The sequence below is a fragment of the Sciurus vulgaris genome, assembly GCF_902686455.1.
Source record: "Sciurus vulgaris genome assembly, chromosome: 2".
NCBI lineage: Eukaryota > Metazoa > Chordata > Mammalia > Rodentia > Sciuridae > Sciurus > Sciurus vulgaris.
This window is the reverse complement of record NC_136462.1, coordinates 171,158,743-171,230,831: the sequence shown is the minus strand read 5'-3', so window position 1 is coordinate 171,230,831 and position 72,089 is coordinate 171,158,743.

Genomic DNA, 72,089 nt, shown 5'->3' with positions numbered 1-72,089 from the left:
TGCCCCGGCTCCATAAGAGTACCTTGTGAACCACAGTTCTGTATGCCATGTGGTACTTAGTGGGATGTGCCAAGGGAACAGCATCTGCTTTGAATCAAGTAAACTCTTCACACCAAGGGAGTGGAAGAGATAGCCAAAGACACAAGCAGCCAGAACTCCTATAAAGTCCTGGTGAGGACTTTGATTTTTATCTTTGTCTCATCAAAACAACAAGGAGGTTAACTTCTCCAACCAACAGATGTGTAAAGGCTAGTGCAAGAAGATGCCTGACATCCCTTACGAAGCTCCACGGCAAAAGAATGTTTTCATCCCCACCATGTGAAAAATTCAAGCCTAAATGACTTCCACATGGAGGATTTGTGTGTCATGCCATGCGAATCCCTGGCTTTCGTCTTTTACATGCAATTGCTCTCTAAATTAGATTTGTTCATTTGGTTAAGCTCTTTTTTTTCTTTCTTTCTTTCTTTCTTTTTTTTTTTTTTTTTTTTTTTTTTTGTGGATTCCAAATAGATTCCTCTGGATCTCAACACAATGAAGCTTTTGATGAAATAGCTCCAGATCAGAAAGAAAAAATTTCATCAGAAGAGAACATTCAGAAATTCCGATTTGACCTGAGAGTTTCTGGGACTGCACTTGTTTTTAAATATGTGCTTAACAGGTAGCAGACACATGAAAGAGAGACAAAAATCAAAGTATATAATCACTATTATGAAGCAGTGCCTATTTTGAGGACCAGAGTTAATATTTATTTTTGGATTAATATATAAGTATTAAATTTGAAGCAAATCCACTATCTCTAAGGAAAAAATTAGACTATGCATCAGATTCTAATGTGTCTTTTAATTGTACCTAAATAAATAATAGAAATTGGTGACTTAGAGAAGGAGATGTGAAACTCTCATTCTGTCATTGAGCAGTAGATACTATACTGGGAAAATTGTATATGTACTTCTTTCAACTGTATAATAGATGTCAACCTCTCTCTTCTCCCCCCTCCAAAGGTAAAAACTCCTTAACCAATGTATTTTAATTATTTTTTTCAAGGTTATAAGACAATAAGGGATGGTAGAAGGTTCAAATCATGATCTCATTTCAAAGTTTATGATTTAATCTTATACCACCTCAAGATACCTGGGTCCTGGGATTATTATGCATGATATTTTTAAAAAATATGCCCACAAAGTCTTTGACTCTCCTTCCTTCAAACTTTGCTTTCTTCCCTAGAATCTGCTCGTAAATTAGCAATGCAGTTTTAACCAACAGACTAAGGTCGAAGTGATATTAAATGGCTTCTGTGTCTAGGCAGAAAAAGACTTCTGGTTTCTGCCTGGTTCATATGACCTACTCATTCTGAAAGGAGTCAGCCATCTGAAAGACATCTGACTGCCCTGAGATCATTGTGTCAGACCTGTCATATGTAGGTGCTCTGATTGACAGGCTAGCCAAGCTCCACGTCAATAGCCAATAATGACCACCAGTCATGTGACTGAGCCACCTTGAAGGTTCAATCCAGTTGAATTGTGCCCTGACAACCACTACTTAACTGAAAATGATACAAGTGAATGGAATGATAACCCATTTTCTGGAGTGGGAGAATTAATGTTGATGTAATTTATATCCTACTGAAAGTAACAACAGATCCAGAGCAATCAGTATCAAACATTTCAATGTCATTTTTTCTCACAGAATATTTTTTAAAAATTCTATCATATGGAACCATAAAAGTCCTAGAATTGTCAAAGCATTTTTTAGAAAAAAGAGCAAAACTATTACAAATCTATAATAATCAGAACAACATGGGACTGGTAGAAAAACCAATGAACCAGTGGAATAGAATAAAAAGCCTAGAAACAAACTCATGAATATAGAGTAAACTAATCTTTCACAATGGTAGCAAGGATGCACAAAAGGGAAAGAATAGTCTCTTAAATAAATGAGATTAGGAACTGGATATGCACATTCAGAAGAAAAAAATGGATCTTTATCTCATATAATATAAAAATATTAACCTAAAAGGATTAACTACCATAATATATATCTATACATATTAAATATATATACATATGTATATATTAAAAAGAGAATCCTGTCATTACTGACAATGTGCATGAACCTGGAGGACATTGTTCTAAATGAAATAAGCCAGCACAGAAAGACAATTACAGAATGAGATCACTTATATGTGGAATAAGTCATTCAAAGATACAGAAGGTATAAGGGTGGTGCCTAGCATCTGGAGTAGGAAAATGGGCCTATGTTGGTCAGAGGGTAAAAAGTTTCAGCTACACAGGATGATTAAGTTCTAGAGATCTAATATACAAGCACCACAACTATAGCTAATAATAATTGTGCTTTATGTTTAGAATTTTCTCTTTTTTTCTGCTTTTTCTACCCAGATTTTTATTGGTACATTATAGCTGTACATAATGGTCGGCTTTGTTGTGACATATTCATTCATGCTCACAGCCTAACAATGTAGTTTGGCCAATATCATTTTCCAGTATTTTTCCTTTCCCTCTTCTCCTCCTAGACTATGCTCCCCTTCTTCAACTCCATTGCTTTCCCTTCTGTTTTCATGAGATTTCCCACACCTGTCCTTTCTTTTTACCTCTCTAGCTTCCACATATAAGAGAAAACATTTGACTACTTTCTGAGTTTGACTTATTTCACTTAACATAATGTGCTCAAAATCCATATCTTTTTTCTGCAAATGATATAATTTCATTCCTCTTTGTGACTGAATAAAACTCCATTGTACATATATACCACATTTTCTTTATCCATTCATCTACTGATGGATACCTAGGCTGGTTCCAGAGTTTGGTTACTGTGCTGCTGTAAAGACGGTTATGCATGGTATCAAATTAAAAAGCTTTTACACAGCAAATGAAATAATTAAGAATGTGAAGAGAGAACCTACAGAATGGAAGAAAATCTTTGTTAGCTACAATCTGACAGAGAATTAATATCCAGAATACATAAAGAACTCAAAAAATTTAACACACACACACATACACATACACACACACACACGCACACACACACACAAAAAAAAAACAATCAGGGGCTGGGGTTGTGGCTCAGTGGTAGAGTGCTTGCCTAGCATGTGTGAGCACTGGGTTCAGTTCTCAGCACCACATAAATGAATTAAGTTATTGAGTCCACCTACTACTAAAAATGTTTTTAAAAAATCAGTAAATGGGCAAATGAACTAAACAGATACTTCTCAAAAGATGAAATATAAATTACAAATAAATGAAAAAATGTTCAACATCATTAGCATTTAAGGAAATGTAAATCAAAACTACACTGAGATTTCATCTCACTCTAGTCTGAATGGCAGTCATTAAGAATACAAACAATAATAAATATTGGAGAGGATATGGAGAAAAAGGAACAATTTTACACTATTTGAACTTTTCTAAAGGAGTAGATCTTAAATTTTATCAACACCCCAAATTTGACATGTAAGGTGATAGATATATTAATTAGTTTGATTTGTAGTATTACTTTCACAATATATACATGTATCAAAACAATATACCATATACCTTAAATATGTGAAGTTTTGTCATTTACATATTAATAAAGCTGGAAAAAAATAACCATCACACATTCATCCCTTATTAACTAGGTACCTCTTTTCATCTTCTTAGACTACACTTAATCTCTGAGTCAAGACAATAACAAAGTTATAATTCCACCCAAAACAACATCCTGCATAAAGTCAAACACACTCACCCCTACTCAGACGAGGATATGCAATTTTGAGTGATACTTACTTTTCTTTTTAATATCGTATCCCAATACTGAGTTGTAAAAATTTTTAAATACTATGTATCTAACATTTTAATTCCATATTTAAACTCAATGTATCTTATATTACATGGAAATGAAATAAGATCAGGGAGAATATACAACATATATTCACAATAAAATCAGGAAAACATACATGTAAGAATTGCAGTTCCTTCTGCACTTAGCCACATGATCATAGCTATTATTTGTAACTGCTTTCTTCTACTCATTCTGGATTTTCTTCTTTATCTGGAGAGATGATTCAAACCTTTATTTCCGAAGATCTGGGAAATGAGTAGTCCTGCTTTGCGGTGATATAGTTTTACATTGACCTGAATCCTAATATGTAATAATACTAAGAGACAACCAAAGGAATCTGCTGTACCTAAGCCAAGAAGTAGCCCGGTGTCCCCTTGATCAAAATCAATCACCTCAGTCAGTAGACTCACTCCCTTCTTTGTCTATTGATTCAGAAGCAAAAGGTGCCCACAGGTAGAATTAAGTTCCAGTTCAATGGAATCACTGAGTCTTCTGGTGGAAACATCCCTCTCTTTGCCCCTAAGATGTCTAGACTAGCAGAGCATAAAGTCATGGGAACTGGAAACAAAATTTTTTTAAAGTGAGTCACTAATATGTAATAATGAACGATGCTCCAGTTCCATTGATCTGTGGACCCATGAATGCTGATTATGGGAGAACTAGCACTATATACTGGATGCTTATTAAGACTGCATACTGGTTTTTGGAGAAACTTATCCCAGAACAGCAAGGTATTGCCACCTAGCTGACACTGTGACTGTGTCTTTGAAAGTTCATTTCACAGTTTTATCAAGTAGTGGTTGCATCAAGGTATTGAGGAACATGGTGAAAAACTGTGAATTCTGTGAGTATGGGTTTATTGGTGCACTTCATTTGCTATGAGTTCCTTGATCAGAAGCTAATACCATTCTAGTGAATAAGGTATTCTATATAGATCTTTGGAGGGCATAAATATTGCTTGTAGAGTAAAACAAATCTTTATCTAAAGTGTTTGTTCCAACAAGAATAAAACCCTGACCCTCCACGATGTAATCATTCTAATTTAACTGCCTCATCAGTAGATAGCTAGATGATCACCCTGGGGAGTAGTGCCATATTGAGGTCTCAATGTTGGACTTTGCTGCTGGTGAGTTAGTACTCCCTGGGGTCTGAAAACAGGTTGATTTTGACTAAGTGAAAGTCCAGCTTGCTGAGCCCAGAAATTGCCTTTATCTCTGTCATTATGACCTCTGTTTTTGTGAGTTCCTTGGGTGATGACAAGGGCCTGGGGAGAGAGGCTGGCTGTATGCACATAATGGGTCTTTATATTCACTGAAATCCTCATCTTCTAATGTCAAACTTCAGAAGATTCATACAGAGCACAAATCCTCCAGGATTTTGTTTGTTAGTTGTTTTGCTTCCTTGTTTGTTTGTTCTTTGTATTAAAAAGGTATATCCACATATCTCTTCTCCAAACTTCCCTGTCATCAGTTTTCCAATATGTTTTTTTTCCAAATTCATTGGTCACCTAGCATAATCATGGACTACAGATCATGAATTAGTATGTAATCACACATCAAACCATTTCTCCTTCTATAAAAGTGATCAAATAAATGCAATTCTGTATTTATGCACCTTGGGAGGATTTATCTTTACTAGTGTCCCTCAGAAATATACCCGAAAGTGACTGTAGTATTCCAGGATGACTCCTTCATATAGTGCAAAATCTTATGCAAATCAGTCCTGAATCTTCTCTTCCGCTGTCAATGATGGATGGAAATTCCATTTAATCCAATAGGTATGGTCTAGTAAAGTAGTGTGGCAAAAGTACAAACCATGGGCATCTGAACCACTTCTTTGGGCAACTTCCTTTAGTTTTAAGGACCTCTTCAAGTCTCATCACTTACATTTGGTGAAGGAGTGCTGCTATGCACACCCAACTTTATTGTCTGATGAGGTCAAATATCACCCAGTTTATGATGGGCATCTCAAGTTGCATTTTAACCTGGTGGCTCCTGAATAAGCATTCATTCTCTACAAGTCAAGAACTATTCTCAAAAGGACAGGACTTATATGTGGAGAACAATGGTGGTTTTGTTTTTTGTTTTTTCTTAAAAAATAAGGACCTGTGCTGTGATTCACTGTGGGATCCTGCAAAAATCTCCAGTATCCCTATCTGCCTACTGACATCTCAAGAACAATTGCATCTGCTGATTCATACAATCCAAGTAGCAGAACTGTTTGCACAGTGTCTGGAATCTGTAGCAAATCCTTTTCTTATTCTGGACTTTACTCAAAACTAACATTTGAGTCACACAGTAAATGATAAAGAGTAAAAAACCCTAATTAATAAAGCATTGCTTTTACAATACAAAGAGACCCAGTAAGCATGGTGCCTCTTTGGGGATCATAGGAGGAGCCCAATTCAACAATTTGTCCTTCAACTTAGAAGAGAGATCTTCACATGGCACACATTACTAGATCCTTAGAAATTTCTTTGAGTTTTCCCCTGAACTTTTATTAAATGGATTTCCCTCACTCTGATAAGCAAACTTATTTCCAATAATCCTAGAATGATTGCTATTAAGTTCATTCACCATAATTTCATCAATGCAATGGACCAGGGTGATATCTTATGGAATGGAAAGGCAATCAAGATCCTTGCTAACTAAATTATAACATAGAACTAGGAGATTGTTGATACACATCAGCAGCAGAAGAGTGAAGGTGTATTGCTGGTTTCACCTTCTGAAAGTAAATTTCTAGTAGTTCTTATTGAAGGAGTTTTAGAAAAATAATTTGTCAGACTAGTGGATATATTAATTTTCTCAAGTAACAAGTTCACATTTCCTACAGCAGATTGACTAGGTAGTGACTGCAATGTCAGCTGCTGTATCAAATGTGACATTATTTAGTTTCTGATGGTGGCACTATTCTTTGCAATGTTCCAGGAATGGTATACTGCTCTTAGTTTGCTATTCTGCTAAGTACAGGTAGTTATAGTGGCTTTTAATTGGACTTTCATTTTGTAATCTCCTTACTTCACAGTTCAGGAAACAATTGTGTGGATTCTGACAACTACTGACTATATCTACCAATTATGTATTCTGTAACTTAAGAAATTGACACACAATAGATTTAGGGACACACTGGGTCTACTCTGAGATAGAAACAAACAATCTCTGCTGATCCCTTGACCTCTCCAAGTCTTTATTTTGACTGGAGAATGACAATGAATTTTGATCACTTTTGGAATTAGTGTTAGTTCAGATCCAGTGTCTTTAATCCCTGAGAAATCTGATTATTTTCTTTTCCTCAGTAGACAGTGGCCCTACCAAAAGTCTTAGACAGCTTTGGCAAAGGCTGTGAGAAAGAGTAGTAATATAAACTTTGGCATTGTAACATGATCTTTTCTCAAGTTAACATGGCTCCCCCTTCTTTCAAGAAATTCTAGGTCTGTAAACTGGCTCAAGTCTGGAAATTGATCAAAGTGTTGTGTTTTAGTTAGCATGTTCACTCCTGTGACCAAAAGACCTGACAAGAACAACATTACAGGAGAAAAAGTTTATTTAGCTCATGGTCAGAGGTATCAGTCCATAAATGTTCTACTCCATTGCTGTATGTCAAAACTAAGGCAGAACATCATGGAGGAAGGGTATGGCGGAGGAAAATAGCTCAGGAAAAGACAATCAGGAAGCAGAGAGAGTTCTTCTCAACACAGACAAAATATAAACCCCAAAGGCACACTGCCAGTGACCCACCTCCTCCATCCACACCCTATCTGCCTTTGGTTATCACTTAGTGAATCCCTGCAAGTGAATTAATGCACTAATTAGATGAAGACCCTCATAACCCAATCATTTCATTTCTGAACTTTCTTGTATTGGCTCATAAATAAAGTTTGCGGGACTCCTAATATCTAAACCATAATAGGCTATGATTCCCTATAATTATGATTCAAGTTTGACTTCTGTTCACTAAAATTAGAACATTTCTGCTTATGCAGATCAAGTAGGAATTTAATAATAATCCTGTATATTTCACTTCTGGCAACACCATGATCAACTAACAAACTCTAAGGTCTGTACAAATCAGATGATTTGAATTGCCTTCTGAATGCTTCTGTGTCCATTTTCGTAGTTATGCCCAACTTAATCTTTGGAAGCTGAGTGTTTTCACTTGGTCCATATACTCTGTTATCCATTTACTTCCTTTCCATTTGAGTTTCCCAATTCAGTGGCAGCAGCACACAGCAAGGTCTTGCCTGCTTGGAAGAACAATCACAGATGTCTCTAAGGATTCCAAGTTTGACCTTGAAAACTTATATTTTACATAAATTTCATCCTCCCAGAAGGTGAGCTTGTTTTAAATGACAAAACTATTGAAACCTTTTCTTTCAATAAACCTAGAAAAGTCTTGCATAACTTTCAGTCACCCTTTTTTCATGTTTCAGTCAACCAATCAAACAAACTGTGAGATCCCCCTCTCTACCTCCCCAATTTCCAACATTAAATGTTGAAACTCTACTTAGTGCACCCATTTGGTCCAATGTGATTTGTTTCAACTTTATGTTCTTTCTGTCATTATTCTATACCCTTGGTATCTGTTCCCTTGCATGTTACCTGGATATTTGTCTACAGTTTTAGAAAATCTAAATGCACTAAATCTAAATGATTGGGTTTTAAGAACCTTACCCTAATTAGTGCATTCTTTTAAATGCAGCATACCTTCTCAGGTATCACAGTTTGTATCTTACTGTTAGGATCCTACTCAAACTTAAATCTAGTATAGGTCCAGGAGGTGGTGAGGGAGACTTCTATGGAGAATCAGTTTTGGCTCATATAGAAACTTCTGTAGGAGAGAATATGCCTTTTCTTAAGGCACTATTGGGTTAATAAAATTAGGTAAGAATGGAGAGGCCACTTCCAAAGGGGGTTGGGCATTTCTTTCACTGGCAAAAGAGAATCACTAGAATTTAGAAGTTCAATGCCCCAAGCTTCATCAGATTCCTCCCATACAACCCCATTCCAATTTTCTTCCCAATGAATGTCATTCTTTCCCAATCAATATCTTCATTTTATTAGTAGGCATTCTATGAGTCTAAAAGTTCAATTAGCACTGCAATTCAAGATGAGAGTCTGGCATTTAGTTCAGCAGTCAGAACCATACAGCTATAAGAAAGAGATACTATCAAACCAGAAAGAGATGTATCAAACCACAGTTCCCAGTCAGTCACATGATCACAATGGTAACTGACAGAGTCTTTACAGTGTACTATGTTGCTAAATTATGCTGTTCAGTGTGTTGGTGTTTTAAGTAGTTTTGATTTACATTATTTTCAACTTCTTATATGGTTACTAGGAAGGAACCTCATCATAAATAGAGGAGCATCTGCATAGTTAATGTAAACTTTTTTACTTCTTTTTAGCAAAAAAGACACCACGATTTGATTATCAGTAATCATCACTAATATGTTATGATATCACTAATATGTTATGATAACAGAACATATGTACTAATAGAAAATAATTCCAAGTATATCTGGTTTCAACAGTGATAACATTGGTTGGGAACATGCATGCAAATATCCTTGGTTAAACCTCTTAGAGCCTTTGTTGTAAAATTTTTCCCACATCATTCATACTCTTTGAATATTTACAAACGACATAGTGCACTAGCCAGAAGTCAGCTCAAGAAATGTTTACATGATTTTAATTGTCATTTTCCTGATGCTTCAAGAATATTAACTCCTAGAATTAAAGCAAATAATATCCACTTAGTTGTAATTAGTGAAGGATGTAGGGTTAGAATAAACATTCAGTTCTTGGCTCTACTACAAGCTAAGTCCTCTCTGTCCAACTATTCTCATCTATAAAATAGACATAGTGGTATACCTACCTCTTAGGGACATTTAATGAATTAGTACATGTCAAGAGCTTAGAAATTCCTGGATCATAATAAGCTCTGAATAAATGTAAGTCATTTTTATTACTTAGTTCATTTCCCCTATACTACCTATTACCAGATGGTTCCCTAAGTAATGGGAAGTGCTTGCTGAACCAATATGTAGGAAGGAAAAATAGGAGTACTTTACTTAACAGAATATAATGTTTCATTGAAATTATACCACGCAGAGAAAGGAATTTGTCTGGCTTATATGGAAGACAAGGAACTGGACTTTGAATTCAAGTTGTGTGAATGGAAGATGGCATTGCTTTCATGACCCAAATTCATATTCAATAACAAGACCACAGAGAAATTGGTTTTAGGATCCCAAGAGGAATAGGTACCTAAGAATCAGTTTGACTAAACAGTCATTCCATTCTTTTCTTCTACACAGTCATTCCGTACACCCTTCAACTCTGGAAATATGACTCTCCTGAGATTTAGAAACAGAGTGTAAGATTCCATTGATCCTTAACATAACAGAGGCATTGTGGCCACACTATCCCAGAAAGGGCACTTGCATTGATCTGGAACACTGTTTCCATCACAAGGAAGAATCTTCTCACAACCAAAGTGCTAGATGATTGAACAGCCAAGTAAAACCTTGAGCAAGGTGGAGTCGCGCCCACCTTCAGGGAGAGTCCCAGTTGAGTAAAAGACTAAAGTTCATGAGCAAGAGAATCATTAATAATTTGCCATAAGTAGTAACAGCTTTTCTGTTTCATTTGTAAAGTGTTTGCATAACACTCTAATTCTCTCTTTGAATTAAAAAAATATGAGCAAAAGTTTATTTTGTTGTCAACAAGAGAAATAGAGAAGTCTATAATTCATTGATCTGTTTGTCATTGGAAGTGATCCCTTTTGAAATCTCTGTAGTTAGGAATCCAATAGGCAAGAGTCATTAAACAAGGATCATCTGCATCATGAAGTATCTGCAAAGCACATTTTGCAACGTTGACATGTTACAGCCCAGTCATCCCCTTGGTTTTTTCTGTCATCCCTTGTTATTCCTTAAGAACTAATCAAGAATTATTCTTTCCATATAAAAATTAAGTGGATGATCCTTAAGAAACTGCAATTTCTTCATTTATATGCTCTGCTAAGTTCCTAAGCTGTTTCAGAAAAAAATATATCAAACAAAACATTCAGTAGCCTATTTTCCAGGTCTCCCACTAAACAGGCATTCTTTCTGTAAGATGATAAAATCAAAATCATAATATATATTACATCATCATTTACCATTGACTATTTGCCAGAGGGTGTTTCATACATCCATATAGTTCTTGGTATATGTGGGATACAAATTATTTATGATATTACTAGAGAACTGTAATGCATAGAAAAATAATCTCTTAGAATTGACTGTAAATACTTTAGCATTTTTACCATTGATAGGGTTATTTTTTGTATATTTGTTTTCAGTTCTCCTACAAATTTTGAGTTTTGCTTATTGAATCCAGTTCATATGTCACATTTATATAGTCTCCAACTCTCATTGGCAAACTACTTCATTTCCTGGCAAAAAGTAGAGGATGAGGATTGAAGCAATAGATTTTATGTAAAGTACACTCTGTACTCCCTCCAAACGATAAGAATAGAATCCATCCCAAACATACTCCAAAAGTGTCCATGATACTTTTTCACCCTCACTTGGGTATATAACCACGTGTTTAAAGAAAAAAAGATTAAGCAAGCAATTGATATGGGGAATTGAACAATAAGAGAAATTCTTATAATAATATAGATGAGAAAAAAAAAGTTGACTATGTACCTAACTCACTCCTTTATATTTCTTTAATTTAACTCTTAAAACAAACTTCAATTTAAAACCCAGGAAAATGAGAATGGTGTCAGTTAAGAGACTTGCTATCTCACAATGGGTAAGTAGAAATGAACGTGTGAAATATATATCTACAGACTTTGGTTCCAGAATCTCAACAGGGAAAAAGACTGAAAGAGGTGTAACCAATTGAGATGGTGGTGAGGACAGCCTGGTGCAGGGTTAACTGTATCCCACAGAGAGGTACCTTTAAGGGACCAACACTTATCTGCAGAGATTCCTTCTGATCTTGCCCTGGAACTAGGAGATCTTTGCTATGGTTTCAATCTGGGAGGAGGAGATCTTTGCTATGGTTTCAATCTGGGGATCTGGGGATGGGGAAAGGACTTGTTAATGCCTATACCCCCTATCAACACAGAATGACCACAGGAGGGAATTAAAATGATTCTTCGTGATCTTTCATAAGACCCTCCTGTTTTGTGTATTTGCAAATTTCTTATTTTTCCCTAAGTTTAAGTTACCCCTCTTTTGCTACCTGTATGAGTCATAATGGAAAACCATGGTAGATTCCAGGGATTGCTGTCCTCTTGATTTTGAAGTGGAGACTGGATTGAAGTGAGAATGGATACTGACATTGATGTGTTTAGAACAGGAAGACTTAACATGGGTAAGCTTAAATACAGCTAGATAGAAAAAAAGGGCTAGCCCCAAGTGATACCTAACACAAAACAACTTAAGAACCTAAATGGCAGGTGAAGTTTTAACCATTAGGCCTACTGATCACAGGTTAACATAGTTCTTCTTGATGCTCTTTTTAGCATCCTTTCCTTGTTTTAGTAAGCTTGGTTTATTTGTTCAGGATAATATGAAGGTCAACTTCTCCCTTGAACAAAAATGCCCTTGGTAGTTGAGGTTAATGTCTTAAGACCTCATTTTAGTCACTCTGATTTCAATAATTAGGCTTTTATTTTGCGATCAGTTACATGGAACAGAAGCACAAATTGCTCCGTTTCAACCCGGACCATCTCTTAGGAAATAGCCCTTTGTCAAAATGTCCGCTGAGGGGCTGGAGTTGTGGCTCAGTGGTAGAGCACTTGCCTGGAATGTGTGAGGCCCTGGGTTTGATACTCAGCACCACATATAAACAAAGAAAATAAAAGATCCATTGACCACTAAAAAAATATTTTTAAAAAAGTCCCCTGAGGTCTCTGCCTCACCACAACCAACTTTATACCATTGAAAATTCAACCTTATATCAAAAAGATATTAACTTGAAATCATTTTTAAATACTTTCAGATGTCAATAGACCTTTGTTTTATTCATTTATTTATATGTGATGCTGAGAATTGAACCCAGTGCCTCACACATGCTAGGCAAGTGTTCTACTACTCAGCCACAACCCCAGCCCACATGAATGCACTTTTTAAAACTAAACATTTAATTTTTCACAAAATATTGATTCTATACCTTTTATATGCCAGGAGCTATACAAGAGTTTTGATAGTGATGATGAAATCTGAATTTTTTTTCTGAAAAAGTATCAAACACATAAAAAGAAAAACAGAAGCTACTTATCTGTCCTTATTATGTATTGAGTCCCTACCATATTCTTGAGCATTATTTTGGGACATAATGGAGAACAACCAACAAAATCTCTCCCTTCATGTTGTTTACATTATAAGGGGGGGGGGGTGAGAGAAAAAGATTAAAGGAATGAATAAAATACAATATAATTTTGGGTAGAACTCTGAGCTATGATTCAATACAAGTGAGGGCTCTTCGAAAGTTGTGATTGAAATTCCCACTACGGTGGTGAAATTTGCACAGAGATGTGGATATAATACTATAAGGAAACAAATAAGGAAGTTTTTAACTTGGCCTGGAAGGGATATACAAGGCCTCGTTGAAAAGAGTCATTTGATTATAAAATTAAGGGAAGAATGGAAGTTGAAACAACAAAGAGTTAAGAGGCCAATACTTAGTATGGTAAAAAAAAACGTACGTTTCTTAATCCAAAGATGCGTCAAATGTAGTTTTGAGAGTTTAGGGAATGGCAAGTTGGTTTTGGTAGGAAGAGATGAAAGACTGGTTCACATGAAAGGGCAAACATCTTCTAATGAAGAATTAGATGTCATAAATGATGGAAGAATGAAACGCTGATTAGGTAGAATTTTGTAATGGTTTGAGACGTTTTAGACCTACCACTGAGCTTCAGGACAATGTCTCTCCAGGATTTAGCTCCACAAAAGTGGAAAAAGTTCTCTGCTTCTTGCAGGATCTGTGATTGCATCATTTAAGAATTTGAAATTAGAACTCTTCAAGATGTTCATGTAAACTCTGCAGATGCATTGCCTTGGGTTCTTCTTAAAATGTGAATTTATCTGCCTTACCTCAGAACAATGGACCACAATTTCTCAATAGGAGCTGGGACATTTTAATTTCTCAAAGCACAAAGGAGGAAGAATTCATTTAAGAAGAGGAAAAGAGTCCTTTCCTGACAGAATGAATAGTAGATGTTGGTAGGTTCTAAGGAACAGAAATATTAGTTTAGCCAAAATAGAGATCTCAACACAGAGAAAGATGGAAAATAAGGTCAAGAGGTAGATAATCCAAATCATGGCATGGAATTTCCCCCACCTGTGAAGGGCTATGGGAAATCATTGGTGGAAATTAAATATGATTAAATATAATAATATAATATTCAGAGACAAAAATATTAGTGAAGAGTCTAAATGGAAAGATTTTAAGACACTGAAAAAGGAATCTTACACCTTCACTGATTATCTTCTTAACTCTCATAAAACTGTAGGATAAGTATAAATGATATTAAATTCATGGTCTCATTTTGACTGAAACAAAGCAAGTTTTTTTATTGTTGTACATTCCACCAAAAACATATAAAACCTGCACCCAGATAGAGAAAAGACTTTGGAGCCTTTCAATAGTATCAGTAGATCCTGCATCAAAATTTTCTAGATCACATGCAGGTTGAAGCACAAAATCTGTGACTTTATGCAAGAGAACTAGAAACTGAAAGAAGCCTCAGGATATCTCATCCAGTAGAAAAGAGGTAATATTCTATGCAGCTCTTTATTTTGGATGTCATATGGTCTATTTCTCAATCTCACCATAATTTTTCCCAAATATTATATAAACAATTTAATATAAAAACACATAATTCCATAGGAGACCTCATTGCTTTGTGTACTCTTACTGCAAAGTAAGTTCAATTGTCAGTTAAATAGCTCCACAGGAAGACTAGATGAAAAGTATCTAGTGTGGGATTTAGAAAACAAAATTTTATTATTGTTGCTTGAGAAAAAAATGTTAATGTTTCTATCGTATGGACAGACCTTGAAAAGAAGTTGTTTGAATTTATCTAATTAATTAACTGCTAGACCAGTGATTCTTAATCACAAACAAATTGTTCCTGCCACTGCTACAAGGGAATATCTGTCAACATCTGCAGTTATTTTTGATTATTGCAGCTAGACAGTGCTACTGGTATTTAGTGGGGAGAAACCAGGGGTGTTGCTAAACATCTCACAATGTACAAGACATTCTCCATGCCCCACCACAAACATGACTGAGCTTCAGTCAGCCCCAAGACAAGCATGCCTGAAATGAGAAGCTCTGGGCGGAATCATCACCTAAGAAATAAAACTACGATCCCCCAGACTTGTCAGGTGTGACACTCACGGGTTTGCTGATAAAGATGATGGAGGTGATGGCCAGAGAAAAGAAATTGGGTTCCTCTGGCATATAAAATTGTGTCCTCATAAGTGAATTTCCCGGAAAAGGTAGGGGTCTAACAGGGCATGAAATCCATTCTAAACCATTGTGTTTGCATTTCCTGGGGGAGAAGAACAGGAGATGAGGTGAGAATCAGAACTACAAGTTCATTGTTCCATTTTGCCTGTAGCTAACTATGAATCTTAAATAAGATAAAACCTCCTGAGTTTTTATTTCCTTCTCTGTATGTTGGGAAGATTAAGATAATTGACTCTAATATCATTTTCAATTCTTGTGGCTTCATGGTGTGGTATTTTTCAACAATAAACAGCTTATGCAATGGAGAAGAGATAGCCTCTTCAACAAATGGTGATGGGAGAATTGGAAATCCATATGCAACAGAATGAAACTAAACCCATATCTCTCACCATGCACGAAACTGAACTCAAAATGGATTAAGGACCTCGGAATCAGACCAGAGACCCTGCAGATTATAGAAGAAAAAGTAGGTCCAAATCTTCACCTTGTTGGTCTAGGATCAGATTTCCTTAACAGGACTCCCATAGCACAAGAAATAAAAGCTAGAATCAACCACTGGGATAGATTCAAACTAAAAAGCTTTCTCTCAGCAAAGGAAACTATCAGCAATGTGAAGAAAGAGCCTACAGAGTGGGAGAATATCTTTGCCAATCATACTTCAGATAGAGCACTAATCTCCAGAATCTATAAAGAACTCAAAAAACTCTACTCCAAGAATTCAAATAATCCAGTCGACAAATGGGCTAAGGAAATGAATAGACACTTCACAGAAGAAGATCTACAAGCAATCAACAAACATATGGGAAAATGCTCAACATCTCTAGTAATAAGAGAAATGCAAATCAAAACCTCCCTAAGATTCCATCTCACCCCAATTAGAATGGCGATTATCAAGAATACGAGCGGAGCAGTTTCAAGATGGCGGTGGAGCGGTTTCAAGATGGCGGCCTAGAGGGTGGCTGCATTTCATGTTGCTCCAGGACTCAGGATTCAAAAGAGGAGATATTGAGACACTTGGGACCAACTCAAAGCAGCCGGGTGACTCTCACTCATTGGGAAGGCGTCCCAGATGGGACGGTGGTCCCGGAACGCAGGGAACTTGTGAAGTAGAGCTGCCGGCGAGACGCCCCTCCCCCCGCTGGAGCAGTGAACTCGGACAACTGGGAGCGCCGTAAAGGAGGCCGCTCGGCACGGCGCTGGGACTCGGAGCCACCACTGGGGCTCCGGCGGCTGCCCAGGGGAGGAGTGCCGAGGAGAGCTGTGTGGACTCAGAACACCAGGGCCTGCCCTGAGGAGGAGGAGGAGGAATGTGGCCACTTGGATTCGGAGTGACTGCACCAGAGCTGCAGGCGGTTGCCAGAGGAGAAGCCGTGCGCGGCGAGCTATTTGGACTCAGAACGACGCTTCTGAACCCCGGGGCCTGCCCTGAGGACGAGGAGGAGGAAGAGGAGCGTGGCCGCTTGGATTCGGGTGACTGCAGCAGAGCTACAGGCGGTTGCCAGAGGAGGGGCTGCGTGGCGAGCTGTTTGGACTCAGACCACTTCTGAACCCCGGGGCCTGCCCGGAGGAGTAGGAGGAGGAGGAGGAGGAGCGCGGTGGGTCGTGTGGACTCGCAGTGACTGCATTAGCGCTCCAGGCGGCTGCTCAGAGGAGAAGGCGAGTGGTGAGTTGTTTGGACTTAAAGTGACAGCTCCTGAACACAGGGGGGCTGCCTGGAGGAGAAGCGTGGTGGGACGCTTGGTCTTGAGTGGCCGCACCAGAGCTCCAGGCGGTTGCCCAGAGGACCCGTGCAGCGGGTCACGTGGATTCAGAGCCACTCAGAGCGACTGCTCCTGAACACCCGGGGGGTTATCTGGAGAGGAGGAGGAACGGGGAGGGTCACTTCGACTCGGAGTGATTGATTGCCCCGGGCTACGGGTGGTTGGTGGGAGGAGGAGGCACGAAGTGAGTTTCTTGGACTCCTAGTGACCGCACCAGAATACTGGGCGGCTGTCTGGAGGAAGAGGCCTGTGGCGGGTCTCTGGGACTCAGAGCGATTGTTCGGGGCCCCAGGTGGCTGCTCAGAGGAGGGGCCGCACAGCCAGGTGATTAGGTGCAGAGCAGGGTCCCAGGATCTAGGAGGCTTCTGGGTGGAAGAGCCGCACAGAGACAGGCTTAGGGCGGAGCGAAGGTTCCAGGCCTGCGGGCAGATTCTCTGAGGAGGGGCAGCCTAAGGAAATTCATCTGCGAAGGGTGAGGCTCCCAGGCCCAGAAGGTAGGGCCGGGCCCCTGGGAACTTTGCAGAGGAAGGCAGCCCAGCCCAGGCGGTAGCTGTAAATCGAGGGGAACCTCTAGGAGGGAACTGACCAGCGAGACCTCCCCACCGGGTGAGTCTTCCCTGCTGGGTGAGGTTTCCCCACAAGGACGGTAAAACCAGAGACTCAGGCCCAAACAGGCCTTGCCTCAGCCCACAGCCTAGGTCCCCTTTGGATGACCATTGGTTAACAAGTGGAGACACCTCTGCCCACTAGCGGGATTATACCCCACCTGAAGGCCACCACTCCTAGAGAGGCAGCTTCCTTGTGGAGCACCGCATTATCAACTTCCTCCAAGACTTCAGCCTACTGAAGGCTAAGGGAGGATATATATAGAAATCTTCAGGGACATTGTAAGTCAATAGAGGAAATCTGCAATATCTCAGCGGTCCACTGATACCTGAACAATATGAGAAAACAAGGAAAGAAAATGCTGCAAACAAACCTAGATGTTACATCAATAAAACCCAATGACAGCATGGCAGAAGAAATGACAGAAAAGGAGTTCAGAATGTACATAATTAAAATGATCAGAGAAGCAAACGATGAGATGAAAGAGCAAATGCAAGCATTGAATGATCGCACCAATCGACAGTTAAAAGAGCAAATACAGGAAGCAAAAGATCATTTCAATAAAGAGTTAGAGATATTGAAAAAAAACCAAACAGAAATCCTTGACATGAAGGAAACAATAAACCAAATTAAGAACTCCATAGAAAGCATATCCAATAGGATAGAACACCTGGAAGACAGAACCTCAGACATTGAAGACAAAATATTTAACCTTGAAAACAAAGCTGAACAAACAGAGAAGATGGTAAGAAATCATGAACAGAATCTACAAGAACTATGGGATATCATGAAAAGGCCAAATTTAAGAATTATTGGGATTGAGGAAGGCCTAGAGAAACAAGCCAAAGGAATGAACAATTTATTCAATGAAATAATATCAGAAAATTTCCCAAATCTGAAGAATGAAATGGAAAATCAAGTTCAAGAGGCTTATAGGACTCCAAATACACAAAATTACAACAGACCCACACCAAGGCACATTATAATGAAAATACCAAACATACAAAATAAAGACAGAATTTTAAAGGCTGTGAGAAAAGAACCAAATTACATTCAGGGGGAAACCAATACGCATATCAGCAGATTTTTCAATCCAGACCCTAAAAGCCAGAAGGGCCTGGAACAACATTTTTCAAGCCCTGAAAGAAAATGGATGCCAACCAAAAATCTTATACCCAGCAAAACTTACCTTCAAATTTGATGATGAAATAAAATCCTTCCATGATAAACAAAAGCTAAAAGAATTTACAAAAAGAAAGCCAGCATTACAGAACATTCTCAACAAAATATTCCATGAGGAAGAGATGAAAAACCAAGAAGCAAATCAGCAAAGGGAGGAATAATCCTAAAGGAATTGTCAAATAAAGGAGGAAACAAGTTGTGTCAAACAAATAAATAAACAAAATTTTAAAAATGAACCAAATGACCGGGAAACCAAATCATTTCTCTATAATAACCCTGAATGTTAACGGCCTGAATTCATCAATCAAAAGACATAGACTGGCAGACTGGATTAAAAAGAAAGATCCAACAATATATTGCCTGCAAGAGACTCACCTCATAGAAAAAGATACCCATAGACTAAAGGTGAAAGGATGGGGAAAAACATACCATGCACATGGACTCAGCAAAAAAGCTGGAGTATCCATCCTCATTTCCGATAATGTGGACTTCAAGCCAAAGTTAGTCAGAAGGGATAAAGAAGGTCATCTCATACTGCTTAAGGGAAGCATAAATCAGCAAGATATAAAAATCATAAACATCTATGCCCCAAACAGTGGCTCATCTATGTATGTCAAACAAATCCTTCTCAATTTCAGAAACCAAATAGACCACAACACAATAATACTAGGTGATTTTAACACGCCTCTCTCACCACTGGACAGATCTTCCAGACAAAAATTGAACAAAGAAACCATAGATCTCAATAACACAATCAATAATTTAGACTTAACGGACATTTATAGAATATACCATCCAACCAAGAGCGAATACACTTTCTTCACAGCAGCACATGAATCCTTCTCTAAAATAGACCATATATTATGCCACAAAGCTAATGTTAGCAAATACAAGAAGATAGAGACACTAGCATGTATTCTATCAGATCATAATGGATTGAAGTTAGAAATAAATGAAAGAGTAAAACACAGAAACTATTCCAACATCTGGAGATTGAACAATATGCTATTATATGATGAATGGATAACAGAAGATATTAGGAAGGAAATTAAAAAATTCTTAGAGGTAAATGAGAACAAAGAAACATCATATCAAAATCTCTGGGACACTATGAAAGCAGTACTTAGAGGGAAATTTATTTCATGGAGCGCATTTAATAAAAGAAGTACAACTCAACAAATAAACGACCTAACACTACAGCTCAAAGCCCTAGAAAAAGAAGAACAGAACAGCACCAAAAGTAGTAGAAGACAGGAAATAGTTAAACTCAGAGCTGAAATCAATGAAATTGAAACAAAAGAAACAATACAAAAAATTGACAAAATAAATAGTTGGTTCTTCGAAAAAATAAACAAAATTGATAAACCTTTAGCCACACTAACAAAGAGAAGACGAGAGAAAACCCAAATCACTAAAATTCGGAATGAACAAGGAAATATCACAACAGACATGATTGAAATACAAAACATAATTAGAAGCTATTTTGAAAATCTAAACTCCAACAAAATAGAAAATTTCGAAGACATCAACAGATTTCTAGAGACATATGAATTGCCTAAACTGAACGTGGAGGACATAAATAATTTAAATAGACCAATTTCAAGTACTGAAATAGAAGAAGTCATCAAAAGCCTAACAACAAAGAAAAGTCCGGGACCAGATGGGTTCTCAGCCGAGTTCTACAAAACCTTTAAAGAAGAGCTCATTCCAATACTTCTCAAAGTATTCCATAAAATAGAAGAGGAGGGAACCCTCCCAAACTCATTCTATGAAGCCAATATCACACTGATACCTAAACCAGACAGAGACTCATCAAGGAAAGAAAATTTCAGACCAATATCCTTAATGAACATCGACGCAAAAATTCTCAACAAAATTTTAGCAAATCGCATACAAAAACATATTAAAAAGATAGTGCACCATGATCAAGTGGGCTTCATCCCAGGTATGCAAGGTTGGTTCAACATCAGGAAATCAATAAACGTAATTCACCATATTAATAGACTTAAAGTCAAGAATCACATGATTATTTCAATAGATGCAGAAAAAGCATTTGATAAAATACAGCACCCCTTCATGCTCAAAACACTAGAAAAAATAGGGATAGTGGGAACATTCCTTAACATTGTAAAGGCCATTTATGCTAAGCCCATGGCTAATATCATTCTAAATGGTGAAAAACTGAAAGCATTCCCCCTAAAACCTGGAACAAGGCAGGGATGCCCTCTTTCACCACTTCTATTCAACATCGTTCTTGAGACTCTGGCCAGAGCAATTAGACAAACCAAGGAAATTAAAGGGATACGAATTGGAAAAGAAGAACTCAAACTATCCCTGTTCGCTGATGACATGATTATATATTTAGAGGAACCTGGAAATTCCACCAGAAAACTCTTAGAACTCATAAGTGAATTCAGTAAATTAGCAGGTTACAAGATCAATGCCCATAAATCCAACGCATTTTTATACATAAGTGATGAATCTTCAGAAAGAGAAATTAGGAAAACTACCCCATTCAAAATAGCCTTGAAAAAAATAAAATACTTGGGAATCAATCTCACAAAAGAGGTGAAAGACCTCTACAATGAGAACTACACAACACTAAAGAAAGAAATTAAAGAACACCTTAGAAGATGGAATGATCTTTCATGTTCTTGGATAGGAAGAATTAATATTGTCAAAATGGCCATACTACCTAAAGTGCTGTACAAATTCAATGCAATTCCAATTAAAATCCCAATGACGTACCTTACAGAAATAGACAAGCAATCATGAAATTCATCTGGAAGAATAAGAAACCCAGAATAGCTAAAGCAATCCTTAGCAGGAAGAGTGAAACAGGGGGTATTGCAATACCAGATCTTCAACTCTACTACAAAGCAATAGTAACAAAAACGGCATGGTATTGGTACCAAAATAGAAAGGTAGATCAATGGTACAGAATAGAGGACACAGACAAAAACCCAAATAAATACAATTTTCTCATACTAGACAAAGGGGCCAAAAATATGCAATGGAGAAAAGATAGCCTCTTGAACAAATGGTGCTGGGAGAATTGGAAATCCATATGCAACAGAATGAAACTAAACCCATATCTCTCACCATGCACGAAACTAAACTCAAAATGGATTAAGGACCTTGGAATCAGACCAGAGACCCTGCAGATTATAGAAGAAAAAGTAGGTCCAAATCTTCACCTTGTTGGTCTAGGACCAGACTTCCTTAACAGGACTCCCATAGCACAAGAAATAAAAGCTAGAATCAACCACTGGGATAGATTCAAACTAAAAAGCTTTCTCTCAGCAAAGGAAACTATCAGCAATGCGAAGAGAGAGCCTACAGAGTGGGAGAATATCTTTGCCAATCATACTTCAGATAGAGCACTAATCTCCAGAATCTATAAAGAACTCAAAAAACTCTACTCCAAGAATTCAAATAATCCAGTCAACAAATGGGCTAAGGAAATGAATAGACACTTCACAGAAGAAGATCTCCAAGCAATCAACAAACATATGGAAAAATGTTCAACACCTCTAGTAATAAGAGAAATGCAAATCAAAACCACCCTAAGATTCCATCTCACCCCAATTAGAATGGCGATTATCAAGAATACGAGCAACAACAGATGTTGGCGAGGATGTGGGGAGAAAGGTACACTCATACACTGCTGGTGGGGCTGCAAATTAGTGCAGCCACTCTGGAAAGCAGTGTGGAGATTCCTTAGAAAACTTGGAATGGACCCTCCATTTGACCCAGCTATCCCACTCCTTGGCCTATACCCAAAGGACTTAAAATCAGCATACTACAGACATACAGCCACATCAATGTTCATAGCTGCTCAATTCACAATAGCCAGACTGTGGAACCAACCTAGATGCCCTTCAATTGATGAGTGGATAAAGAAACTGTGGTATATATATACAATGGAATATTACTCAGCCATAAAGAATGATAAAATGATGGCATTTGCAGGCAAATGGATGAAATTGGAGAATATCATGCTAAGTGAGATAAGCCAATCTCAAAAAGCCAAAGGACGAATGATATCACTAATAAGTGGAGGATGACACATAATGCGGGGGAGGAAAGGGTTAGTGTTAGGGTTAGAGTTAGGGTTAGGGAGGGGGGCAAGTATGGAGGAAGGAACTACTGTATAGAGGGTAAAGAGGGGTGGGAGGGGTGGGGGGAAGGGAAAAAACAACAGAATGAATCAAACAACATTACTCTATGTAAATTTATGATTATACAAATGGTATGCCTTTACGCCATGTACAAACAGAGAAACAACATGTATCCCATTTGTTTACAATAAAAAAAATAAAAGTAAAAATAAAAATAAAAATAAAAAGAAGATGGAAAGATCTTCCATGTTCTTGGATAGGAAGAATTAATATTGTCAAAATGGCCATACTACCTAAAGTGCTGTACAAATTCAATGCAATTCCAATTAAAATTCCAATGACATACCTTACAGAAATAGAGCAAGCAATTATGAAATTCATCTGGAAGAATAAGAAACCCAGAATAGCTAAAGCAATCCTTAGCAGGAAGAGTGAAACAGGGGGTATTGCAATACCAGATCTTCAACTCTACTACAAAGCAATAGTAACAAAAACGGCATGGTATTGGTACCAAAATAGAAAGGTAGATCAATGGTACAGAATAGAGGACACGGACAAAAACCCAAATAAATACAATTTTCTCATACTAGACAAAGGGGCCAAAAATATGCAATGGAGAAAAGATAGCCTCTTGAACAAATGGTGCTGGGAGAATTGGAAATCCATATGCAACAGAATGAAACTAAACCCATATCTCTCACCATGCACGAAACTAAACTCAAAATGGATTAAGGACCTTGGAATCAGACCAGAGACCCTGCAGATTATAGAAGAAAAAGTAGGTCCAAATCTTCACCTTGTTGGTCTAGGACCAGACTTCCTTAACAGGACTCCCATAGCACAAGAAATAAAAGCTAGAATCAACCACTGGGATAGATTCAAACTAAAAAGCTTTCTCTCAGCAAAGGAAACTATCAGCAATGCGAAGAGAGAGCCTACAGAGTGGGAGAATATCTTTGCCAATCATACTTCAGATAGAGCACTAATCTCCAGAATCTATAAAGAACTCAAAAAACTCTACTCCAAGAATTCAAATAATCCAGTCAACAAATGGGCTAAGGAAATGAATAGACACTTCACAGAAGAAGATCTCCAAGCAATCAACAAACATATGGAAAAATGTTCAACACCTCTAGTAATAAGAGAAATGCAAATCAAAACCACCCTAAGATTCCATCTCACCCCAATTAGAATGGCGATTATCAAGAATACGAGCAACAACAGATGTTGGCGAGGATGTGGGGAGAAAGGTACACTCATACACTGCTGGTGGGGCTGCAAATTAGTGCAGCCACTCTGGAAAGCAGTGTGGAGATTCCTTAGAAAACTTGGAATGGACCCTCCATTTGACCCAGCTATCCCACTCCTTGGCCTATACCCAAAGGACTTAAAATCAGCATACTACAGACATACAGCCACATCAATGTTCATAGCTGCTCAATTCACAATAGCCAGACTGTGGAACCAACCTAGATGCCCTTCAATTGATGAGTGGATAAAGAAACTGTGGTATATATATACAATGGAATATTACTCAGCCATAAAGAATGATAAAATGATGGCATTTGCAGGCAAATGGATGAAATTGGAGAATATCATGCTAAGTGAGATAAGCCAATCTCAAAAAGCCAAAGGACGAATGATATCACTAATAAGTGGAGGATGACACATAATGGGGGGGAGGGAAGGGTTAGTGTTAGGGTTAGAGTTAGGGTTAGGGAGGGGGGCAAGTATGGAGGAAGGAAGTACTGTATAGAGGGTAAAGAGGGGTGGGGGGAAGGGAAAAAATAACAGAATGAATCAAACAACATTACTCTATGTAAATTTATGATTACACAAATGGTATGCCTTTACGCCATGTACAAACAGAGAAACAACATGTATCCCATTTGTTTACAATAAAAAAAATAAATAAATAAATAAAAAACAATAAACAGCTAAGTAGGAACTTTATTTTCTAATTTTCCCTGCCCTAGATAGTTACAAGTTAAGATTGGCCAAAAAAAATAAAAATTGCATATGATCTGAAAGATCTGTGCAGGGCAATGAATGGTTCCTGCTGCCACTAGCACTGGTAGACTGGCTCACCTTGCTGGTAGGTGTCAGCAGCTTCCCCACGTCCACTGGATCCTATTTTAGGTCCCTTGAGTTCTGAGTTAGAAACTGTGCAGTTCTGTGGCTGTTTTAGACAGCTTTGCATTATCACCACCTAAGATGGTAACTTAAAACAGAAAAAAAAAAGGTTTATTTAACTTACAGATTTGGAGGTTCAACGTTCAAACAGCATGGCACAGGGTTGGCAGGGGCCATTCATTGACTGTGTCACTTCATGACAAAGATGACAATGGGAGGGAACCTGTGTCTGAACAAAATGTACATATCTCTAAACAGAGCAAAGAGAGACCATAGTCCCACCATCTTCTTGAAGGACATGCCTCCAAGCACCTAAGGAATTCTCAGTAGGTTCCATCTCTTAAAGGGACATAGAAGCTGTCAATATGTCACCCTGTGGACCAAGTCTCTGCAAACGGATCTTTGAGAAGTACTCCCCATATTCAGACCAGAGCAGTGGCAAATGGTTCTGGATTTTTCACTGTCAAGGATTGAGATACTGGTAGACAGGTGTATGCTTCTAGTTTGTCCTTGAGGGTTCTGTTTGTTCTCTAGTTTGCACAACTCCTGCTTTGAACTCTTCTCTTCTAGTTTCGATTTATCCTTACTCTTTCCTATTACCCGTCCAGTTATCTTTCCACGAGCCCCAACCTACGACAACTACAGGGCACATCAGATGGAGGAGCAATAGCCTCTCTTAGGGCTTTTTGTCAGATTATATAATGCTTAATAAATGCTTCACTCCACATCACAATGAGGGTTCTTCTCTTCCTAACTCTTCTGGTACATATTGAATGTATCAATGCTAATGACTAAGTGAGGAAATGAAGATTAAATCCTTGTGGAGACTAAAGAGGAAAATTAAAAAAAAAAGAAATGAAAAGTTAAAGAATCAGTAAGCAATTTCTATTTGTCTCTAATACCTCTGCAGCCATGGTCATTCTATTTTCAAAGCATTATGTAGATATATTAGATTTAAGAAATTCACAACTCTGGAAATATCCAAATAAACTTGAATAGTCAACTCTAGAAAGCATTCCTCTGACCTAATGATACTTTAAAATCATACTATCTAATAATAGTGTGGTGCAATATTGTATACTCCAATTTCATTTTGAAAATAAATTATACATTAAGAATATTTAAGGGAGGGGAGATGAGAATAGGAACGACATGAATGAATAGGACCATAACTTTCCTATGGTCATATAGGAACACACAGTCAGTGTAACTCCACATTATGAACAACCACAAGAATGGGATCAAAATGTCCAAATATACCCTACAGTCAAAACAATAAATAAAAAGTCTAAAAATAATAAATAGAGAAGAATATTTTGTAAAAACTCTTGTAGTTAAAGCTATATTTAAAGAATATTTCCCAACTTAATTAAGCATCAATATTTTTCCCTTTTACAGAGATAGAGTAAAATGAAAACAATAATATTTTAGAAATTGTATGCTATATAATATAATGAGTTATTGATTTTAAACACTCTAAGTTTGTAGAAAGAAGAATGTAAATATGATATCCATGATTCTTGAAGGACTTTATTAGGGGAGTGTAGTTTGTGCTGGACTATAGGATGATAACTATTTAGATGTGTAGAGAAGGAATAACATTTTAGAAGTTACAGGTGATATAATTGAGTGGAATTTATAATATAGGGAAGAAGCTAGATTTTGCTAAGGAATTACCTGAAGGTGTCATATTTCAAATGGTTTTGAAATTCAGTCTAAAGCATTTATACATTTATTGATAGGGGTTAGGAACACTTACAGCTTTTTGACTTATTAAGTGTTGTGAAAAATATTAAATATTTTCTTCAGCATCACTTTGCTAGTAGATGGTACAGTCAGGGTTCAAACTCAGAAGTTCTGGCTTTAATGCCTGTTATTTTACCCTTCAATATTGGATTTCCTAGCAGGTCCACTGAATGGTAAGTACATTTGGAGAAAAATGGATTCATAAACAATCTGAGAATTTGGATGATAGGTTTCTTCACAGTGACTTATACCTAAGGAAACATGGAAGCTTGTACATGGGTATTTTGAAAATAATGCACTGAGCAAGTTACAAACCTATGTCCTGGTCCTATTTGGGGGAGATCCATGAGCTCACTGAAGTCATAGACCTGACATTGAAGGAATTCATCCAGTTGAAATAAAAAACAGAAGCTACAGAATTAGCACCAAAAGACAGAAATGTAACCAAGCCCAGAGATTTCCTGGCAAGAATAAAGGGTTATGGAAAACTCATCTCCTGCTTGTCTGGTCTAGTAAAACCTGACTGAATTATTAGAGAAAGGTAAAAAATTAAAATAAAATGATCCATTTGCAGGATTCCTACCAAGGGAACTTTTTGGGCTGGTCCCAAAAGCAGAGATGTGAGGTACAATTGATTCCAAAACAGTAGACGAGTTATGAAACCACTTGGAGACAATTACGGCTTGCCACTGCAGTTCCGTCTGGATCATAAACTGAAGTACACCCCTGCTAAGTGCACAGAGTTCGCTAGCTTGAAAGAGCATGCACCTCTGTCTGCTGAAGTGATTGAAGAGACACACTGAGAGCCTCAGCAATAGCTTTCAGTTTGATTAGTTTGTAATTCTTTCCACTTTTTCTTGTTCTCTTTATTTGAAGAATAAACCTTATTACTATGCTACTCAGAGAAAATAGGATGGGAAGATTTATTGAAACAGAGTCCAGCCTGTTCACAATGACCAAAGTCTTTCCCAAACTGTTCTGTTTATGTGTAAAACAAATAAATGAGAGGAGGGGGAGAGAGATTGAAAAGCACCAGCCTGGAATTCACAGTGTATTTTGAAGATTTTTTTTTTCTTAATTTTTTTTTCCTATAAACCACATTTGTTAAAAGAGAGTATGTGAAAAAGTTTTCCAGTAATTCAGTGTCAAGAACGGTTGAATAAACACTTTTGTTTGCTTCTCTAGCAAAATTCTCACTAACAATAATTCTCAGCAATGTCTAAATTCCTCTTACACCCTACATATTCTGAATGGCTGCAATTAATCTCTTATCCCTGATCAAAGTCTCAAGAGATAAATCCTCTTAAAATACAAAGTCTACCTGGAAAGGGCTCACATGGAATTGAATCTTTGTCAGAGCCTGGATTGAGTCAAAACCTGAATCAAAGAATAAATGAGATTTTATTTCAAAATTTTATTGTTAGCAAACTTAATCCCAAAAGCTGAATAACATAATTGGCTACATAAAAAGATAATTAATGATTTAGAAGAATACGTCATTTAAGTGACCATTCTTAAAATGAAAGTCATTAAGGGGACTAGTTAGCACACAGGAGACAAAACTTAATACAATTTGAAACTATGCACACCTACAGTATTCATTTATTAGATATTGCAGAAGGAAACAAAATAAGAGAAAAAAGTAAAAGGCAATATCAAAATTTACAAATCTTTGATTTTTATCTTTCTTTCAAATTAAAAAGTTAGCCTGACATAGTTTTGTGTTGACAGAAGACAGAACACTGATAAAATCCTCTAATAGTCATGGTACAGGAAACAGCATGAACACCATATTGTTACTACCAGTTTCCCCTTCCCCAAGTCCTGTAGGGTGACCTAATGGGCTTGAATGAATGTTTGTTCATAAAATAGGTTGAATTACAGAAGAGAATCTTGAGGTTAAAACTTAAATCTTTTATAAGGGCAATAAATATGCAGGTCTTTTATGCTGGAGGGAGAGACCACCTCTGCCTCTCCAGGCTATGGGCAAATTTGCTCTTTGCTCTGGGTAGAGACACTATCTTTATATTCCTAAGCAGCTTGTTGTACAGTCATGCTTTAAAAAGCAAGTCTAGAGCTAACTTTTGACAAAACAGCAGTCGATGCCTCTTCTTAAAAGATGTATATACAAGTGACAGACCCATGGGAAATGATTTCCTACAGGCATGAAATAAGCAAAGATATGTTAGAAAGAAATTTCCCCAAACATTAAAGATTTAGCCAAGAAAGACCACCAACAAATCAATAAGAAAATAATAACATACACACTGGTAACATTTTCAGGATAAGAGGATAATCTCAAAAATCCCTGAATTAGTTAAGGATCTTGTGTAGAGAATTAATGAGTTTAGGCCCTTAACATTGTCAAATTGCTTATGATAGAAACCATATTTGCTAGAACATTCTTCCCTGAAGTTTGCCAAAGGAGGAACAGGCAGATTACAGAGATAGAACTGAAGCATTCATTGTTCCTCTGTGAGGTTGATACAATAAGTTTGGGTGAGAGATGGAAAGATACCTGAAAATTCTGGCTCATCCTTAATCTGCTTGCTCAATGTTCCTCCTTCCTTCACTACTATAATTTCTACTAATAACAGGCTTTCTGGGCCCATCAAAAAATTCTTACTCTCAGACCCTCAAAAGCAACATTTATTTGTAGCCTTCTCAACAAGCACCCTCTCCATGATAGCACACAATGGCTAGAGGTGCTTGGCTTACCAGATGTAGTGCTATTGATTCAGTGATCCTAAAATTCTTCCCTTCAACCTTTCAATTCTTTAGCTCCTCCCACAAGTGCAGGAGGTATTCCTTTAACAACACTCTTATTCTATTACCCCAAAGTAGTTTTGCTTTCTTGATTGAACCCTGGCTGATACAAACCCCCAAACCTTGCCATCTAAATATCTAGGGTTGATACATCCTCATAATGACTGTAGTTCATTTAAGATCATCTTAGACTGAAAAATGTGTTTGAGATAATCCTTGAGATTAATGACTTTAGGAACCTAGCAGGAAATCAGAAACAAGAACAATGAACAACTCAAATGCTGCCTAAAGGAATTAAATATCGATCATATGAATTGTTAAATTATTTCTGAACAAGTTTAAAGATAAATATCCTCCCGACGACAGAGAGCTAATCACAGAAAGAAATAAGAAAACATGGAAAAAGATGACTAACAGACAAAATTAAAAGAACTACCCAGGTTCCAGATTTTGCAATTAAGCCCAGATTTTTTTAAAAGCTGTGTTTACTATGCTTACGATGCTGAAAGATATAAAAATGAGATTAAACTTTCAAGAATTTGAACTTTAAAACTAAATGAAATGTTTATGGTTGAAAATTTAAAATTTAAGTGAAGAATTAAATACATATAATAAGAAAGACATGAAGACACGAATAATGAAAAAGACTGAATAAGAAAAAAATATACATGAGGAATTATGGAAAGATAAGAAAATGTAAAACGCACATCTCAGGGAGTCCTGAGAAGATAAACAAAATGAAATATGTGGGTTTCAGTTTAATGACCTGCTTTGTCACATGGATGCATAAGAATAACATTTAAATGGGTATTAAACTGGACACAATGAGGCCCAGTGGCTCCAGAGGCTGAGGCAGGAGGATCACAAGTTCAAAGTCAGCCTCAGCAACTTAGCAAGGCCCTAAGAAACTCAGAGAGACACTGTCTCTAAATAAAATACCAAAAATAGGACTGGGGATATGGCTCAGTGGTTAAGTGCCCTAGGTTTAATCCCTGGCACACACACAAAAAAAGGTATTAAATGCTACATGGATTTAGGTGAGACACATAGGAGGTGAAAAAACATAAATACTTGCCAGTTTGTGTCATGATGGAAAAATCTAGATGTGTTCTAGGACCTTTCTAACTTGTTCTCTTATTTTATAATTTAGTATGTAATTCTTTTCTAAAGATAAAACAGGGCAAAATTAGGTATGGGCTACTATAAAAGCCATTGTCAAATTTAGTATGGACAGGAATTTTTCAATCCTAAAGTAAAATTTTACTCATTTCTCGAAATGTTATCGATCTAATATCTGTCCATTACCTCCATCTATCTTGGAAGGAAGAGGAAGGAAGTTGTATTAGTGATTGTGCAGAAAACAGTAGTAAAGAAATCAAGATGGTTCCAAGTTCAGAAACTGAGCTACCATGTGTTTCCCCCTCTACCTGTCATAAGGCTTAACAGTTCATATGATTCAAAGTAGACAATGCAAATATCATCAGATAATTTCTTACATGATAAAAAAGATAAGTTGAGATAAATTTTAATTTTATAAATTACATTAGAAATTGCAAATTTATTATTATTCAAGTACTACTACATGTTATTTTAAAAGACTGTAGTATATGTCACTTAAGGTCTGAGTCCCTTATCTCTAATATTACTGGCATGTCAAATTACTGCTGTTCCTCCATCCCCATGGGTTCTGCATCCATGGATTCAATCAACCATGAATGAAATATAATTGCCTAAATAATTGTGTCTATACTGAACATGTATAGATTCTTTTTTTTTTTCTTTTTTTTTTCTTAACATTACCGAAACAATATAGGATAACAACTATTTACCAAGCACTTATATCATATCAGGTATTATAAGAAATTAAGAGATGATTCAAAGTATATGGGATGATGAGCATCCCATGTGCACATTTTACACCATTTTGTACAAAAGACTTGAGTATTCATGAGTTTTAGTGTCTAGAGAACTCCTGGAAAAAGCAATCCCCATGGACACAGAGGGATGACTGTGTGACTGTGACTGGTTTTGTTCCTCATATTACAGATAAGAAAACTGAAGCTCAAAGAGATTGTTACTCTTTTGAGGTCATATAGTTAATAACAATGAAACTCTTACTTCAAAACATAGACGCCTTCATGGGACACTTTACTTTCCCCTTACTGTGCATAATATCACATTACAATAATAACACTGTAAAAGTTTTTAATCTTTATATAAATATTAAATCAATCTATTCACATACATTATAATCTGTTTAATCAATAAGTGGACTTACAGGTTTAGAAACACTAAAATAGCTCTTGGCTTACATCTGCATTCAACTGCAGACAAATTTTACCAGGGGTCCCTCATTATGGGGTAACCAATATGTACAGATTATAATTGTAAGATGTTCACATTGATACTTAAGAAAAGCCAGGGAAGCTACCCTATTCACTCAGATTTATTACAAGAATGCAGTGATAAAATGACTATCACAGTATCTTAAGTATTGCTGAATTGCAATGAAGTTCATAGCTTATATACTATACTACCTGTCCAGAAGTATGAGAATACATGACTGTCCAATAACAAAACTACTTGGGAATTGTTGCTATCATAATGATTGATTCAGAAGATCTACTGTTATATTGGTGGCCTGATTTGCTGCCAGAATCATAACACAATGCATTCATGTTCAGAAAAGTTTATCTGTTTGAGTCCTTTTTGATAGACCCAAAATGCATTGAACATTGGAAGGAAGTGAACTGCATTGAACAAAGGCTAGTTCAAAGTGCCAAGTATCAGTCCCTACATTGCTACTTACAAATAATCAGTCAAAAGATTTTAGACAAATCTCTTTATTTTCCTGTTTCCATTGAATGAGAATTTTTTTCCTGCAAGGGAGAAAATCCTTGCTTACATATAACCCTGACAGGAAATTTATTGGCCTCAATAACTAAAACAGTTTGAATAGATAAGTTGCAGTTAGAACAGAATTTCAGTTAGTGTATCTAATCTTTCAACTTGTTTCACTTACCACAAGCAAGCAACCACAAGCAAGTCTTCCTTCATGGTGGTTAAAAATGGGTCCTAGAACTGCAATATGATATTATTCTTGGCATATATGATTATTGAAGAAAATATTCCTTTAATCAAGAGATACTTAAAAGTCATAGAGTTGAAGTATATATCCACTTGGATCTCATGTTCATGGTCATGATTGGTTGCTAGGCCTGGGTTCCCCAGAAATGAGTGAAAGGGGAGTCCTTAATGGACCACAGAATCAGAAAGTGAAAGTCAAATGAATCTGATAAAGGAACATATGGTCCTTCTCTCAGAAGAGATGTCACAGTGAACAATAAATAATAGTCATACTGTGATGTAGCTCATCTCATGTCAAATCTTTGGCTGCCAAGATTTAGTATGATATGCAATATCTGAATGAGATTCAGAATTATACAGTAAGGAAATGAACAGTTTATTTGGTGAACACACATAACATTTGAATTAGTAAACCAGCACTTGTTTCATGTCACCTAACTTATATGAATCTTAATCTTTATCATTTTGAACTACATAAACCAGACAAGATTCATTTCCCTAACTAATTAGAAATTCTATTTTGTGAAATCTGGGCTACCCATAGCCATCTGAATGAAGAGCAGGATAATCCATTAAACATACTAGAAAGGTTTACTATGGGAAAAGGAAAAAAACTTATGTATATCTTTTTTACAAGTAAATAGTAAGAACATTTGCATGTGCCAAAAGAGAGCAGATGGAAACTTGCCAAACCACTCATGTGTAAGCAAGGGGAATCTGATATCAAAATCAGTCAGTTACATTCAAATAATCTGGTTCACATTTTGCATTTTAAAGAAAGTTGACCTTAAGTGGAAGAAAGTAAAACTTTTGCATATGGCCCCCAGTGAATAGTTTTTGTTAGACTTTTTTTTTTTTTTTTTTAACTTTGTGCTCTGGCCATGGTGCTGAATGTTGTAGGGCCATAGTTTAGACAGATCTGGACTGACTAGAAGAACCTTGGTTCAAATTGTGGATTTAAAGTCATGGTGAATACTTTTTGAAGAAAAGAGGTATCATATTCTCTGATTTTATGAAGAAGGAGGAGCCACAACAATATGCATATAAAATGCAAAATAATAAACCTGCAAGAAGAAAAACAGGAGAAAATTTGTGTAATTATTTGGGATGAGTTTTTACATACAACAAAACACTATCCATAAACAAAAACCGATTATGTTGGCTATCATTAAAATGGAAGCTTATACTGTGAAATACCATGCTTAAAAATTGAAAGGTCAAGCCACAGTTTATGAAGAAACAGGAATCATTCCAGAATGTATAAATGGAACTTAATTTTCAGCATTAAAAAAATAAACAGCTCCACTTTTAAAATGGGCAAAAGACTTGAACAGCTACTTTATTACAAGATATGCAGATGTCAAATAACTTGTGAAAATATGCTCAATATTATGATGTCATTAGGGAATTGAAAACTTAAACAATGAGATATTATGATATGCTAATGAGGATTATTAAAATTAATCCAGGGGGAAATTAACAGTGCCAAACATAGGTAAGGAAGTAAAACAAGGACTCACACTCGTGTATGGGTAGAATGCAAAGTGAAACAAGTCTTTTGAAAGAGAGTTTGACAGTTTCATATAAAGCTTGATAGAAAATTACCAGTTTAACAATTATACACCTAACTATGCATTCAATTGATTATAAACTTACATTCATGCAAGAAACTGCACATACACGTTTACATCAGCTGTATTCATGACAACAAAAATTTGGATGTGACTAAGGTGTCCTCAAATAGGTGAATGGAGAAATAAATGGTGGTTCATCCACACTATGGAATACTATTCAGCAATATAAACTATAGATTATAATTCAGAACTTAAATGTGCATTGGTAAGGAAAAGGAAAACAATCTGAGATGGCTACATTGTGCTATTGTAGTTATGCAATTTTTGGGAAAGGTAAAACCACAGAGATGAAAGAGATCAGAGATTGATAAAGAGAAGAAAGACCAGTAGAGGAAAGGGGACAAGGGAAAGATGGCGGGGAGAGAAAGAGAAGTACTGGGACTGAATTGGAGCAAATTATATTTCATGTTCATAATATTATGTCAGAATAAACCTCAATGATATGTATAACTATAATGCACTGATAAAAAATTTCAAAAGAAAGTTACATATTAAAGAAATCAGTTTTTTGTTAGTGAAACTTTTTTTGTCACACTGTAGTGGTGGATACATAATACTATGCATTTGTCAAAACACTTAGATCTTTAAAACACAAAAAGTGAACCTAATTGTATAAAGATTTATAAAAACTATTACAACATCTAGGAAACAGGATAAAATGAAGGTAGTGGAAAAGTCAAATGATATTACAAATGTATAGGATAACCTCACAAAGGACTTTAGGGAAAGGGGGTGACATATGTAACTTTGAAAATGAGGGGAGACTGTAAGAATAAAGACAAATGAAACTCTACATAAGCACAGTACTAAATCGGGTAATGTTGTTTCCTACTGGGGAAGAGATTAACCATTCTAAAACTTCTGTACACAAGTACTAGGATTACACAAGTAAATAAATTGTTGGCGAATAATGGAAAGTAAGTTTCTCACTCTTGGAGAGAAAAGTTACAAATAAGCAAGGTGAAAAGACTAGAATAGGCCATTTAGTCCTGGATGGGAGATTAAAATATCACAATCAACTTAGTTTCATATTAAAATAGATAATAACAATGTAATAATGCTGTTCCATAATTCTCACAGATATAATAATATTAATATAGGGGAAACTGGATACATAGTGTTCAGGAGCTTTGTAATATACTTGAAACTTTTCTATCTACCTACTACTATTGTAAATTTTTTAAAGTTTATTAAGTGTAAAAGTGAGAAAATAACAAAATAAAAAATAAAGTTAAAAAATTCATTTTCATAGTTCTAAATCTTGACATCAGACCACCACTATAGGCTTTGAGGCATGAATAAAAGGTCTGGGGTTAGCATATTGATAATAATCTTACATTTAGCAATGACATAAGCTTCTCCTCCAATCCATCATTTCTGGTTGTTCAAGTCATCTTCAAGTGAGAGGTTTGTTTTGCTTGTGTTTGATAATAAGTACAACAAATGTGCTCACTGGGGTGATTTGATAATAAGTATAACAAATGTGTTCACAGGGGTGATTTTTCACAAAACATCTTAAGTTAACTTGACATTGCAGCAGAATTGGAAGGTTCCAAACTCCATAATCATGACTATGATTCCATTACTCTGCAATATGTGAGACTTAATTTACTTAATAAACACTTATAAAAGACTTACAATGTATCAGGAATTCTTCTAAATACTTTACAAATATTACATCATAATAAGTCCTGATAATAACTTTTTGGAGTAGTATTAGCATCAACTCCATGTTAGTACTAACTATATATTCATACCATCCATACTATATATTATCCCTTCATTAAAATTAACAGAGCCACTAGATATTCATTGAACTTGTCCAGCCCAAGGTGGCTTGCTTCCTTTCTTTTTACCAGGATGCTATGATAGTCCTTAACTGGACACAACTTTCTTGGAAACTCTTAACCATTATGCTCTGTATCTTAGTGAAATTTTTCTGTTTTTTAATAAATTTCAGTACCACAAAATTTAAACCACAAAAGGTTATATTAAAGAAGTACTAATTCATATAGTAGAAAACACATTATCAGAATTCACAACCTCTAGGAAATGTAAAAGAATCTGAATATTTTTAAGAAATAGCACAAAGAAACTGAAACAACCTAAAAGTAAGGAATCATGTAACCAAAGGGCATTCACTCGCTATGTCAAAGTTATTAGTGTTCTGAGAAATAGCAAATTTTTACTATTTATATAATCTGTAAACATCTAGAAGCAGCCATATTATACACCAAAAAATGGCATTATAAATGACAGGATAAAATTCAAGCATTAAGGAAATTAACTATTTCATTGCCATTTTGCAACCACATAAACTTTTCTTTATTCACAGCTTATGCTTTTAAATTTTATGTTTTAGGGAAAGTGAAAGAGCAATTAATCAAGGAAAGTGTCTTTATCAAAATATTATAATTAATAGAATTTCAAGGTTTTAAATCATGTGCTTTTCCATTTCAAATTGTTTTGGTACATTTACCCACTGTAATAGGAATAAAAGTATGTAAAGTTTCGGCATAATTCAGGGCTGATAACTGACTGGCTAGTGATAAATCACAGTTTACGTGTTTTTGAATTTTATTTTTAGAATAATTTTATTAATTTATACATTGTATATATACAAATTAGAGAGATGTAGAACAGATAACTACACAAAATCTAGATTTAACACATGGTGATAGTTTAACCAGGTTTTTCCTTCTTCTATGAAATCAAATCATCTACCAGCACTTTCTCATAATTTCATCCCTATAACTTACTAGTATTTTGAGATAGGTACATATCATTCCAGCACATTTTTATACTATTGTTATAGGCACATATTCATGAGCAATGGAAACTATTTTTTAAAAATATATTGCAAACATGATTTTGTAAGCTTTGGATCACTTAGTTACATTAATTCTGATTTCAATGCGTCTACACTGATCCATTTAGTTTTTAAAATGCATTTTAACGACACTAAAAAATTGCCCCCCAGAGTGGTCATATTAATGTGTAGTCTCACAAGATATGGACAGGTTTTATTATGTGGGAAGAGATTATGGAATGTTTGTTAAGTCCCATATCTTTTCCTCTCTGAGTGCAAGGTTTGACTCCATTTATTCTTCCTTGCAGTTGCAGGTTACTAAGGAAAATTCTGGTGACACATGAGCAGAAGAGAGGTGTGGTCCTTCAGTCACTGTGACCCAGGAGTGTGTCTTCCTCAGGGTCTCTTCCCCCACATACCAGATGAATGCAGAGTGCTCTGAGGACCTTGAAAGGGCTGAACTCCAAGATGAGAGAAACTGGACTTCCTCAATGACCTCTTTCGAGACTCTATAGCCAAGAATGTGCCCCTAGACAGAGACATGGAAAACAAATAAACCTTCATTGTATTAAGCCACAGCAATTATGAGTTTCTGTTTCAATTGAATTTGTTCCCTGTTATCTTAATTAATATATATTTCCTTCCATTCTCACCTCCTTTTGAAGTTACAGACTTGCATTTTTTATTCTATTTTAATTTTTCTAAGACAGATGACTATGTGAATCTTGATATCATGCCAGTTTGTATCTTTATGTGCTAGTGAGAGGAAGTAGCATTTTCCATGTTTATTGGCATTCGGTTTTCTCCTTCTTAGACTTGCCCATTCATCTCTTGCCCAATTTCCATCAGATTATTTATTTTTTTCCTCATTGTTTTGGAGGAGCGCCTTATGTATTTTGGCTACTATGCTTTTTGTGGCTATGCTGTTGTTAATAACTTCTGCCAGTCTGTGCTGTGGATTTTAACTTTGTTCACAGTGTAATCTTTTTTCCACAGATTTTATTCATTTTAGTGCCATCAGTTTATTATTCATTTCCTTTATGGATTGTGTATTTTGTCTTGTTTATGAAATTCCACTTTGCATTGTGGCTAACAAGGGATTTTCTTATAGTACCTCCTAGTAGTTTTTAAAGCTTTTGTTCTTCACATTTAGAATTTTACTGTCTGAAACTTATTTTTGTATAACATGTGTAACAATATAATTCTATTTTTCAGCTCATTCTGTTCACAATGATTTGTAACACCACCTCTGTTGCAGAGAAATTGTCCATAAACATGTAGGCTTGTTTCCAAGCTCCTCAATCTTTCTTCAGTCCAACATGCACATCTGTATCACATTTATCTATTTTCTATATCAATATCTCAATGTCCCGATAGCAACATAACTAGTGTTCATGCCTGGTAAGTAAATGCATTCTGCTGCTTCTTTTTTCAAATTTATCTTAAAAGTCTTAAAACTATTTTATTTTATAAGATTTTAGATCTGTTCATTATTGGTGTGAGAAAAATAAATGCCATTATTTTGCAGTTTTACTCAGAAATTCATAAGGCCTATGGATTATTTAGTTGAAATGGACAGAGTTATTTCATCCAGGAACATTGTATTTTTCTCAGTGTATTAAAATTATGACTTATAATAAAGTTTAATAATTTTCTTCAGAAACATGTTTTACTCTTTCAACATTGAGATTTTATTCCAATGAAGGAATTTTTATGAAATATTTTACTTTTTCTATTTGGCTTGTATTGATGTATGAGATGATACTAATCTTGTTTATTAAAATAAAATATCTTAATATTTTATTTTTCAGCTGACTTGGTTATTGCCTTAAAAACTTACAGGTGGAAATGAGAGGAATGGAGGGTATGAAAAACGGTGGAATGAGACAGACATCATTACCCTATATACATGTATGATTACATGAATGATATGAGTCTACATTGTGTACAGCCATAGAAATGAAGTGATGTTCCCCATTTGTGTACAATGAATCAAAATGCAGTCTGTAAAAAATAAAAAAATAAAAAAGTAATTAATAAAATAATAATTAAAAACAACTTACAGGTTGTTTTATTCTTTTCCAGCAGTTATCTTTAAACATTTATTGCATATACTTTTTTCTCTGTTTCTTGGACTCCATTATACTTGATTAAAAATTGCCGTTTAGTTATAATTTCTCTCTAGAAAATTTGCTTATTCCTTTGAAATAGTATGCGATCTTTTTTGTTTGTCTTCCCAGTTTTGCAGTTTCACTACTGTGTGTATACTCATCATATGTTTATCTGTTGACATAACTATACCTCATAACAGATTGTTTCTTTGAGTCATTTGTAATTTTCTTACTATGAAATGATTTCCATTTCGAAATGGTCATTTAATGATTTACCTAGAACTAATGTGTCCTCTTTGCTGGAAAGATGGCTACAAAGCACCTCTGAGTTTCTTATTTAAGACCTGGCATGATGTTAACATTTACATAGTCATCTATCTTAGAAAAATTAATGTAGGATTAAAAAAAAGTCTGATAACTTCAGAAGGAGGTGAGAATGGAAGAAAATGTATATTAATTAAGTTTTTCACTAGTCAGACCCTAAGTGTTTTGGGGCATTCTCCACCATGTATTTAGCATAGATTGGCCTCCAAGTCTACAGAGGGGAATGGGTAGCCCGGGGTTCTGCACTTCTCATGTGAGATTTTGTTTCATATAGAGATCCAGACAAAAAGAAGTTTTTGTTTTTCCCTTTTGTGGACTGGTGGGAAAAGTTTATTCTTTTTTGAAAGAGAAAGCTCTTCCAGGGTATTAGCTTAATGCAAGGATATTAGTTCTATTGGTATGCCTTCCAACAAGCACAAGAACAGATTATCTGTTCTTTTGGCCTTTGAAAAGTCTGACTCCTGGTTAAAAACCTGTGTGTGGTTTTGCAGGCCCTAATCACAAGCCGTTGCAAAGACTTTGCCTGGTGGCTTAGGGGTACAGGGGCCCACCCCAGAGCAGATTTGGGACAGAACCAGTGCATAGCAGTCTCAGCAGGAATTGAAGTCTGAGTTCCCTGGATAGCCAAGCTCCCAACTCATTTGCAACCTTAGCCCCACACTTTCATTCCTATCTCCCTCTGAGACCTGGACTGAGGCCTCTGCTCAGGTCTCCTTATAGGGTAAGCAGGAAATACTCTAAACACGCTCTCCCCACTCTGACTCAGTACCTGGGACTTTCCACTTCTAGACATTCCTTTTTCCCTCCCCACAACCTCAGGGACATAACAGGTGTACAACCTGTTGTTTGGACTCCCTCCATGGTGAAAGAACCCCTTCCATGGGAGAAAACTGAATAGGGGATTGAGCATTGTCTTTTTAGTCTGTTACTTATACCATCTTGCAAAAGTAATTGGAGCTTAAACTCTCATTGTTAGTTTGTTGCTTTAACTGTCTACCCAGAGATCTGGCAGCTCAGCTCTCCCAATTCAGTGGAGTGCCTGACAGCATTACCTTCCCACCTTTAAATACATAAATGCCTGGGCTCCCCAATTATTCATTTCCCTTTTTTTTTTTTTAACACCCTAACTTTAATTTATTTTGTGTTTCTAGAGCTTTAATTTTTTTCTGCTATTGAACCTCACATATTAGGATAGTCTGTATAGACTATCTCTTCATAAACAGAAGTTCTAACAGAGCACTGGCATTATATTAGAGAATGCCAATGGGAACTCATATTTAAATCCTGCTCCAAAAAGAAAAGAACAATTAGGTAAAAGTAAAGTCATTATTGTAATTCAAAAATTTCCCTAGTTTACAGAGAACGTAAGACAGGAAGGTAATTTAAACTAGATGGCAAGCAATTACATTAGGTTAAAATGAAGAATTTTCAACTGAGACTTAGTAATGAAATGAACAGCTGAATCCATTATAAACGTTCTCCTCTTAGAATATGTACAAAGGGGGTCGCAGTCGCGGAGTGAGCTGGTGGCTGAGCCAGGCCACCTATATCTTGGAGGTAAGCGGCGGGCAGATAACCCATCCAGCCAGCAGGCCAAGGACAGACGTCATAACTGAGTGACCCCGCCTGACCCCTGCACCTAGGTAGGTGCCATCACTGGTTGGTTGCAGTCGTGGAGTGAGCTGCCTGGCCAGTCAGGCTGCTTGCATAGCGGGAAGTAGCAGGCGGGCACCTGACCAGCCTGCCTTGTGGAGCAGGGTGGCGGGTAGCCAACCTGCCCAACCACTAGGCCAAATACAGATGCCACCACTGAACAACCACGCCCAACCACCACTCAGAGGTTTGTCGCCATCACGGAGTTAACCAGAGTCTTCTTTATAGGTTGGTGCAGGCATTTTGAATTACTCCTGAGGGTGTGGCCATCATCATTGGAAGGGCAACTCCCTTCCTGAGACACCTACAGGAGTCTAGAGGACCTTTGACAAGACCCAGGAGCCAAGAAGAGGAGGTATTGAGAGACCCGGGACCAACACAGAGCCACCGGGGAATATACCCCACCTGAAGGCCATGACCCCTAGAAGGCCAGATTCCTACTGGAGAAACACATTATCAAGTTTCTCCAAGACTTGAGGCTATTGAAGGCTAAGAGGTGAGTTATTGGAAATCTACAGAGACAATATTAGTCAATAGAGGAAATCTACAATATCCCAGAGTTTCACTACTAGAGGGGTAGATACCTGAACAATATGAGAAAACAAGGGAAGAAAACGTCCCAAACAAACCTAGATGGTATATCAATAAAATCCAATGACAGCATGGCAGAAGAAATGTCAGAAAGGGAGTTCAGAATGTACATAATCAAATGATCAGGGAAGCAAAGGAAGAGATGAAAGAGCAAGTGCAGGCATTGAAGGATGAGATGAAAGGACAAATGCAGGCATTGAATGATCACACCAATCAACAGTTAAAAGAGCAAATACAGGAAGCAAAAGATCATTTCAATAAAGAGTTAGAGATACTGAAAAAAGACCAAACAGAAATCCTTGAAATGAAGGAAACAATAAACCAAATTAAAAACTCCATAGAAAGCATAACCAATAGGATAGAACACCTGGAAGACAGAACCTCAGATATCAAACATAAAATATTTAATCTTGAAAACAAAGTTGGCCAAACAGAGAAGACGGTAAGAAATCATGAACAGAATCTACAAGAACTATGGGATATCATGAAAAGGCCAAAAGAATTATCAGATTGAGGAAGGCTTAGAGAAACAAACCAAAGAAATGAACAATCTATTCAATGAAATAATATCAGAAAATTTCCCAAATCTGAAGAATGAAATGGAAAATCAAGTACAAGAGGCTTATAGGACTCCACATACACAAAATTACAATAGACCCACACCAAGGCACATTATAATGAAAATACCAAACATACAAAATAAAGACAGAATTTTAAAGGCTGTGAGAGAAAATAATCAAATTACATTCAGGGGAAAACCAATATGGATATCAGCAGATTTTTCAATCCAGATCCTAAAAGCTAGAAAGGCCTGGAACAACATTTACCAAGCCCTGAAAGAAAACGGATGCCAACCAAGAATCTTATACCCTGCAAAACTCACCTTCAGATTTGACGATGAAATAAAATCCTTCCATGATAAACAAAAGCTAAAAGAATTTACAAAAAGAAAGCCAGCATTACAGAACATTCTCAGCAAAATATTCCATGAGGAAGAGATGAAAAACAATGATGTAAATCAGCAAAGGGAGGAACTACCCTAAAGGAAAAATCAAAATAAAGGAGAAATCAAGTCATGTCAAAAAAAAAAATGAGCCAAATGACCGGGAATACAAATCATATCTCAATAATAACCCTGAATGTTAATGGCCTGAACTAATCCTTCAGAAGACATAGACTGGCAGATTGGATTAAAAAGAAAGATCCAACAATTTGCTGCCTGCAAGAGACTCATCTCATAGAAAGAGATACCCACAGGCTAAAAGTGAAAGGATGGGGAAAAAACAAACCATGCACATGGACACGGCAAAAAACCCAGAGTATCCATCCTCATATCAGATAATGTGTACTTCAAGCCAAAAGGGAAGCATAAATCAGCAAGACATAACAATCAAAAATACCTATGCCCCAAACAGTGGCTCATCCATATATGTCAAACAAATCCTTCTCAATGCCAGAAATAAAATAGACCACAACACAATAATACTAGGAGATTTTAACACACCTCTCTCACCACTGGACGAATGCTCCAAACAAAAATTGAACAAAGAAAACATAGATCTCAAAAACACAATCAATAATTTAGACTTAACGAACATTTATAGAATATACCATCCAACAAAGAGCAAATACACTTTCTTCTCAGCAGCACATGGATCTTTCTCGAAAATAGATCATATATTATGCCCAAAAGCTACTGTTAGCAAATACAAGAAGACAGAGATAGTACCTTGTATTCTATCAGATCATAATGGATTGAAATTAGAAATAAATGACAGAGTAAAAAACAGAAACTACTCCAACACCTGGAGATTAAATAATACGCTGTTGTATGATGAATGGATATCAGGAAGGAAATTAAAAAATTCTTAGAGGTAAATGAGAACAAAGAAACAACATATCAAAATCTCTGGGACACTATGAAAGCAGATCTTAGAGGAAAATTTATTTCATGGAGTGCATTCAATAAAAGAAGAAAAAATCAACAAATAAGTGACCTAACACTATGGCTCAAAGCCCTAGAAAAAGAAGAACAGAGCAACACCAAAAGTTGTAGAAAATAGGAAATAGTTAAAATCAGAGCTGAAATTGATGAAATTGGAACAAAAGAAACAATCAAAAAAATTGACAAAATAAATAGTTGGTTCTTTGAAAAAATAAACAAAATTGATAAACCCTTAACCACACTAACAAAGAGAGGAAGAGAGAAAACCCAAATTACTAAAATTTGGAATGAACAAGGAAATATCACAACAGAAACGATTGAAATACAAAACATAATTAGAAGCTATTTTGAAAATCTATACTCAAACAAAACAGAAAATCTCGAAGACATCAACAGGTCTCTAGACATATGAATTTCCTAAACTGAATGAGGAGGACATACACAGTTTAAATAGATCCATTTCAAGTAATGAAATAGAAGAATTCATCAAAAGCCTACCAACAAAAAAAAGTCCGGGACCAGATGGGTTCTTAGCCCAGTTCTACAATACCTTTAAAGAAGAGCTCATTCCAATACTTCTCAAAGTACTTCATGAAATAGAAGAGGAGGAACCCTCCCAAACTCATTCTATGAAGCCAATATCACCCTGATACCTAAACCAGACAGAGACACATTGAGGAAAGAAAATTTCAGACTAATATACTTAATGAACATTGATGTAAACATTCTCAACAGAATCTTAGCAAATCACATACAAAAATGTATTAAAAAGATAGTGCACCATGATCAAGTGGGTTTTATCCCAGGGATGCAAGGTTGGTTCAACATCCAGAAGTCAATAAATGTAATTCACCATATCAATAGACTTAAAGTCAAGAATCACATGATTATTGCGATAGATGCAGAAGAAGCATTTGATAAAATACAGTATCCCTTCATGCTGAAAACACTAGAAAAAATAGGGATAGTGGGAACATTCCTTAACATTGTAAAGGCCATCTATGCCAAGCCCATGGCCAATATCATTCTAAATGGTGAAAAACTGAAAGCATTCCCCCTAAAACCTGGAACAAGGCAGGGATGCCCTCTTTCACCACTTCTATTCAACATCATCCTTGAGAATCTAGCCAGAGCAATTAGACAACCAAGGAAATTAAAGGGATATGAATAGGAAAAGAAAAATTCAAACTATCCCTATTTGCTGATGACATGATTATATATTAGAGGAACCAGAAAATTCCACCAGAAAACTTTTAGAACTCATAAGTGAATTCAGTAAAGTAGCAGGATATAAGATTAATGCTCATAAATCCAAGGCATTTTTATACATAAGTGATGAATCATCAGAAAGATAAGTTAGGAAAACTACCCATTCAGAATAGCTTTGAAAATAATGAAATACTTGGGAATCAATCTCACAAAAGAGGTAAAAGACCTCTACAATAAGAACTACAGAACACTAAAGAAGGAAATTAAAGAAAACCTTAGAAGATGGAAAGATCTCCCATGTTTTTGGATAGGCAGAATTAATATTGTCAAAATGGCCATACTACCAAAAGTGCTATACAGATTCAATGCAATTCCAATTAAACTCCTAATGATGTACCTCACAGAAATAGAGCAAGCAATCATGAAATTCATCTGGAAGACTAAGAAACCCAGAATAGCTAAAGCAATCCTTAGCAGGAAGAATGAAACAGGGGGTATCACAAAACCAGACCTTCGACTATACTACAAAGCAATAGTAACAAAAACAGCATGGTATTGGCACCAAAATAGACAGGTAGATTAATGGTACAGAATAGAGGACACAGACACAAATCCAAATAAACACAATTTTCTCATACTAGACAAAGGTGTGAAAAATATGCAATGGAAAAAAGATAGCCTGTTCAACAAATGGTGCTGGGAAAACTGGAAATCCATATGCAGCAGAATGAAACTAAACCCATATCTCTCACCCTGCACAAAAATCAACTTACAATGGATCAAAGACCTTGAAATCAGACCAGAGACCCTGCATCTTATAGAAGAAAAAGTAGGCCCAAATCTTCAACTTGTTGGCTTAGGTTCAGACTTCCTTAACAGGACTCCCATAGCACAAGAAATAAAAGCAAGAATCAATAACTGGGATAGATTCAAACTAAAAAGCTTTCTCTCAGCAAAGGGAACTATCAGCAATGCAAAGAGAGAGCCTACAGAGTGGGAGAAAATCTTTGCCAATCATACTTCAGATAGAGCACTAATTTCCAGAATATATAAAGAAAAAAATTCTACACCAAGAATACAAATAATCCAATCAACAAATGGGCTAAGGATATGAACAGACACTTCACAGAAGAAGATCTACAAGCAATCAACAAACATAAGAAAAAATGTTCACCATCTTTAGCAACAAGAGAAATGCAAATCAAAACTACCCTATGATTCCATCTCACCCCAATTAGAATGGCGATTATCAAGAATACAAGCAACAATAGTTGTTGGAGAGGATGTGGGGAAAAAGGTACACTCATACATTGCTGGTGGGGTTGCAAATTAGTGCAGCCACTCTGGAAAGCATTGTGGAGATTCCTTAGAAAAGTTGGAATGGACCCACCATTTGACCCAGCTATCCCACTCCTCAGCCTATACCCAAAGGAATTAAAATCAGCATACTACAGAGATACAGCCACAACAATGTCATAGCTGCTCAATTCACAATAGCCAGAATATGAAACCAACCTAGATGCCCCTCAATTGATGAATGGATAAAGAAAATGTGATATATATATATATATATATATATATATATATATGCACCATGGAATATTAGCCATAAAGAATAATAAAATTATGGCATTTGCAGGCAAATGGATGCAGTTGGAGAATATCATGCTAAGTGAGATAAGCCAATCTCAAAAAACCAAATTACAAATGAACTCACTGATAAGCTGATGATGACACATATAGAGGGTGGGAAGGGGGCAGGAATGGAGGAAGGAGGGACTCTGTAGAGGGATAAGAGGGGTGGGTAGGGTGGGGGGGGAAATAACAGAATGAATCAAAAACTATCACCCTAGGTAAATGTATGATTACACAAATGGTGTGCCTCTACTTCATGTACAAACAGAGAAACAAGATGTATCCCATTTGTTTACAATAAAAATGAATTAACAACAACAACAAAAAAAGAATATGTACAATTGGAAAGACATCAGTCCTTAGGTGTGTCTTAAGGATACCAGTAGGCGAGGTGCTAAGCAACTCAGTGAGACCCTGTCTCTAAATAAAAAACAAAATAGGGCTAGCAATGTAGCTCAGTGGTTAAGTGCCCCTGAGTTCAATCCCCTGTACCAAAAAGAAAGGATTTCAGTAAAGAATCTTTTGTCTTCTTCCTTCCCGTGCACAACCATGGTACCTACTTTTAAAAGGTTTCTAATCTTCTAAACTATGTTGTTGCTCATAGATTTTAAAATGCTGTTCCTATTTCCAGAAACAATATACTAGCATAGGCATTTAATTTCCCATTTCAGGAAATTAAGTAAATTAGTTTAAATATCCAAGCATTCTGGCTTCAGTGCACTGTATAAAAAGTAGCTTTCTTTATTCCTTTGTATGTTAAATATAACTTCTTTCCTTTTCCTTAACTATTTCTCTCTATTTGGAGATTTATCCTCCTCTACTATGATTCCCTAGTGACTCTCAATGAGCGTTTGTTTTGGTTAGGTTCCCTAGAAGAATATATCAGAGTCTGATGCAGTCAAGTGTGTCTATGTCTGTGTGCGTGTGAGCCTATGCATGTATGAAAGTGATTTACTGAGGGAGTGCTCTCAGGAGAAACCTATAAGGAAATGAGGAAAATATAAGAGAAAAGAAGCAACTTTGCAGACTGGGGTTACAGATGAAGTCTAGCCTCAGTCTGATCTCATGGGAGTTTAGGAATGTGAATGGCACCACAGGGCTGGTTATTACAAGGGCAGAGCTTCTGTGCCCTCTCCTCAGTCATTGGCTACCTGCCATCATCTCCAGTGTGAATGTCACTCTCCATGCATCACTGGGCAGGATGGCTCCCACTGGCCAAGAGGAAGTTTGAAGAAAAGAAGGCAGCTGTGAGCCATAAGCAGCAAACTCTCAGAGCAGCTGGGAGCTGGGTGCAATGGAAGGTAAGTGGAATCTGGATAGGTCACCAAGAACATCGACTACAGTACAATTCATCTTTGTGTCATTGCAAGACAGGAGGAATCCAGATTTAATGGAGGCAAGTGTTTGGTTCCTTTTTTGGGGTTTTGCTCCATGTTTAATACTCAGAACTACCAATACTGAGATACATTTTTAAAAATATTATCACTCCTGCATCTTCATATTTTCAGTTTTCCTGTTTTTGTTGTTTACCAGAAATAACTGGGATTATGCTTATAAATGTAGAAAGGACTTATGTAGCAACTGTTGAATAAGCTATGCCTTGACACCTTCTAGAGCAAGGTAGGCTGTACTTCAATGTCCAGCCTCAGTTTAGGACGGTCTAAGTCTGAACTCTATTGAAGAATAGAGAAGTCTAGGTCCTATATGTTGGGCTATTTCTATTTGTGCTGCCATAACAGGCTGAGAAGTTTACAAAGACAGAGACTGGGGAATTTATAAAGACAGATGATTTCATACAGTGCTCGAGGGTGGGAAAATCCAAGGTTGAGGAATATGCCTTCCAGGCAGGGATTTCTCTTCCCATGGTAGAAGGTGAAAGGGCAAGAGAGCACAGACAGGCAAACCACAGCTAAGCTCACTTTTATAACAAACCCACTCTCACAATAAGGAACACACTTCCATGATAGTGAAGTCAATCCAACTGGTAATGGGATTGGGTTAGTGATGCAATCACCTCTCAAAGGCTGCTCCTCCCAGCACATTGCATTAGGGATTAAATTTCACATTCTACATACCCACACTCTGGAGGACACATTCCCAAATCAAACCATGGCAGGTATGAATTCATTTCCAGTGCATCTCAATGGCAGGTATGAATTCATTTCCAGTGCATCTCAGTTTTATGATTTGATAAAATCAGAAACTACTATTTGGTTGAGTTGCATGAAATGAAAACATTCTGAATTATATTCTATGCTTCCCCCTGCCCCCACCCCCCCCCCTTTTTTTTTTTTTTTTTTTTTTTTTTTTGAGAGAAAGGAAAAAGAAGTTTTATTGCTTTGCCAGCAAGGAGAAACACAGGGGACTTTGGTCCCAGAGGCTCCTCAATGGGAACAGGGGGCTTTTAAAGAGGTGATTCAAAGGCTATATTCCACTTGTTCTCTATCTGGATTTGTAATTCACTTGTTAATTTGGGAGATAGTCATTTTTGAGATCTTTTGATAACCATCCCCAAGTCTGAATTACTTGTTTCCTGTGGTGGGCATGTGCTCAAGGACAGATAACTCTGCCTAGCATGGGGAAGGAAGGTAATCCTGTTTCCTCTGAGATTAGGTAGGAAGGGGAAGAGATTAGGGAGGAGTAGGGAGAGAGAAAGAGAAAGAAACATATCCATTTATAAAAATAATTTGCAGTGGCAGAGCAGCAATGGTTATACTCGGGGGTGGGATATGAAAAATGGTAGAATGAGACAGACATAATTACCCTATGTACATGTAAGATTACACGAATGGTATGAATCTACATCGTGCAGAACCTTAGAAATGAAAAGATGTACCACATTTGTGTACAATGAATCAACATGCAGTCTGTAAAAATTAAAAAATAAAATAAAACAAAATTTATATATATGTATACACACACTCACACAAAGTGGGCCACTATTACATTTCTCCACTGTCAATTTCTACATTCCATTTCTATAGTATAAAGGGTGACAATACCTCCAAGCTTCTTCTAGCTGAGAGGGGGCAAAGTTGGGGGAAGTGGCCTGAAGTCCTTGCTCTCCATCAGGTAGGGCATAGACAGTTAAGGTATTCAGCATCAGGACTGTCCATACATCCATGGTGGCAGTTGGTGTGTGACTAGACAAGGCCTACATGGGGCAAGGATCATGCTAAGGCAACAAAAAAGGTAGCAGAGTATTGCACAAAAGCAATTAGTATTTCATCCAGTCTTCTAAAACCATGAAGATAGTACCTCATAATCGTACCAGTGAGAAGCAGATGGCATTTATCTGTATAGGAGATTAGGAAGATTTGAGCTCAGGCTCAAATTGATTCAGGATAAACTTGTGACACTAGAGTCCTTTGTGATCATTATTAGGCACACCCACATAAGAATCCTTCCTTTATAGCTCCCAGCTTTACTTACTTTTGTTAGGCCTGACACAGTGTATGCCTTAAATTTCATTTAAAAAATTGTCTTTCCTTTTGAAAGTCCATGTGTGATTTTGCTTTGGTCAGATGCTCTCCTGCCAGGTGTTTAAGACCAAGTTGGTCAAAACTGACTTTGTATCCTGGTGCAGTAATTTGACTCCTGTAATTCCAGTGGCTCTGGAGGTTGAGGCAGAAGGATTACTTGTTCAAAGTCAGCCTCCTGGGTTCAATCCCTGGTATCAGAAGGAAAAAAAAAAATAAAAGTGTCCTTGTTCTTATCTACTCTTAGGTTCCTAAGAATCCTCAGGGGTCGCTCTTGGGAACATGTGAGGCACCTTTTGGCGCTGTTAGCCTTCTTCTACCAGTCCTTCTGGACTTTAAAAAAAGAGCTCATCAGATGAGTCTTTTGAGAATTAGCCCCTCATTAAGGTATCTCTAAGTTATAACAGTTCTGTATATCCCTTCAGCAAGAAATATCAACTGTGAACATTCTCCCATTTGCCTGCAAATACTAAGTAAACGGTTTTTAACTTAAAAAAAAAAAAAAAAAAAACAAGAAAATGCTAAAATGTCCTGTCGGCAACTTCACACTAAGCAAAACAAAAAATAGAAGGACCATGTGGTTTTTCATTTCCTTACATAACTTGCATTATTCACAGCCTCCTGAAATTCATGGTAGGTTTTCCTTGCACAAGCAATAATTTCTAACCATTTCCACATTCCAAAGACAATGAGGGCAATAAGCCAATATTCCATGAACAAGTTCTGTGATATGAAATAATGTACGGAAATTACTGCCTCTAATTAATGCTCACTAAGTGCCAAAAAAGCATTTGATTTTAATTTTCAGGTAGGTAATGTTTTCTGGTTTACATTTTATTTACTCCTTACTTTGAAAAATCTGAAATTGCTGAGAAATCTTTAGTGTTCTTAAGTGCAGTATACATTGTCTATAAGAAAAGGAGAAATAGCTAAAGATTTTTATTTACTCTATCTCACATTGTCATCATTTCATATCAAGGTACTTAAATACCAGTTTAATATACTCAGGGACAATGAACTGAGTAAAGGTGTTTTCAGGGCTATGATCCCTGAAAACATATGTCACAGCCCTGAAAACACCTTTTCAGGTGATGGACTTTCTATTTTAAGAAAACTTTTCTTGTAATAGGAGAGAAAAATGAGAAACAATTTCTTAAGGACAGAAACTAGTACAGTATTTATGAACATATTCAAATTACCCAGATTCAAATTCCCACTCCACCATATACTGGCTATGTGACCTTAGAACAGTACATGGTCTCTCAAGGCCTTAGTTCCCCAATTTAAAAGGGGAATTGATTGAAGCCTTTAATTCAACTGGCATGAGGCTTAATAAATCTGAAACATTCAGAAGAATCTTGTAAAAATAAATAGTAAATGTTATTTTTCCTATTGCTTTTTCAGGGTCCTGCTGGACCCTCTAAATAGGTTTTGTGACATTTCCCTTATAATAAAAATGATCAAAACCACTTTAAGATAAAGAGAGTAGATTAGCATAATTTTGCCATTTCTTTATTCTCTTACCTAGCTTAGAGCCAAAGTCCTGCTGTCTTTTGGGTAACTCCATTAGAAGCTGCATTCCTCTTCTATAACATCTAAAGTTAAAAAGAAATGAGGCAATTACTGAAGAAACCTTAAGACTAAACTACCTTCTCTTGTGCTTCCCCAAAGTCATTTCATTTTTATGATTTACCTCAAATGCACACCACAGATACTCAATAAATGTGTAAGAAAATTTTCCCAAAATTTGAAAAAATGTTAAAAAAAATTATTGGATATTCTTTTAGTACAATGCTCAGTGTGGCCTAGCAAACTCTCTGGAGATACTCTTATTCTTTAGGTGTGGGTCCAGATATTTTACATCTCCAAAGGAGTAGTGAATCCATAGAAAAACAATTAGAAAACAAATGATTCTCAAGCATGCCAATGCAAATGAATTTTTTTCCTCAAAAAATTCATTTGGGAATTGGGAATTGACATACAATTAATTTATGGTTTTCCGTTCTGTGGTAAGGGTTATAGGAAACATTTCATTTTATTGTCCTGTCCTTTTTGTAGACAGTTTTGTGTCTCTTAGAAAATTTATTTACTCATTCATAATTCTGTGTGTGTGTGTGTGTGTGTGTGTGTTTGTGTGTTCCTTAGATTCTCCTTTAATCCAATCCAGTATTGTCTCACTTCTTATTATAATTAGTTAAATAAAATATTTGACAAAATTAGTTATATATTTGTATGAAATGTATGTATTTAACTTTTTAACTTTTTGGGATAATTTTAGATTAACAGGAATTGGCAAGAAATGATAATGAGATCTTATGTACTTTTTAACTCAATTTCTTTCATCTTGAAAAGTTATCTATATAATTTCACAACCAAGATATTATTAGCATTGATGCAGCACAGAGAGAGAGGAAGTCCACCACCACAAGAATTCCTCTTTTTACCCTTTGAGAGTGAGATCTTCCTTCCTTTCATCAGATGCCCTATTCTTCAGCCCAGGCAATCACTAATGTGTTCTCCATTTCTGCAATTTTGTCATCTCAAGAATGTTATATAAGTGGAATCATATAGTAGCAGAGCCTTTTGAGAGTGGCTTTTTCTTGAAGACTGATTCACTGGTAATCTATCCAAGCTATTATATGTATCAGTTATTGAGTAATATTCCATGCCATGTACATACCACAATATATTCAACCATTCACTGGGTGAAAAACATGTACATTCTTCACTTTGGACTATTATGAATTAAGCAACTATGAATATTTATGTGTAGATCTTTGCATGAACATAATAAATATAAATTCCTCTGAGCAAAATGCTCAAGTATACAATTGCTAGATTGATTGGTAAGTGAATATGTAGTTTTTAAGCTACTGTTTTACTGTTTTCCAGAAAAACCATAATGCTTTACACTCCTGCCAGCAATATATATAAGTGATCCAGTTTCTCTGAATTCTCTCCAGGATAATGGTGCTAACACTATATTTTATTTTATCCATTCTGTTAAGTGTATAGTTAATATTTCCTCATCGTTTCTTTAATGGTTAATGATGTTAAGTATTTTCTTAGGTAGTTATTTGGGTTCTGTATATTTTCTTTGTGAGAGGGCTGTTTAGGATTATTGTTTTTAAGGCTTAAATTTGAGAGTTTGCTATATATTCTGGATAGTAGTCCTTCATTGAATATATAGATTACAAATATTTTCTCCTCATCTCTAATTTGTCTCTTAATTATCTGAACATGGTCATTCACAGAATGATGTTTTAATTATGATGAAATCCAATTTATGAAGTTTTTCCTTTTATGGGTAGTCCTTTGTTGTCCATTCTAAGAATTCTGTATCTGAGCTCTAAATCTCAAAGGCTTTCTCTCTTTTGTTTTGTTCCCAAAATGCTTTATAGTTTTGTTTTTACATTTAATTCTTTGACACATTTGTTCTACATTTATTTTTTATTGTTGTAGAAAGTGTAAGGTTAAAGTTAAGGACTCTTGTTTTTATTTGATTTCTTTTCTTTTCTTTTCTTTTTTTTTTTTTTTTTTTTTTGGCCTATGTATGTTCAAGTGCTACAGTATAAAGCTATTCTTTCTCCACCTCTGTCAAAAATCAGTTTGGCATAGTTATGTGAGTGTATTTCTGGATTTCTTTCCACTCACGTGTAAGTATTTCTCTGTAAAGGTAAGATATTGTGTTGACTCTTACACCTATCTGGTCAACGTTAGCATTGGTAGAGTGATTCCTTCCACATTTTTCTGTTTTCAAGATGGTTTAGCTATTATTTGACCGGATATCTTTCCATACAAAATTTAGAATAGGTCCTATATTTCTACCAAAACAAAAATAATCCATGGTAGGATTTTTTTTAGGGACTGCTTTAAATCTATTACATATTTATCTGAAGATGTAGCTCAGTGGTATAGCACATGCTCAGCATATTCTAGACACTGTGTTTGAGCCCAAGCACCAGAAGGGGGGGAAAAAAACCTATAAATAATTTGGAAATCCATGACATCTTTACTTTGTTGAGACTTTAAATATGTGGCCATAGAATGACTCATCATTTGTGAGGTTTTCTTTCATTTCCATCATCAATATTTCATATTTTTCAGTATACAAATCCTAACAAATGTTTTGTTATGTTTGTAACAACAAATGTTATACAAATATTCATAACACATGTTTTATTCTGTTTATATTTAAATATTTCATTTTCTCTGGAACCGTTGTAAATGCTATTGTATTTTTAGTTTTGGTTTCCACATGTTCAAGTTCTTTATTATCACAGAGAAGTGCAATTGTTTTTTGTTGTTGTTGTTGTTGTTGTTGTTATTTATTTATTGCCTTTGGGATTTTTTTTTTTTTTTTTTTTTTTTTGGTGGTGCTGGGGATTGAACCCAGGGCCTTGGGCATGTAAGGCAAGCACTCCAGCAACTGAGCTATATCGCCAACCCTGGGATTTTTCTTAATAGATAGCTGTGCCATTTGCAAACAAACATTCTTTTGTTTCTTCCTGTGCAATTGGATCTGTATGTCTTTCCTTCATTATTTCTTTTCTCTGTCTTCTTTTGATTTGCCTAATTGCAGGATCTACAACTTCCAGTACAACTTTACAATAAGAGGATATCTGAGGGGGAAAGCACTCAGTCTTTCCATATAGCACACTTAGAGTTATTTTCATTTATTTTATTATTTTTTTTTTCAAGTTGAAGTAGGTCTCTTTTCCTAATGTTCTGAGAGTTTTTAATATGAAGGAGTTTGGGGATATAATCAAATATTTCTTCTACCCCAATTATTATGATCATGTGATTGTTTAAAAAAAATGGCCTGCTGATATGGTGGATTTAAGTGAATAAATTTCAAATATTAAATCCATCTTATATGCTTTGAATAATTTCCATTTGGTCATGGTGCATAATTCTCTTTGTATGTTGTTCTATTTAATTTGCTAATATTTGGTTGTTTTTTTAAAAGATCTAATTTCATGAGACACATTGATTTGTTCTTTTCTTTCTTTCCTCCCATACACCTTGGGTACTGTCACTTTCTGGTTTTCATGCCGAGGTAATATCAGCTTTGTAAAATGAGTTGGGGAATGATCAATTTTCTGGAAGAGGTAATGTATGGTTTGTATTAATTCTTATGTGTGTGTTTGGTAGTGTTCTCCAGTGAAACTGTCTAAGTATGGAGATTTTATTCAGGAGATTTTTTAATTATGAATTTCAATTCTTGAATGGTTATAGGACCATTCCAATTAATTCTTCTAAGTTAAGTTTTTGCAATTGGTGGGTTTTGAAGGCTTTGTTCATTTTTTCTAAGTTGTTGACTTGGAGTGTAAAGTTCATAATAAAACACAGGCTATCTCCCATTTTATTCCTAATTCTGGTGATGTATGCCATCTCTCTTTTTTTTTTAATTTTTGTCAGTATTGCTGAAGTTTACCTATTTTCTTATTTTTTTTCTGTAAAGAAACTGCCTTTTTTTTTTTTACACTGATTTCTACATGTTTTTGTCTTGCTTTCATTTTCTTTGAGCTCTACTAGTTATTATTTCTTTTGTTGTTCCTTCTTTGCATTTATTTTTACTCTTTTGAGTTTCAAAGGCAGGATTAGATTACAGATTTGAAACTTTTCTTTGCTCTACAATCTAGCATGCATGGTACTAACATAGTCTCTACAGATCAATATTATTATGGTATAATTTTTTTCTATCCTTCTGCTTTAAGTCTACTTTATTGTTGAAGTTTAAGTGAGTATCTTATAAAACTCATTTAGTGAGGCCATGATTTCTTATCTAATCTGCTAATTTCTACATTTTGATTATTGACTTAAGACCACATATTTAAGGCTGAACTTAAATCTATAATTTTGTTTTCTGTTTATCTCCTCTGGTTATGGTTCTCTGTGAAAGCAAAAGTAGGCAAAACAGGGACAGACCTTGATGGACCAGTGATGCTTTATCAAGTGCTGGTGGGGCACATTTTCAGAAGGAAAATGGCAACCGGTTACAAGAGGGGTCTGAGTTTTATAGGGTTCAGTAAGACTTAAATCATGACAGAATGTGTCCATTGGGCAGTCAGGGGACAGTTGTGAAAGTTCAAAGCCCATTGTTGCTAGGAAATGGTGAAAGTTCAGAGCCCAGTGTTTTCCTTCTCTCCCTGGGAATTGTTTTTCCATATCATTAACTCTGTTTCTTTTCCTGTCTTCCTTTGATTTACTTGAACTTTTTATTTTAAAGATTTCACCATTTATTTAGAGAGGTTTTTATTTTGTGTGATTTCTCTCTGTGTTATATTACTTATCAAAGTCTCCTGGTATAAATGCTTTACTATGCTCTGTGAAATATGAAAACTTCTTTCAACTGAGGTGCCTGGCCCCTCCCTACTTTAAATTATAATTGTCTCGAGTGTCAGATGATGTCGTAACTTTTGTTTCATTCAGTACATGAACATAAACAAGTTCATTAATTTATCCAAGGTTCTCATTGACAGAATAGAGATGCTCCTACTGACTTCGTAGGAATAATTTCATCCTTCGATGAAATAATGATTGCATGGCACCTGTTCTATTTTAAAAACTCATAAAATGACAGCTATACTATTATATTCAGGTACCATTGCCATATTAACAGATAATTAGATATACATAAATCATTGGAAATATATGAATTGTCCCAGATAAATAGGTAATAGGCTTTTGTTTATTTTTATTGACATAGGCTATTCATCCATAAAGTTATATCACACTTAAAGAATGAGCCATGTTGTGAGGATAATTTTCCTTCCTTCAAAATCTGAGTGCTTTCCCAGAAACAAGTTGCTCTACCAATTTGAAAGTTGAACTCTCGTACCCAAACATGTCTTCAAATATTTGTATAAATGGAAAATGGAAGAGAGAAAGAAGGTCAAGTAGTAAATATGACAGACAGAGGGTAGATAGATCATAATTTCACTTCTGGTTAACTTGAAAGGTCAGATAGGTTATTTTCATAAGAGTTTGTCATCATATAAATTGTCACCCCCTCTTTATGAAAAATGAGCTTACATAAACCCAAAATGTTATTTCTACTTCTAAATAAATAGGCCCAAAATATTTAAGAGTATTATAATTAAATTTGTGGCTATAATCTTAGAACTAATTTGAAGTTAATGATCCCACAAAATGACTTCTATTAGACCATCAACTCCATGAGACAAACAGCAAGGTTAATTAGCTTAGGGATTTAAGAACTTGGGTCATGGTTTTGAATTGGGTTCTACAAAAGCAGTGTTTGATGTAGGGATTCAAGAGTTCTCAAGAAAAGGGGAGTGAGGAAAACTGATGAAATGGGAGAAGTGGTATAAACTGGGGTTGAGCTTTAGTGTGGTCCCCTAGAAGGTCTGGAGTATGTATTGCATCATAGACTTGGTGCCTCCATTAAGTATGGGGGCAGTCTTTTAGTAGTCCATGTTGGTGACCATTAGTTTGAGCTATTTCATCCTTGTTAGCAAAACCTCATAGTTGGATAGAGGGTAGGTAGTTCTATGAATAAGACAGAAACCTTAAATTGATAACTACCCTATCAGTTACTCATGAGTGCTAGGGTTGATCCACCTGCCTCTAAAGAAATTTAGACCAGTGAGAGGGGTGAGTAGATCACCTGGCCTTGATTTGGCCCTCATACTAGCATGGGAATGTTGATCAGAGCCTAGAAGAACCAAAAAAAAGAAAACCAATGAAGAAGCAAGATACAGAGATGGTGTTTTACAGAGGCAACCATTGAAAGAAGTGAGTCATAACTCATGATGAGAAGTCCAATGGACTGGTTATCTCAAGGGACACATGGGCTGGGTAAAAGGACTTGAGAAGAGATAATTTTTTTTTTTTTAGATTTTATCTCCTGTTGTGTATTTTTCTATAGCTGTCCACATCCTGTCCACCCAGAATGGTAACATCACCACCCTTCCAGCACAAGAGATCATATCAGTTCTTACCAGCACAACATGTAGCCACTGAAGACAAACACAATCCATAATCATTTCCATATTTATTCCATTAAAATCATATTCTGGATCCTCAATATGTAACAGTAATGAAGTCTAACAATGTCCCAAGACTCAATTTTCTTCCTTCACTCATCTTTCCACCCAGATCTTTCAAGAATCCTATGAATAGTCACTACACAAAAGACACTCCCCAAGCCAATTTTGGGAGAAAATGTTAAGGGACCCCACTGGGGAGTAAGCATTGAGTGGGATGTGAAATGGGCCATTGGTTTGAGAAGTTTAGTGATAACTTCCTATAGTTGCCCCAGATAAATAAGTATCAGGTTTTAATTTATTTTTTATTGACATATAATATCCACACATTGATAAAACTAATGAATTTTCTCTGAGCATACCTGCATAACCTCTCCCAGAATAAGATATTGAACTTTCACCTGCATCCATCCCAAAGCCTAATTTCATGATATCAATTATACCTGTTTTGAACCAGGGCACAGTTAAATGGGAATTAATTTTGGAAAGCATTCTTTTGGTAGCTATTCGTTCTGACTAGATTCATTCTAACTGCCCTATTATCTCGCATACCTTTCCTGATAATTAGCCTTCAGTTTAAGTGATGTGCTAGTCTTGCAATGATAATTCTTGATAAGAAGGTTCTCACTTTCTTTTCCAAATAATCTCCTTTGTTATTTTAGTGTCTCAGCAGCTGGAACTCTTGCCATTAAAATGCCCTTTATGAAAAACAACAAGGACACTTTTCATCCTGACCTCTATTTTAAGGATCAGTTAAGAGGCACTTGTCTGGGTCGGAAGTAATATATCTACAAACCGGATGGGAAGTACTGAAGGCACACTGATACCCACACTCTTGAACAGAGAAAGTGCAAATCTGGGAAATATTACGGTGACTTGGGCGAGAAAACAAGCCAAGACATTCACTGAAACTTCTTCATTGATTTAGAATCTAATGGTAGATATTCTTTCATTGCTGTGAAAGGTAATGACAGGCAGGGCTTCAGATAACTATCCTCAAATCCGGAAGCTTATCTTAACCAAACCTGCCTGCCTGGAATCCTTTTGACTTTCAAAAATAGAGCCTGAATTCATGCAGAGCCTGGCTTCCTAGGCAATTTGGGGCAGTTCCTGTGTTTAGTAAGGAACATTTTTTAAGAAAAGACTTCATTTCCTCCTTGTCTCCTTTTTCTCCAGGTTAAACCCAGACCACAAAGACAAATAAAGGGCAAAGTTTACCAAACAATAAAGATTATATTAGAAATTGTGGGGGAGAGGAGGTGCAATATGAGAAAAGTAGAAAATCTAGGATTCTGAATAATTTTGTTCCAGTGGACATCTTTGCTATTGCTAGAAAATCTCAGAGTTTTATTATTCTTTGAAAGAGCTGCTAGATTTTCCTTGCCAATCGTGTCTTAGTGTGTCAGCATTGATATTTATGCATAAATTGTCCATAGTTTCTTTAATGTGATGCTGCTGGATTTTTCTATGTTATATTGGTATCATAATAGTAGTTTGGAAGTTTTCTTTCTCTTTCTAAGGTCAAAAGCATTTCATTAAACTTGAAGCTCTCTGTTTCTGCAAGGTTTAAGAGAATTCATATTATTTATATGTTTATAAATGAACTCATATTTGTCAAGTACTTTTGAGAGGAACACAAGGGAAGGTAAATAGGTTTTCGTCAATAATATCAATTTATACCATAAAAATAGAACTATCTTTTCTGTAGGTATTTTGCTTATTTGTTTGTTTGTTTTAGGAAGTCATGCTTTTCATCCAGGTTCTCAAACATATTTACATAAAATTGAGAAAAAGATTATCTAGCACACTTGTGATTTTTTTCTATATCCATAGATATTGCTTCATTTCTTCCTAAGTTTTGCATATTTATAATTTTCCCCTGATACTTTTAGTTGTTGATCTACTTTACTAGTTCTGTCAAAGAATTTGAAATATTATTAATGTTGGGTTTATTCATGTTGGAAAATTTGTCTTAACTTTTAAAAATTTCTTGGGTTTGTTGCTGAGTTGTTGACATTTAATTTTCACTCCTTCTGACTTAGTGAGCTAAGTAAACATTAAGTAATACTTATTTATTAAAAACAGGGTTTTTTCCCCTTGGAGAACTGCTTAAACTCTATCCCTTTGTTTTGATGCAACGATTTCTACTATACATATGTTTCTAAATCAGTTCCTTAGAAGAAAGGATACTTAATTTTTAATTTCTGATACTAGTTTTGACCCAAAAAGTATTGACAAAATTGCTACTAACATTTTTGTGGTGAGGTTGTTTTCTTTCATTATAAATTTCTGCATTTATAATGTTATGAGCACTGAATGTCATTCTAATATATATTGTAAATAATTCATGGTCCTATGAAAAGAAGGTGTGTGTTTGGGTCTCTAATTATATGACTACATAAACTTTATTAAAGGTGCTATTTATATACTTTTATGTTGTTTCCTTATTTTTTGCATATTTGATATGTTTTGCTTTGAATGAGATAGGTAAAAATTCCTGCCACTATTCAAAAAAATTTTTTTTTCTCTGATGTTTAGTTTTGATTGGCCTTTAAGCTTTGGAGGCTGTTATTTAACTTAAAAAAAAAAATTTAGGGCTGGGGATGTAGCTCAGTTGGTAGAGTGCTTGCCTTGCAAGCACAAGGCCCTGGGTTCAATCCCCAGCACCACAAAAAAAAAAAAAAAAAAAAAATTTAAACAATTTTTAAAAATCATTAAAAAAAATCATGACGGAACTTCATTGTGATTTCTACAATTTTTATTTTCTAAGGGCCATTCTAATCAGCTGGATTCTACCTCTTGGATACCATCCCCTCCTGCCTTGCATTTCTTTGCCTTTTTCTCCTGTTTTCCACTATCACTTTACTTTGAACCTATGTCATTTTAAACGTGTAATGAAAGCACCCAGAGAACCACTTCGGATGTGGGAAATCACACCAGAAATTTTATTAAGCAGACCAACAGAGTGTCTGCCCTGAATGAGGGGGAGAGAGAGAAAGGGAGAGAGAGAGAGAGAGAGAGAGACAGAGACAGAGACAGAGACAGAGACAGAGACAGAGACAGAGAGAAAATGTCTGGGTAGTTATTCTTAAGTAATGGAAGTTCGTGGACTAATAACAATCTGACCAATGACTGAGGAGGAAGTTCCTGGGCTAACAATCTAGGTTGTAAAACGGTGTGGGGGGCAGCAGCAAAATGGCAGGGGAGAAATGGTTGCAGCCTTGTTAACCTATTGTCCCTTCATGTAACATTGAAAGAGTGTTTGATTCTCTTTTGAGAATTTTTTTACACAAGTGTCTGTTCTCCATGTATTTATTAAGATTAATGTCATTTCTTAGTTCTCTCATCATATTTTACGTTCTCTTTTCTGTTTTTAAGTCTCCATTTGTGTTTTGGACTTTATGAGTGGTGCGTTTCTTTGTTCTGTACTATGAATGTTTACTTTCTGATAGTTTGGAGGGTTCATGATCTTCGATTTTCTCCTTCTCTTTATTTTCATAGTGTTTCTGAGAACAGAGCAAACCACAGATATGTTCATTCTGTCCTATGGGTTTACAGTGTCCCTTGATTCAAAGCATTAATATTTTCTCATCTCTCTATCTCATAAACTACCATGGGATCTTTAAACTGAATGTGATGAAGATTGTGGTTTTGTTTGAGACAAGAAAGTGCCACCAAAAGGGCTGAGGATCAACTGAGACCACTAAGTCACTCCAACTTCACTTCATAGGTAGCATCTTGTTTCATGTACCTATTCATGAAAGGTCCCAATTAAGAAAAGGTGTATGACTACAATAAGCTTTAAAGTCATTAAGGTAGTTAATCTACAACTGCCATTTTCTATCCAAACTAAAAAACAAAAAACAAAAAACAAAAAAAAACATAGGAATGGTGCATTGTCACTTTTTAAAAAAAGGAAAAATACTGTTTTCCTGTTGTCTACATGAGCAATAACTTTCTGATTTTGAGTCCTTATTTCCAGGAAAGAATAAGATAAATCACTCTTAATTTTTAAAGCTCAACAACTTAATTTCTCTCTGAATGATTCAAGTTATATTTGCCAAATATAGTCCACATAGGAGAACATTAATTTCTTGGAAGGAGCAAGAGAAAATCATCCTCTAAATTTAGTTTATCTTTTGCTCAGTTATTTCCCAGTCCTTAAACAAGTCTGAAGAGTCTAGTAAATGGCTCTTTTCTCAAGAAAAGCAGACATAATGTTCCTTATTGTTAGTGTAAATATCAACCTCCATGCTTAACCATTTATTCAGATTTACCGAATACCTACTGTGTGACCAGCACAGGAAAAACGGAAATAAAATGAACAAAAGAAAAATTTCTCCTGTCATTAAGGAAAATTATTTTCTGGTTTTCTAGTGGGAAAAATAAGGATTGATTACAAAGACAGGAAAATGTTCATTAGATTTAAAGACATATAGCTCATCTGGCTGGGCGGTGTGTGGAGGGAAGAAAATTGAGGCATCCTATAACCTGGCTCTTAGCTTACTGTCTGGCATATGGTGAGCTCTAAAGGAACAGATGTTAAAGGAAGAAAGGGCAGGAGAGATGGAGGGAGGGTGATTTTAAGATTAAATTCACAAATTATTTCCTTAAGGATCAGGTAAGAGTCCATAAAATTTTAGGGAATCCATGCAGAAATAAAAACAACAAAATGATGAAAAACGTATTTAATAGATGATCCAAAAAGAAAACTGTTAAGAACTACGAAAAGACTATTAAAACTTCAAATGAAAGAGACCCTTGAACAGTTGTCCATAGTTACGTGGTAGATGGGAGCATGTGACAATTGCAGGTACACAGTATGATTGAAGCCACGTTAGAGGAAAGTTATTGTGCCAGTAGCACTTCCTGATCAGATGTGAAGTTTTGGAAAGCCACTCCAGCTACAGTCTGAGATCTACTCTGAAATTCTGAAATGGAGCCAGAATTATAACTTACTTTACTAGCCACATAAGACTCAATGTGAACGATCATCCATAGGGGAAAAAAAAAAAAAATACCCATATACATTAAAATTCTTTAAATGGAATAATTAAAAATAGAAAATATTGACATTACATATAGGATAGTAAAAGACAAATAAATATACTTTCAAGATTAATCAACTCAATTTCACAAATTAAAAAAAAAAAGATGCTAAATTGGAGCTTTTATACATTTCCAGTCATTGCCATCTTTTGAGGAATTAACTGACTGTTGACATTCTGCTTCCACTGTGTCATTCTCAGGGCCCTTCCCTGCCCTCTGCTCTAGCAGATGAAGTTGCCTGAGTTTACTACTCATTTGCCCATACTGTTAATTGAGAATTCACCAAATTATACATTCATTCCCCCACCCCTGCTCTGGTCTGAAATTCTGAAGAGGGTGGACATTTTCATTTTATTTTTCTCAATAGGGGTATGTATAGTCTGCAATAGGTAGTGAGATGGTAAAATTACAGAACATCTTTCACGTAAAAAGTGCATACTTTGTCCAATTTCATTGCAACCTAAGTTTTGTCCCCAATGCAACTCTTTATGATTGTTTATGATTAAGCTTTTTTGCCTAGTGGTTGGTGGCAGGAACTGTAGCCCAGCAGATTCACAATCATTACTAGTTCAGTTTTATAGAGTTGATGACATCAGGGCATGCCTCAGTTTTCTAGGGAGGCAATTACACATCACTACAAACTCCGTGGTTTAATAAGCAACTGAAAATTATTTTCTTAAGATTGTGGAGGCTGAAACTGAGGTCGAACTCACTGTGGAGGCTCTAGGGAAGATTCTACTTTGTGCCTCTTCCAGCCCAGGGACTTTAATCTCTGTTTCCATGGTTACACTGTCTCCTCCCCTTTCCTCTGTTTTTTCTTCATCTCATAGGACAAATGTCATTGAATTTAGGATAATATCATCTCCAAATCTTTAATCACACCTATAAAGACTCTTTTTTTCAAAATGAGTCAACAATCACAAGTTTCAGACTTTGATATGGATACATATTTTAAGGGGTGATCATTCGACCCATTATGATGTCCATCTTAAGTGTTTGATCAATTTTTCACGAACTTTTTCAACAGCAAGTAGGAGTTACTGAGACTAAATAATGAAAAAAAATTGGTTGTATTTTGTTTGTCAAGGATTAAAAAAAAAACTAACGAGAAAATCTGTGAACGTTTTATTCATGAAAAAAATCTTCCACTTGAATTTCTTTCTTTTTGAAAAGTATTTATTGACAAAAGAATGGTGATTACTTTTCAAATATATCTGGAACTCACTATGAATATATATATGTATATATTCATATATGTGTGTGTAAGTATACATACACACTTATGTTTTTATTTATTCCATTTTCTTTTGTCTCCCCCTCTTTTTGCAGACTTTCTGGTTTTCAATTATATTAGCTATATGATATTTTCACCAGGAAGTCAGCAATACTTTTTTTATGAACTCTTTTTTTTTTCATTGTATACCAATGGAGTATAAATTTTCATTTCTCTGGTTGTAAATGATGTAGAGTCACACCATTTGTGTGGTCATACAGGTACATAGGCAATGATGTTTGTCTCATTCCACCATCTTTCCTTCCCCCATTCCCTTCCCCTCCCCTCATTTCTCTCTAAACACTCAAACATTCCTCCACTCTTCCCTTAACCCCCGCCCTCCCCTATTATGTATCAGTATCCACTTATCAGAGAAAACATTCTGCCTTTGGTTTTGGGGGATTGGCTTATCTCACTTAGCATGATATTCTTCAACTACATCCATTTCCCTGAAAATGCCATAATTTTATTCTTCTTTATGGCTGAATGTTATTCCATTGTGTATATATACCACAGTTTCTTGATCCATTTGTCTACTGAAGGGCATCTAGGTTGGTTCCACAATCTAGCTATTGTGAATTAAGCTCCTATAAACATTGATGTGGCTGCATCACTGTAATATGCTGATTTTAAGTTCTTCGGGTATAGGCCAAGGAATGGGATAGCTGGATTAAATGGTGGTTCCATTCCAAGTTTTCTAAGGAATCTCCATACTGCTTTCCAGAGTGGCTGCACTAATTTGCAACCCCACCAGCAATATATGAGTGTACCTTCTTCCCCACATCCTTACCAACACCTGTTGTTGCTTGTATTCTTCATAATTTCCATTCTAATTGGGGTGAGATGAAATCTTAGGTAGTTTTGATCTTCATTTCTCTAATTACTAGAGAAGTTGAACATTTTTTCATGTATTTGTTGATTGATTGTATATCTTCTTCTGTCAAGTGTCTGCTCATTTCCTTAGCCTATTTATTGATTGGGTTATTTGTATTTTTGGTGTTAAGTTTTTTGAGTTCTTTATAAATTCTGGAGATATGTGCTCCATCTGAAGTGCCTGTGGTAAATATTTTCTTCTGCTCTGTAGGCTCTGTCTTCACATTGTTGATTGTTTCCTTTGCTAATAAAAAGTTTTTTAGTTTGAGCCTATACCATTTATTGATTCCTGCTTTTATTTCTTGTGCTTTGGGAGTCTTGTTAAGAAAGTCGGGTCCTAAGTCAACATAAAGAAGATTTGGGCTTAATTTTTCTTCTATTTGGTACATGGTGTCTGGTATAAATTCCTAGATCCATTTCGTGCAGTGTGAGAGATAAGGGTTGGCAACAAAATAGACAGGTAGATCAATGTACAGAATAGAAGAAACAGACAAACCCACATAAATATAGTTATCTCACACTGTAAAAGGTGCCAAAAACATAGAAAGGAGAAAAGATAGCCTCTTCAACAAATGGTCTGACAAAACTGGAAATCCATATGTAGCAATATGAATTTAAGGATTAGGTTTATGACCAGTGTTAGGCTAGCTAGGATTTAGATTATTAAGACTAGAATTATGGGTTAGGGCTCCATTTAGGATTAGATTTAGGGTTATGATTAGGAGTAGGACAAAGACTAGAGCTAAAGAGTAGGTATAGAGTTAAGAGTGGGTATATGGTTAAATTTAGGGTTAAAGTTAGAATCTGGGTTAAATCTAGGGCTAGACCCAGAATTAGGTGAAGGTGAGATTTAAGCCTGGTGTTATGATTTGAACTCGAGTTTTATAGCCAGCAATGTTAAGGGTAGGTTGCAGCTACTGTGTGATTTTGATTCAATTGACTTTTTTCCGGTTTCCCCTTCTGTAAAATGATAACATTTATCTTACAGTGCATCAATGTGGTTAAAGTACATTTAGGAAATGTTAGTAAACTCCAATTTTAAGTGAAAATTATGTGATTTTTTGAAGTATTATTGCATACATAGAGCAACACTCTATTTTCCCCAAATAAAGCTTTTTGACATGATTTAGTTAATGTGATGTTGTTCGTTTATAAGTATTCTTATTCATAGTCAATTTCAGTTCATTCCAAAATGAGCATTAGCTAAACACCATGTGCTGTATATGGTATTATGCCAGTTATTGTAGAATATTTATGGGGAGCTATATTTATATTTTATGGTCCCTTCCCTGAAAGAATTTCCCATCTCCAGTTAGTTATACAAGCCTATCTGAAACTGCAGTGAACATTTGAAGCCAATATGTGTGTGGTGCAATGTGTTTGAGATTATTACTGACAAAAGGGCCAGAAGAATAGCACAGGAAGGAGTGTGTTTGTAGTCCTAACTGTCCTAACATGCTTTATAGGAGCCTCGAGTATTTATGTGGGCTTAAAAACTCACAAGGATACCAGGCACAGTGGCATATGCCTATAATTCCAGTAGCTTGAGAGGCTGAGGCAGGAGAATCCCAAGTTTAAATCCAGCTTCAGCAACTTAGCGAGGCTCTAAGCAACTTAGTGAGACCCTGTCTCATAATGAAAAAAAAAAAAAAAAAAAAGGGACTGGAGATGTAGCTCAGTGGTTAAGCACCCCTAGGCTCATTCTCTGGTACCAAAAAAATAAGTAAAATAAAATAAATAAACAACCTAACAAGGATTCAGAATGGTAAAGTGAGATTGTATTTTGTTGCCAACAACAACAAAAAGGAAAGCATAGGCTGTTGATCAGAAATGAGCATTTCATTTCCAGGAGTTGTTGAACATAGACAATACCACCACCAGGGTCCAGTGTGGGTTGTACCCATTAGAGGATAGTGAGGGAAAGTGCATCTTTATGTGGAGGCCTGTGGTAAGGGGCTTTGAAACCCAGGCCAAGGATGTTGAACTAGGTGTCACACAAAATATCAAATGAAAAATAAGCTCTTAGTAGAGGATGAACATGTTCAAATCCAGCGGAATAAACACCAGTATTACAGTGTGAAAAATGAGTAAAGGATTTAAAATTCAGACTCTGAGAAAGGGACACACAAGAACATGCTTCAGTCAAAGATTGAGGTTATAAGTGTGTGAATTGGTTGATGGGGATTTAAATGAAGAGAATGAGTACAGAAAAATTTGAAAGTAAAAAGTATCAAGCTTCCTAACTGAGAGAAGGGATGCAGGGAATGTGATGAATAAGTAGAAGGGTGCATTGGATAAAGAGAATAATTTCCAATGTTCTACAGCACAGTAGAATAAATCCAGTTAACAATAATTAATTGAATATTTAAAAATGTCTTGTACAGAGGACTTCAAATGTTTCCAACACAAGAACTAAGGAATGCCGGTTACTCTGATCTGATCATTACACATTATATACATGCGTTGAATGTCACGCTGCACCCCACAAATATGTACAATTCTATATGACAATTAAAAATAAAAATGTATTTAAAAAACATAAAGGAGTATTGCCCAGGCCCTAACCAAGACAAATCGAGCCTGAGTCACTGGAAGTGGGGTCAAAGCACATTTTTTTTAAGAATTTCACTTTTTGATTCTAATATACAAAAGAACCTGGGAATGTCCAAATTTAGTCAGGAGACATAAGAAAACTAGACCCTCAAATAGATAAACTATACACGTTACTGCCAATGGCTTCTCTGATTCACTAATCAGACTAACCCTAATCACCATCACCACCGGGAAAGAGGTGAATAACAAATGAATGGAAGGATTAAAAGTCCCTTTTATTTCTTCCTCATTGGCTGGGCAGCAGTATTATTTTTTGTACTATGGATTTTGGAAGAAATATGGAGAGAGAATCAATGATTTTATGTATTATTTCATTTGAACTTCACAACACTTCCAATGTGGTATGTAGGTAGGGAGAAAATTATCGTCTTTATCTTTCTACTCAACCTACTTTATTTTTTTTTTCTGGTTATAAAATAATGCATATTCATCATTGAAACTTTATCAAAAACCAAATATAAAGTAGAAAATAAAATAAAAATATATCATTCTAGTACCAAGAAAAACAAACACCTCCCTAACAAAGGGAATAGAAAAGATGACATAGGAAAGAATCCAAGACTATAGTGTAGGTTGGGCATGAGAAGTGGCATGGTAAGATTATTGATAGGGATGGGGAACCCTGTTGGATTTATCAGATATACTCATTTGGACTAATCCATTTTAAGATCTCAGACAGAATAAATTGGGCCTAGAATTCAAACTGTACAAGAAAAATCCAAATTTTCTCTGCTGGTTCAGAAAACTCTTCAAGACCATGGATATAGGCACACACATCCTCCTACTTGTGGATCACATTCAGAGTATGCAGTTTATTTGAGAACAAATTATTTTGTCAGTTACCATGTAGTGCTTACTCTTTCTTGGTCCTGCATATGCAGTGTGGAATGGTAACATCTTTATCTGTGTATTCGGTTATATCTATAACTCTACCAGAGTTACACAATCACCTTATATCAGCTCCTTAGCATCACACCAGCCTGTGTGTTGGAAGAATATGTGTGGTACATGGGTGTCCAGGGGATAAACACATGACATTCTTTCCAAAGAAGAGCAAATTATACTCCTATTTGCTTTGTCTATTAAAATGAACTTTAGATTACATCAAGGGAAATGAGAGGGAGCGGGGCATAAACATGGTGGAATGAGACAGACAGTATTACCCCATGTACACGTAAGATTACACGAATGGTATAAATCTACATCGTGCACAACCATAGAAATGAAAAGATGTACTCCATTTGTGTACAATGAATCAAAAGGCAGTCTCTAAAAATACAAAAATAATTAATAAAGTGAATAGCAGTTATGGAAAATGACGCTCTCTTTATTCTAAGTTTAAATTGAAAGTTGTGCCTTTCTCATCAAGCTCCAACTGAGGAACCTCACCCTATCCTGCCCTTTGTTATGTGGTAAGGCCACCATGAGTCTAAACCACCTCCCCTCACTCTTAAGGTTCTCAATTCGAGGAAAAAGCTCAAGGCTGGAACATTATCATTCAGTCAACACCCTCTCAACCCTTGAGGATCAAAGGGTCCATGTCTCCTTTTTCATTCTTTGTGACAGTTAAGCCCTGTTTTGCTTTTCTTTCATACAGATTTATCCTAAGGCCTGTTCTTTTTCAATGTGATGATCCACTTGGCCGCACCCATTTGGAAGAGACTATTGCTCTGGTCAGGGTTGGTTTGGCTTGCTACAAGTGGGTTGCTACATTCTTTTTTTAGAGTCTGCCAAATGTGGGACAATGGGTGTGTCTTGTTGACATCCTGTGGTTCGTCAGATATGTAGGCTCACTCTGTAGCACAACCTCCTCAGAAGCCTGCAGCTGTGCTGGGAGGCCCAGGTCAGCCTGTCTATGAGGAAGACAGAGACCTAATCCACACGCGGGGCTGCTTAGCCAATATGCTTGTGGGAAATGGGAACGTGGGCACGCTTGCTTTGTAAAATACACAGGGCTCTCCTCATACCTAGATTAGCGATTTGTGGTTGCAAATATTTGCCTATCTTTCCAAACCATAATTTATCCCAAAGAAATGACTATGTTACTTAGACATTTAAATGCAAGAACCACACACAAAATGAATTTCCTGGGACATTTCTTACTTTCAAGTCCTTGCCCCGTTTTTGATTTGCTACATGTGGGCCATAGAACCACTTTCAAGTTAGTGATACAGGGAACATTCATGAGTAGTTAAAATGTATAGTCCATGCAGGAAAAACTCAGAAGATATAATTTTGAACAAGAGGAGGAAAAGATATCTTTGTTAATCAAATATATCATTGAGCATACCCACACTTTATCTCCAATTACAGATGTTAAGTGTTTTAACAACCTCATTTTATTAAGTGCAAATGTTCCTTCAGGTAGGAAGACTAAAACATTTCAGTATGAGGTACTTCAATGAAATTTTCAGATATTTCTCTCTGAGGGCCAGTAACTCCAAGGAGTAGGGCAGGTGAGGAATGTTCTTCATTTTCAAATCTACTGCAGGGTGTATAAATTGAAAAAAATGAATGAACGTATGATCACAGTTTATTTATGATCAGGATCCAGTGACTATTTTTAACATGAAGGAATGGACTTTCATACATAAATCAGGTAAAATCTTACCGATTGGCGAATGTCAGTATAAAGTATGAAATGTCTTTTGCCTCTTCTAAAATCTTCCTGTAGATTTAAATTTTTCAAAAGAGTACTTATTTTAGGGAGTGAAATCTTATACCTGAAGAATTTATTTTGAAATCATTGGTCTTGTCAACTAGTGGATGATACCATTAATGCTCCTTTCTCTTACAACAGGAAAAATGAGAACAATTTTTTTGAAGAGGAAGAAAATGGTATTTGACAGAGGTAAAATAAGAAGGGTACCTGGTGGCCAGAAATGAAGAGGTAGGTGGTGGGAGAGGAATTTAAAATGAAAATGGGTTATGCGAAAGAATTTTTCCAATATACTTCTAATTTAGCCAAAATTCCTGCCTGTCAAAGTTTCTGCAATGGACTAAAGTAGTTCAAATCCTGAGTTTATAAACACTTGGTTCTGGAGTTGAATTTCTTACCTTTCCTGATTTATTTTATTTCCCATGTTCAATTTCTCCAGGGGTCTTGTTTTCTCCATCAGCACTTTTTTTTTTCCTAACTAAAGAAAAGAACATTTGATTTGTCTCTCTTCCTCTTCTACTACCAATTCTGACCTGCATTTCTGAGGTTGCCCTGTTTTACACTATTATTGACAATGATGATGGGAACCGCATTTATTGAACACATATTATGGACAGGTTGTTATAGAAGGCATTTTTTCATATAATTACTTTAAAATTCATAAGAGAGAGAACTGAGGGTCAGAGATGTTAGGTAATCCATCCAAGGTCATATATAATGACTTCCAGAGCTATGTTTGCAATCCACAGCTTATTTCCTCCCCAAGTCCCTTGTCTTGAAGTTAATCACATAATTTCAGGAGAATGTTTAAAATGAAAGAACCAAAGAGCTGAAAACATGTCATTGTAAAGAAAACTTAGATTCTGTTGATTGCCATGATACAATGAATGGAAATCCATGAATTTCCATGACAATATGAATGAATGGTAGTTTGATAGGAACCAAAGGAAATCTCGTAAGGATGCCAGGAAAGCAGAGCTGAAATGATACCAATAGCTCTCCTATGTTGGTTTTCTTGCATGGGTGGAATCACCTTATGATGGTGCAAAAAACAGGAATTGCACTCTGGCTCAGATGACCCAACTCTACTCTGTGACCTGGGAAAGTCTTTTCAATAATCTCAACCTTGATTTGCTCTTTGGTAAAGTGGGTTTAGCCACCCCTCCAAGAAGCTGCTGGGATCTGGAAGACAATGACTCTAAGAACCTTCCAAATAAAGGGGAGCATATGATCACTGCCACTGGTATCATTGCTTGTACGAACTTAGAATTGGCGGCATTTTGTACTTTTTTTCATATTAATGAAAGATTTTTGTTTATTTTCTAACTTCAAAATCTCAAAATCAATGAGATTCTCTTAATTGTGGACATTTTTAATTTCTATAATTATAAAATCTGAACTTATCTCTAGTCTTTCTGGCTCAGTTCAACTATTTCCAAAGTAGAAATGAAAAAAGAGATTTTTTTTATGTTAATTTCCTAAGTGCCAGTCTTTCTTTTTTGACT